The sequence below is a fragment of the Neolamprologus multifasciatus genome, chromosome 18 (genome assembly GCF_963576455.1).
Source record: "Neolamprologus multifasciatus chromosome 18, fNeoMul1.2, whole genome shotgun sequence".
In the NCBI taxonomy this organism is placed as follows: Eukaryota; Metazoa; Chordata; class Actinopteri; order Cichliformes; family Cichlidae; genus Neolamprologus; species Neolamprologus multifasciatus.
Genome location: NC_140456.1, coordinates 33,838,443 through 33,899,390, shown reverse-complemented (window position 1 = coordinate 33,899,390; position 60,948 = coordinate 33,838,443). Strand labels below are relative to the sequence as shown.

Below are 60,948 nucleotides of genomic sequence, written 5' to 3'. Positions count from 1 at the left end.
AAACACAGTATTTCTGACAACTCATAGTAAATAAATACTATGATTTGGCAGAAATACCATGTTTTAGCACAAATACTGTAATTTTGTTAAAATACTATGATTTGGCAGGAAAATTATGATTTACCAGAAATACTATGCTTTGATGATTTTCAAGAAATACTGTGATTTAGCAGAAATACTATATGATAGCAGAAATGTGTGCTTGTATGTTTCTAGATCAGTCAACTGTATTTCTGCTAAGTCATAGTATTTGTGCTGCAACATAATGTTTCTGCAAAATGTGTGAATGCCTGTGAGGCATTCACACATTTTGCAGAAGCCACAATATAATGCATCCTATTTTGTACTGTGTGGTATTTCTATGTACTGAGTGTGCGTTGCTGCTGAGTGAAACCAGAAAGAAACAAGTTTCCCGGCGACCTAGAAGTTAGTAAAACTGAACCACTCACACAAAGCCTATTAGTTGTCAAGGCAACGGGGCATCAAACTGCATGCCCTCACAAAACCACCATTGAACAGACAGACCGTGGAGTGCAGGCGAATTCCTTTGCACAAAGAAGAACTTCATGATAAGACAGGTTAAATGTAAATATTCATTCTTTTGCAAAAGTTTGCACACTGCACGATCACAGTCCGATTCCTGTAAACGTTGTAAAGGGATGAATAAGAAGGGAAACAGTTCGGATTGAGCAAATTGTTTGAGAACATCTCCTCCCCCATTCCCCGATGTTGAGGCAAACATGTGGGAAGGATCAGCATACCCCACCCCGTTACTCTTGTGTGTGCAGCTGAACGGAAGCAGCACCGAGCCTTTTCAACTCCTTCTGCTCTCTTCAGCTAACAGATCAGGACGGAGACAGGACTCGCTGGTGCTAACATGGCAACGGTAAAAACTCTGCTTTGGCTGGGACTCTCTCTGTCTGCCTTCGGCGTAACCACTGCAGGTAAAACACACAGCACATGATAGACAGACAGACAGACAGACAGAGGCGACTGGTGTGAGACATTTTAAATAGACACCAGTGTCCTTCAAACACAGCAGGCTCTACTTCACCTGATAGAGAACACAGACAGAAGAGTTAAGCATCTTACACAGGACTTAAAGTTTCCTGCTTGGTATCATGATACAGTAAAATGTCCAACAATTATAGATTAAGACATGTTCTGAAATATTGCAGAGAATCTGATAGAAATGTAGAATATTTAGAAAGTAGCAGTGGTACGGTCCCGTTGGTTTCTGGTCACATTTGAAAGAAAACTGCATTTTTATTCTTACTCATCTAGCTTTCCATCAGGTTTTGCTCTCACTGACTGCTTATGCAAAATTAAATATTGGTTGTTTGCTAATTTTCTTAAATTAAACAGTGACAAACTGAGATTCGTCTGGTAGGAACACGTACCGTTGTGTAATAATGTGATATTCATCGCCTCACCTCTCCTTCCTGTACTCTGAGATCCTCCTTCTCGCTTACTGTCATCATGCCATCTGCTCATCTGACCCCCTCTGGGCTTCAGAGCTTTGCCCCTCATCTTTAGCTCTCCCACCATGTTTGAAATATTGATTCTCTCTCCGTCTGAAAACTCTGTTGTACTGACTTTTAATTCTACGACATCTTCCAGCTTTTATTTGATCCATACTGTGACTTGTAATTGAATTGCTTGTATTGTAAACTTGAGTGTTTTGAAAGGCGTCTGTGAGTAAATGTATTAGTAATGGAGACTCATTAACCTTCCCATGAGGGTGTCTACGGCGCACAGATGTGGGGATTTTCTAAATATGCTTCCACTACAGTTTTTAACAGATGTATTCGCTTTATGTTTAACTTTCTGTTATGTAAAACTCTCATTTTTGACCTTTGCTGACTCGCTGACTTTAATTTGGTTCTGATCATGAAGATGTTGAGGGAGTTGTCATCATTTTCTCAGCTTAAATAAATAAAATAAATGGTTTATTAAGATCCTTTATTCAACTCAGTTATTGTAAAATAAAAACAAAAACCCAAAGAAAACAGGAAGCAGGAGTCATGGAAAACTGAAAATACTGACGATGTTTTATTTCGTTCACAGATGTGAACTCTGCACCCAGAGCTCAACATGTGCACTGGGTGTCTCTGGACTTCACCACACATCTCCGCTGGAGTGTGACACCCTCTGACTACACATACACTGTCAGGTTCTCTGGGTGAGTCACACACACACACACACACACACACACACACACACACACACACACACACACACACACACACAGTGTTGGGAAGGTTACTTTTAAAATGTATTCCATTACAGATTACAGATTACATGCCCCAAAATGTATTCTGTAACGTATTCCGTTACGTTACTCAATGAGAGTAACGTATTCTGAATACTTTGGATTACTTAATATATTATCATGCTGTTTACAACTACATGAATGTACTATTGCTGTGATTTATTACTGTTACTGAAGGTCCGCGGCTCCGAACCGTAGTAAAGGGACCTCTGGCTAATACGGTGGGTTCTGTGTCGGCTCGTAGCTGAAAACTAGCTTTACTTTGTTGTCTGGGTCAACTTTGCTAGCAGAGACAGAGAGAGGCGTTGAAAGGCTGCTCCAACAGAACTTATTGTTTCAGAGGAAAACACGAACACGGTGTACAGTCGAGTCTTAATAGCTTACTTACAGCTGGGCTCGTCAGGCTCTCTTCTTGGCTGCAGTGGTTATTATTATATTTACATGCTTCCAGCTCCCGTTTTTGCTCGATGACAGCTCGTACTTTTCCTTTTTCTCCCTCCCTCGCTCACAGACACATAACGTGTATGGCAGTCCATTCTCCCTGCAGCACGGACTACACTGCCCATGATGCTACATTCTTTAGAGCTATACCTGTAGCATTCTGCCTGTTAGCTTAGCACAACAACAACAACAACAGGCGCTCTTTCACCCAGGAAACACACAGAGAGAGAGAGCGTCACCCTGTAACCATGGCAACCGTAACGCTGCTGCCTGGAACAACAGAACGTAGCTGTCAAACAAAACCCAAACAGTCCTGACCCGCCACAATATGAAACAGGGAAGTACCGCCGTGTAATCCATTTATTTCAACAAAGTAACTGTATTCTAAATACCACCTTTTTAAACGGTAACTGTAACGGAATACAGTTACTCATATTTTGTATTTTAAATACGTAACGGCGGTACATGTATTCCGTTACTCCCCAACACTGCACACACTCACACACACACACACACACACACACACACCCTAACCATCAAGCATGAATGCCTAACCCTGACACGTAGCCTAAACCTAACCTAAAGCCACATTTTGACCCTCAAAGACGCCTTTAAACTCGTGGGTATTTTGAGGCTCCTCCTCCTCAGTTTGTGGAGGAAGTCGAGTCATTGTTGGGCTTTACTGACCAGTGAGGCTGTTTTCTTTGACCAAGAGAGATCTTCTGAGATGTGCACACCCAGGAACTTGGTGCTGCTCGCCCTCTCCACAGCAGCACCATTGATGGTTAGTGGAGCATACACGGTGTGAGCTCTCCTGAAGTCTACGATGATCTCCTTAATCTTCTCCACATTCAGGGAAAGGTTGATGTCACTGCACCAGTATTAACTCCTTTAGTAACTTAACTCTGGTAGTAGGTCTCATCGTTGTCGCTGATGTGACCTATAGTTGTGTTGTCTGCAAATCTGATGAAGAGGTTGTGTGATGATGTGCACGTGATGTGACGTGATTATTTGCAGCCAGCAGGTTGTAATGCAGCCTTCAATAATAGTAATAATCACACAGCAATAGTACATCGAAGACACTGAAGTGTTTCTTTAGGTCGGAGTCTTTGACGCTGACAGCAGCGTGGTTGCTGGATGTATTCCAGTACCCGTATTCAGCGTTCGTATGCTGGAGGTGTTGCTGCTGTCTTCCTGTCAGGAAATCCAGCAACCAGTTACAGAGCGAGGCGCTGATCGCCAGCTGATCCAGTTTATGTCTGAGCTCCTGTGGAATGATCTTGTTGAATGTTGAACTGAAGTTTATGAACAGCATCCTGATACATGAGGCTCTATTGTCCAGGTGTGTGAGGGCTGAGTGAAGGCCCGTTCAAATTGCATTATCGGTCAAGCAGTTTGACGGGTGAACTGAAATGGATCCAGATGTTTTTTGGTTTCCCACAGTGTGTAAATCATGGCAATCCTCCAGATATTGTTTAGCAGCCAGTAAGCAGCAGATCACGATAAGTTTCAAACCAACACAAATGTATTGAAAAAAGGTTGTTTATTATTATTATTATTATTATTTATTTATTTATTTATTTTTATTATTATTTTTTCCCTTTTAAATCTTGTGACATTTCACACATGCACACAAAAAAACATATAAATGAGCTATAGCTGAAGAGAGCCTGCGCTAGTAGCAATACTTTGTTTTATTCACATTTGAAATTAAAAAAATAAAAAATTTGGACAATTCCCTTTCAAAATAAAGTTCATACTTTTGTGACCCAGACACATCTTAAAGTGCATTTAACAGAACAATCAATCCTATCAAAGCTATCAGTGCACAAACCCATAGCAGTAACACATATGAACACATGTACTGCGGCTCACTGAGGGAATACAGGTTGGCTTTAAATCAACAGTATACAAGTCTACAGTAACCTGACATTTTTTCTGAACAAGAGCAGCAACGTTTGGCTCGTAAGTGTCAGTGCACCTTTGAAGGCAATAGTGAAGCGTGTTGTCAGTCAGTGAGCAACGAGAGCTGCTTTTTGTTGCATTCATGTGCAAAAAGCTTGATTCACATGTGTAAATTGACCCAAACATATTGAAGATTATGACTGATACTTTCTTAATGTTAGGGAACTGGTGTGTATTGACATCGGTCCAAAGATCCGTTGGTGCAAAACGTCTTCTTCCCCTCGTCAGTGGAAGGGAATCACTTCCTTAAGTCCCCTTCTGTTAAAACACTAAATGGGTCTCTGGCAAAACTCATCACCTTTGTGCGTAAAGTCCATCCAATCGACCAGAAAACTTCTCTTTCAAAGGTTCAGCCTGGCTTGGAGTGCACACATCTGTTCCACGAGCTCGGTGTCAGTTTTGCCTCTGCCTTGTAGTCCCACATTAAGGTCATTCATGTTTTGAATATGTCTCTCAGAAAGCAGACACTGGTCATAAAGCTGTTCTCCTCATGCAATTCAAATGTGTTTCTGCTTTTTGTTTGCCTGCTGTTGCAGGGGAAAGTTGTGATCTCCTCTTTGAGATCACAGAAATGCTCCGGTGCCCTGCCTTTGGACAGCCCCCTGACATCATGGTGCAATAACAGGTCATGGTGCTCAGCAGACATTTCTGAGAGCAGCATGTGGAACAAGCAGTGCTGGAGGCTTTAATTACTTGTAGCCATCACACTGTCCATTGTTGTTTTGAGCTCCGTGCTTAGCTTTGCACACAACACCATCTGCTGCAATAAAGGTTTGAGGTGCAACAGCCAAACTGCTCACTTTTCCTGCCATGGATGAAGCCCCGTCTGTCACAAGGTGGCTGTAGCTCAGGTGGTAGAGTGGGTCATCTACTCACCGGAAGGGTGGTGGTTCGATCCCAGGCTACAGCCTACATACCAAATATCCTTGGGCAAGATATTAACCCCATGTTGGGTATTAACCCCGATGCATCCATCGGAGTGATAGAAGCACTAAAACCTTAGATAAAGTGCTTGTGTGAATGGGTGAATGCACAAGTTGTGTAAAGTGCTTTGAGTGCTCAGTGGGAGTAGAAAAGTGCTATAAAAAACCAGTCCATTTACAAGCGTACAGACATGCTTCATATCCAGACCACTGTCCTCAAAAAAAGCTGAAATCTTCTCAAAGATTATCTCACCAGTTGTGTGGTTTATTTGTTTTACTCTGTGTTTCTGCCACAGGCAGGGCCCGTCGGAGGCTGTGGCCCTTTGAACAGGTTTGGTGTATTACTCTGTTTGAGCTGTGGGACCAGATCGTTGGGGCGGACCAATTGTTGGTGCAGTATGTTTCGGGGTTTGAAAGCCACAGAGACACAGTGTTTAGAACATGGGTCTCAAACTTGCGGCCCGGGGGCCACTTGCGGCCCACGTCACCCCTACTTCTGGCCCATATAGTGACATGAAGAAATATAACACAGTTTGTCTCTTGAAGTTACTTTTTTGTTAGGGAGGATTTGTTTGTTGTTCAGTGCAAAGTTAAACTAAGTTCTTTAAAATGCAAAAAATGATTTAATATGAAAGCAATACGAGCAGAGAGTACAAACGTACGTCTTCATTTTTATTTTGTTAAATATGAACAAAGTTATAGAAGAATAGAATAGAATAGAATAGAATAGATCTTTATTGTCACTGTTACAAGAACAATGAAACACATTTTGGCATCTCACCATTGGCAGCGTGTAGATTTGCATTCAGATTCTTTTAGTAAAGGAGAAGAAGATAAAATAGATTTTAGTGCAATAAGGAGCAAATGATAGCAGAAGTGCTGCCACGTCTCCTGACCAGAGAGAGCACCAGTGTGTTTATCTGGTAGTTCAATGAAAGGCTTCGGTTAGTTAACCCTTTAAAGCCGGTCAGAGCAGCACGCTCTGTTTTGCGTAACTATTTTTAAATCCCGGTAGCTCTGCAACCACGTAAGCTAGCGCAATAATTTTTTTTGCATATGAAACCGGAGGAGTTGTACTTACATCTTATGCCATCAGCTTGTCCTCGGTCACAGTTTCCTTCCACATATAACTTTGCAAAAACTGCATAAAAAGCGCTTGCAGCAACAAAAACATAATATTCCAGAAACACGCTTTGCTGATCCGATCAGCTGTTCATAACACTTCCTACGTTGGAATAGACGTCAGCGCGAACTTTTGCATGTCCGCCATGAACCTGCCCAAAACCGGAAGTGACGTCATTTTCGCGGAAATGTAGTTTTTTACCATCAGGGCCTCATGAGCCTATACTGGTGTTTTTAAAAGTTATGTTTGACTTCATGACTTTCTGTGTCGTTTCTGGGATGCTTAGGACTCATATTGCACTGCTGGAAATAGTTTATTTTGATGCATATGCTGCTTTTTTACAAATTTGCATTATAATATTTATTTTCATTTTTCCTGCAGTGTATAAAAATTGGTGTATTTCAAAAATAAAACTATGAAGACACTCAAAATAAATTTCCTGTGGTGGGAAACTATTTTGTGCAACTTTTTTGTATTTACAGTTTTGAGGGATAAGCCTCTTAAATTTCTCTAACTAGAAATATATGTTAAAAAAACAAAAACGATTTTCAATTTTTTTGTAGTTTATTGCACTTTTTTGCAATTTATATAATTACTATGCACTTAATGCATACATATTATTAAAGTCTGGGCTATAACAGTTGTATTGATGTATAGCAACTTGAAATGCTCCCAAAAATGGCTCCACAGCATGTAAACATATAATATAAGCTCTGGCGGACTTGGTTCTATGGTAGGTCTTAAAGGGTTAAGAGTTAGGGGAAAAACATTTGCAGTTTTACCTTGTTATACAATATTTAAAATTAAAAAAAAAAAAAACTGGAAATATTTGTGAGTGTTTTCTTGTTTGTTTGGGTTTTTTTGTACTACTTGAACACTAAAGTGGCCCTCCAATGAGATGACAGTGCCAGCAGTGGCCCACAGCACATTTAAGTTTGAGAGAAAATGCGTCTCAGCCATTCTCCTGACACACGTGGGATAGCTAACAGTTTCCGCTTAGGCAGCAGTTGTCCCGTGGATTACCTGGTCAATTCTTTACCAGCCTTCCCAGCTTTGGTCCTAAATTGACACAACACTGTGTTAGTTTCTAATGAACATCTTTAACAAGATCAACTCACGGGGTTCAATGGGAAGTCAAGGTGGCAAGGGAGAGAGATACTTAAATATCTCAAGTGTCCTGCATCTGTCATCGAGGAAGAACACCTAGAGCCTAAAGAAAGAGTTCACAGCTACAGACAGTCAGTGATAGAGTGATTCAAATAAATAACTGAAAAAGTGAATTAACCTTGATGTATTGCTTGCATATATCATGAGTACAGGAGGAAATATTTGCTTGCCTAAAAACACAATCCAGACACGTCAAGCTGAACATTTCAATCGAGTTTTAAAAACTGTGTTCATGTCAGAATGACAGTAACTGCTGTGTGACTTGCAGTGACGATGCTGACTGGAAAGAAAGTCCTAATTGCATCCAAATATCAGCATCAGAATGTGACCTGACACAGTCCCTAAACGCCTCGGATAGGTAAGAACAACACTTCCATCACCCTTAAACACATCTGGTTTACATCAAGCTTACTTTAGACTCTTACTTTTGATTTTTTTCTTATTGTCAGCAATATTTGTGCTGTGTCTATGTACACTACCAGTCAAAAGTTTGGACACATCTCTCATTTAATTGTTTTTCTTTATCGTTACTTTACAAATTGAAGACATTAAATCATATGAAGCAACATATATGGAATTATGTAGCAAGAAAAAAACATTGATAAACACCCTTTTGCTTTGTTGACAGAGCTGCAAACCCTCGGCCTTCTCTCAGTGAGCTTCATGGTGTCGTCACCTGAAATGGTTTTGCTTCTCAGGTGTGACTTGTCGGGAGTAATTTGTGGAATTTCTTGCCGTTTTTATGGGATTGGGAGCATCAGTTGTGTTGTGGAGAAATCAGGTTGGCAGAATGAGGTCAAAAAGGTCAACAAGTTCTCATCATCTCCTCCTTCAAGTCTGTTGGAAAACCATTTCAGGTGACGACCTCACGAAGCTCATCGACAGAATGACAAGCGTGCGCGAAGCAGTAATCAAGGCAAAGCGCGGCTACTTTGAAGAATTTAAAATACATCTTTTGAGTTGTTTCACACTTTGTTGTTTACTACATAACTCTATATGTGTTCATTCATAGTTTTGATGCCTTCAGTGAGAATCTACAATGTAAATACTAGGGGTGGGGGAAAAAATGGATACTGTGTAGCATGGTGATATTTTGTTTGCTAATAATGTATGGATACAGGGACAGCAGAAATCGATACTTTGTTACAAAAAAGGTTTTTGTGCTCTGACTTCAGAGCATGTTGATCCTTTTTCTGAGCAAGAATCCTGACATTCCTTCACTGTCCAAATGTGTTTAACTTGTTTTTGGCAGCAATAAACATGACAGTTTACTTATTTTAATTTAAGACATGTTTTATTTTAATTAAGTTTAAAACTTTTTTATTTAATGTAAAATTATATTTTGTTTTAATTTACTTTCAAATTCTTCAGTTGCTGAAGGGGCTGCATAGTTTTCATAAACTGCATAGTTCAGAATAGCTATAATTGTACCAGATGGTTGATTCAGTTAAGTTGGACTAGACTGTAATACAAACCGTTCAGTTTGTCAACAATCAAACTGAAATGAGAGAAAGACTGAGTGTGAGACTTTGATATTAGAGAAAATGAATATTGATAAAGTTTACCTTTATGTACAGAATCTGAATATCGCAAAATATTTTTAAAAATTGCAATAATATCGTATCGTGGGTTAAGTATTGTGATAATATCGTATCTTGGGATGTATGGTGATTCCCACCTCTAATGCATGTAAGGTAGATATATAGAATAAAGTGTTGGTTAAGCTTAAAAATAAATAAATACTATATGAATGTGAGTATGTTGCATTACTCCTACACTAAACTAACAATAAGTACTTTGATTTTTAAGAATGAATTTGATGACACGTTCAATACTTACAGATAAATCCAGCTTCACAGACAGCGTTACATCTGTATCAGTTTGAGAGCAGGAAGTCCTCTCTGTGCAAACTGTCCTGTTTCATTTTACTAGCAGACTGCACAGCTTTTTTAAATTATTGTCAGCAACTCCTTGGCCATGAATGTCATGTGACACTGTGCAGCTACAGCAGAAATGTATTGTGGTGGGTAAAAAGCTTATTTTAAGGAAAACTCAGATCTGACTGGTGACACTATTTGTGTAGGTTTTTTTCAGGGTAACTACTGCAGTTAAAGCTTGTGCTATTTCCTCAAATGACCATGAAAGCAGCAATTTGATAGAAAAAAATGTTTAGTGTAAATGTGCCATATAAAAAAAGATCCCATCATTAATCATCGTTAAGTATTGTGATAATATCGTGGGATGTATGGTGATTCCCACCTCTAGTAAATAGTCATGAAAATAAAGAAAAATGACTGAATGAGAAGCTGTGTCCAAACGTTTGACTCGTAATGTATCATGTAAGTGCAGATGAATGTGCCTCCAAAGCAGATGTATTCTTTGTGTCCCTATTTCACAGTGTCTACTCTGCTGATGTTCTAACAGAAATCACGGACATGGACTATGAACTCCCTCACACTCAATCTTCCAAGTTCAATCCCTATAGAGAGAGTAGGTTATATATGACACACACACAAATGTTTAGCAGAGCACCCATCCACTCAAAAACTCACTCTAGTAATGATGTTGTAAACTAACTGAACTGACTTTTAGCGCATGAATAAACCTTTGCATGCAGTCTCAGCATAACTGTTGGCTGGTCCTGTCCCCAGGTAACATCAGCGCTGTGAGTTTCACTGTGAAGCCATTGGATGACAGAAGAGTAATAGTGAACATCACTGATCCTTTGACCTCCATTTATTATCGTAAGAAGCAACTCAGCATCAGAGACATTTTAAAAAAAGATCTTAATTATAAGATCCGCTACTACAAGTCTGGAAGCACAGGAAAGGTAATCTGATGTTAACACTAAAAGTGAAATGAGTGAAATTATGTTGTTAAGCTGAAAAAATTATACCTTTGTCATGTAATTCTGTTAGTGCTCCACGTTAGGCTTGCTCACACGACAAATATGGGCTAGCAATGGGCCTTACTATGGGTCCCTCTCTGCTTAGTGTGGTCAGCCCATCCTATAGGCACCCACATAGTGGTTAGTTAGTTAGTAACAAGTTCATCTGGGCCTTTAGATTCAGGGCCTATGGCTAGTTTCATTCAACACTGGTCAGTATTACCAATGTAATTGGACATCTTCTAAAAATCCAGAACTGCAGCTCTAAGAATTTGAAATAAAGAACAACAATTGTGTGTGTAGGCTAGCTGTTTTCTGCTGTGCCTGGTCTTACCATCAGTCAAATGTTACCCCTGTTACCCCTTAGAGAGATGAGATATCAAACTCAAGTATCAAAGTGATACCGGGGCTGGATGAAGGAGAGAGTTACTGCTTCATGGTGGCAGCGTTCATCAGATCCAGACCCAAAGCCACTCAGCAGGGATCCTGGAGCATGCAGCAGTGCACAGAAGGATCCCAGGACCAAGGTACACATATTCTACATGCAACTCTGTAAACTATTTCAGCTTTGGAGAATACATGCTGAAATTTGTTATTAGTTGTTTCAATTGCAGCTTCTTCCTCATAAAGTACTCAGTAATAAACAACGAGTGTATTTCAGCATTAGAGGGAGAGTGCTGCCCTCTGCTGGAAATTGAGACACCTTCATTTGGTATTTTGTCAGATTTGATTTGATTCCATTGGCTTTATAGTATAGTTGTTAACACTTGGAGCCTCAACAGCTCAAGATTAGGAGACGGCACACCCAGCCTCAGTGGGTCATAAGCTAGTGTACTCAGAGTGCTGTATAAACAGGAGGGCGTTGAACATCTGTGCCAAATATGTGTAGTCATCCACTGTGACAACGTTCTCAGACAGGAGGGACTGGCTGACAGGATGTGATTTAAGTTTAATGTCACTCAGGATATTGTTGTCACAGAATTCAGTAACTATCATCAACATCTGCAGTCTTAAACAATAAGGAGCATGTAGGTGGTAACACTGATTGTCTACATTTCCTGTGGGGTAGAGCGGGTCATGTAGTAATCAGAAGGTTCATGGTTTGATCCCCGGCTGCTGCAGCATGCATACCAAACTATCCTCGGGCACGATAATTTATATAAAGTGCTTTTCTACTCCCCCAGACCACTCAAAGTGCAACATGCCACATTCACTTCTATGCTTTTCAGCACTTCCTAGCTAAGACTCACACACATTAGCTGTGTCCCAATTCAGGGTCTGCACGCTTGAAGTACGCATTTTAAGTGCGATTACATCACCGCCACGCGACGACGGCTGTCCCAATTCAAAGTGTACTTCAAATGCATACTCCAAATGCGCCGTCGATTTCCCCAAATATCAAGCGTGGTCCGGTGCACGCTTCGTGGTCCCATATATCCCACAATTCATAGCGCGGCGGTGTGGATAATTTTGCCGCGAAATACGGCAGAAGGGAGCGGCCAAAGAGTGAACTGTCAAAAGTAAGTACTGGATATGACGTCACTTAATTATGTGCGAATGTTTAATAACGAAGAACATTAAAACATTGCTGTTGGCCACATGTGGCAAAGTTATGTGACACTAGTGATGTTTGTACTTTTAGCGTTAACTTGGTTGTAAAGCCTATATATATACATATATATATATATATATATATATATATATACATATATATATATATATATATATATATATATATATATATATCATAATAATCTGACAATAACTATAATATTGGCCATATTATATTTACATTACCACAGTGAGATGACTTTAGTCTCATGAACAACATGAGCTAATTGTTATTTACTAACTACTCTTGAAATAACTGTTCAGTACAGAAATGAAGCCCAACAATCATGTTTTACAGTCCTGTGGTTTCAGCCTCAGATACTCAACTAATCAAAGTGATGTCATGACAAAAATGAATGACCAACAAAACATTTTTCTCCTTTATTTCTGTCAAACAAAGCTGTATGTAACGTTTCTCGCGGTTAGTATCATGGTTGCTAGGCAACCTGAACAGCGCGACGAAGGCTAGACCGTCCCATTTCACAAGCCTCTCACTTCCGCACTTCTCGTACGCACCGTACGTAGTACGCGTAGTGCGCGTACTTCAAGCGTGCAGACCCTGAATTGGGACACAGCCATTCATACTCCAGTAGATGCATCGGAGAGCAGCTCGGGGTTAGCATCTTGCCCAAGGACACTTGTAGACGGGATCGAACCACCAACCTTCTGATTAGTATATGACCTGCTCCACCTCCTGAGCTACAGTTGTTCTTGATGCATTCATCTGAGTGTGAATATTAGATAGAAAGCACTTAGACAAAGAAAAGATGTGTGTGTGTGTGTGAATGAGGCATGTTGTATAAAGCACTTTGAGTGCTCAGGTAGTCTATTTAACAGTGACCCTCGTTCTTTCTGCAGGTTTGAGTGTTGGAGCATGGGTTGGTGTAGGCTTCATCATGTTAACAGTCCTCATCGTCATCGTCACGGCGACCGTCCTCTGCTGTCGCCAGAGAAACAAAACTCTGCAAACGTCTCAGTCATCAGCACCAGTGTAAAGTGCTTGGGTTAAGTTTGCTCTCTGAAACCAAGTTTACACTGTAACCTTGGTTCTATTTCTTTATTTCATATTCAAGGTCTTTATTTGGTTGACACTGAAAGTGAAAGACTTTTTCACATTCACCAGTGTTTGTCCTTTCATTTGTGCGATCATCGGGTACATCAGGAAAACCAGTCTGCTACATCAAAGTCATGATACGGCATCATTTATTAGCTTGTTTTTCGGCGGAACCTGCGTCCAACTCAATTTTAGTTTGCATGGAGCTCATTGGCTGTAGAGTAATTTTCATTAAACAACATTTCTTTTTCTAAAGTAACTGAAATATATCCTTAAGTCACAATCACAGTTTATCTGTAATCTTCATTTATAAAACATGTTTAAATGGTTTAAGATTATAGAAAAAGCAAATAGTTTGAATAGCCTTTCCTTTCACGTCATGTCTGCGTGGGTTCTCTCTGGGTACTCTGACAGTTTAAAGACATGAAGTTATTGGGGTGAAGTTTGGTTGTCTGTCTGTCCGTCATTTCTCCTTACACCTTGGTTAGGCTCTTGCCCACTGTGACCCTGAAGTGGTTAAGTAGAAGAAGATGGATGAACAGCTGGTAATTGAAGCTGTGAAGTTTGTTTTGTTGTCATATCTGCATCAGCTTGATGTGCTGTTTCGTCAGCGGTTACTTAGGAAGACTTTCCAACATATTTGTGTGTCTGAGCCAAATCTTTTGCCTTTTTCTTCTTTTTGACCCATTATGTTTCAGATTTGAATGTCCAGGTCTTATAATTCACCACTGGTGGTTAGTGAACACAGTGGATTATTTAGCAGCTATTTTCTCACGAGTGGGGGGAGACAAAGGGTCCATCAATTATTCTATTTGTTTATAAATAGTGTTAAATAAAAGCTGAAGATTACTTTACTACTTTTATCTCATCTTGTTTTCATCGATCATTCAGATCACAAATGTAGCAGAAACATTGATTTCATACTTCTGCCAACAGCCACTGCTGGTGGGCCGTCCTGAATCCATTGTACTCATTTTCAGTAAACAAAGACTGGTGTTGGGCCCAGCTGGCCCCAGCACCAGGAATTCAGCGCTTCCTATGCTGGAGCCATGTGTCAGTAGATGCAGTTACAGATCCTTTTTTCAGCTCTCACTATGTAACATTGAGGCCAGATTCAAAGGCGCTACAGCAGAACTGGCTCCCTACCTGCCTGACCATCCTTGTCTTTGAAATTGTCTGTGAATTGCCTCAGAACAGGAAAAAAGAGGATAACTGTGACGCATAGTCTTTGATTTATGAATATCTGAAGGTAAAAATGTTACAAATATGAAACAATTCTTTCTTACAAAGCACAATTAATAAAACATCTTTTCCAAATTCTTTATCAATCCAATCTGATCCTTTCACTACGCACCTCTTTACCCCACATCTGGTGCTGGCTCATGACTGCCCTTCCCAGAGCCCGGTCTTGCTGGAGGTTTCCTCCTGTTAAAAAGGGATTATGTCCAAATTCATGGGCTGCATCCTCCTGAGGACCCGGCCTTCGCGGTCTACGTGGGCCGGGTCCACAGAAGGTCAGGTAGGCCGGAAGTAAACGGCCGTGAAACTGGACGGTCTAACCTTCTGATTAGTGTCACCGCTGTCTCGGTGGAGTTTAATAAACTCGGCCGTCTGCTCCTTGCTATCTAAAATATAACAGGACACTGGAGTAAACTCTCGACTGTCTCAAACTTCTGTTTAATGTTTAGTCAGCTGTGTAAAAACGAAGGAGGAACCCACCCGGGGGATTAATAAAGTTTTATTTTATCTAATCTAATAACTTTAATCTCAGCCAAACCGATTTACTCACGAACAAATAAAACACTGAAAAAAGCCCAACAATAACATTTTAGATTATCTAAGTGACTTATATATTACGTTTAACCCGAGCAGCGAAAGTCCGCGCTGATCTGAAAATGATGTGCCGGGTGTTGTGCCGTTCTCAGCCGCATCAGTGACCCTCGAGCTCCCGGCTAGCTATCAAGCTGGTGGGTAGCAGACGTCTCCGAAAACGTCGAAGCACTTTTGCAAATATGCGATATCTTGATAAACCGAGCAGATATTTGATGTTTACACAGCTACTTTCTTGCCTGAAAATATGTTAAAAGTTTATTTTGTGACCCAGAAAGTTTAGTATGAGTAATTTTAAAACTTAGTAGCGGCCGCCATTGTTGGAAACTGGAGTTTGGCTGGGCCGTGCTATGAATTCTGGGATATGGTGGGCCACGAAGGACACACCCGACCCATCCTTCAAATTCGGGGAAAAGGAGGACGCATTTGTCGGCTGCATTCGGAGGAGTCTACGAATTTGGACAGCCTTCGGCGCGTCGCTGTGACGTAATCGGTCTACAAATGCGGCCTCAGGAGGAAGCAGCCATGAATTTGGACACGACGAGGGAGTTCCTTTTTCCCACCATTGCCAAGTGCTGACTCACAGGGTCATCTGATAGTTCTCGCTTTGTATTGGTAGCAGGAACAGACAATAGAGATGGAAAAGCTTGCAGATGACTTTTATTTCTTAGTTTTTTCATCACACATTTAAGACACCAAATTGTACATTAGACATAAATGAATCATCATCACAATAAACCATGGCTGCATCATGACAAAACGCAGAATTTCTTCTGAATATGCTGTCCTTCGACCATGGCTTCGGAGCACGTACATATACATCGTAGAAAACACTTCATTCAACGCTGCAAAGAATGGAAAGCTCCACAGGGAACTTGATGTGTGCCTCTCTGAACAGTAGCTCTGCCAATGCTTTGGCTAATATTTCTATCCTGTGTGGGTAATAAAAGCAGCTGGTAAAATGAATATATAGATATTTTAAATCAGAGATATGGACAGCTGTCTGTGTTTATAATAAAACTGATTGCAGAGTCATTTTTAGTGTGCGCTACATGTGTCTATGTACAGTGATGCATTTTTGCTTTTTTGGATGTTACCTTGGCAATTGATTAAAACATACTTTAGCCCTGGAGAGTGGCAGTCTGCTGAGATTTTCTCCTGACATGTGGATCATTTGCGGGGAATTCTGCTTACTCTAATTCTGCAGCATCTTTTTATGAAACTGTCTGTCACACTTCATTTGTACCAGCAGCAGTTTTTAATGAAAGATGTCGTAGCTTATTGGGAGAGTAGGAAACAAAACATGGTTTAAGCAGGACGACGGCTCCACCTGCAGATACTTAAGATACTTAAACTCTACTGATAAATGTTTCTTGCTAAATGATGTTATTGACTGATAGTCCAAACATGGAGATACATATTAATATGTATCTCCATGAGACTATCAGGACTGAGATCCCTTCTCCAGGCGGAGAAGAAAACTGTAGCGAGATCCATTCAAAGTGGTCAGTAAAGCTTCTACCACCTTGAGATTTATCACTACGGTTATTCACAAATGCATTTTAGAACGATACCCTCATGTTTGCAGATATTCTTCTTTTTAGGTTTTCACATTGTGAGGACGACATTATTTTGACTGCATCATTCAAATTTTCAAACTCAGAAACTGACTTTCATTTTTATTTGACATGGGCAGCTGTGACACCAATATTTGAGGTAAGTTTATATGCATAACTACAAAAATCTACACACATCCACACAAGAATTTACGGAGCCCCGCAGGGGACATGGGAGAAAAAAAAATTAAGACGGACTTTTGCGAGATCTTGCAAAACTAACTCAGGATCTCGCAAAACTTTTGCGAGATCTCGCAAAACAAACTCGGGGGCCCTTTCTCAATTCTCAAGTACGCGAGTACATACTCGCGTTCTCGACGAGTACGTACTCGCCGAGAATGCGAGCACGGACTCGTGATTTGTACAATTGGAACTCCAGCGTACTTGATGATGTCACAGGTCCGGAGTTTTTACTGCCGTCTCCTCTTAATTTAACTGTGATTAATATGTTATGAAGCTTAACTTTAATCACAGCCAAACCGGTTTACTCAGGAACAAATAAAACACTGAAATAAACCAAACATTAACATTTAGACGTGATCTAAGTGACTTATATATCATGTTTAACCTCAGTAGTGAAATCTCTATTAATAAAAATAGTGTACAACGATGTGCCGGGAGTCCGCTGTTCTCGCCGGCTGTAATAATCCTCGACCTCGCTGTCTGCTATGGAGCTGGCGGGTCACAGACGTCTCCGAAAACGTCGAAGCTCGTTTGGAAATATATGATATCTTGATAAATCGAGCAGATATTTGAAGTTTACACAACTACATTCTCGCAAAACAAACTCGGGATCTCGCAAAAGTCCATCTTAATTTTTTTTTCTCCCATGTCCTCTGCGGGGCTCCGTAAGAAGTAGGGCAGCTTCTGGGCCAAAGATGAATGAATAACAAATGAACAGCTGGCACACTGTGGAGCTCCAGCTTTGCTATTTTATTACACCACAAAAAGACATTTTGAGCAAACCTGCTTTTTATCACATGAGAGTCAATGCTGCACCATCTTAAATCACATGTTACTGGTTGTAATGATGCATGCTTGTGTATGTGTGAGACTACTTTATATGGAATATGCTTAACTGTAAGCACATCATGGTATGATGCACTCTCATCCGCCAGTACAGCCACTGGTGGATGAGTCGGGGGGCGGCAGTCAGACAGGAAACTGCTGTTGAAGCTTCCAGCGGGCAGCTTAGGTCTACAGTCTATTAGCTTGAGACAGCATAGTTTTAGCTTTCTGAAAAAGATAATCCAGTTGTCTGCAGCAGACCATGCTCAATACATCATAGTTTCTGTGGTGTAGTAACAGGCTGGCAGTGTGCAAACTGTTATTTTAGTGTTGTGTATGTAACTAATTATGCTCCAAAATGCAACAAATTAACAAAATAAGTCTAAATGTTCTGTTTTCTTTACACATGATTGTACATTTGAAAACAAAGGAAATACATGGAGCACTGTGCTTGTATATGAAGTGTTGTGATTCACGCTAGTAGATTTGTCCAACATGGTTTAGATTTTGTCAATAACTTGATACTAAATGATACAGAAACACACATTAGATCTAAATATCCTTTAAAGGTGAGCACCCTCACATTATGCTGCACCCACATGGTTTCCATGGACAAAAGACCAAAATGCATAGGAAAACTGCAAAACGCACGTCAATAATGTCTCGATGCATGCCATGCATATGGTACTCATGGCCATTGATCAGTGGTCTTTGATCAATGGTCATGACAGTTTGCATATTAATGATCCAGGAGCTGATCTCTCAGCCCATTGTTCCTTCACTGGTGCTAGTTTCACTCATTGTGCAAATGTACTGTTTATAAGGTTGGGAAAACCTGCAGTCAGCTGAGACTGAAGACGTCACTGGATGAGTGACGAAACGTTTCTCCCACTGAAAATGTCCAGATGAACAGAATGCACTTTGGGACACATCAGTAATCCTTTAACTGGAAGTAAGAACTTTGAATATAAGGTAAGGTGACGATTGCTGGTCTTCGGGGTCTCACTGACTCTTTGATATTAAATTAGCTCTGGCTCTTTAACTGGTTCTGTTGACCCTTGATGTTAACTCGTGAACCAGCTTGTGTTTTCTTCCATTTTCAATGGAACCGTTCTAGTTATTCAGTGGAAGCATCTCGTTTGAAGCAGGTGGGATGTGGGACTTCACTTTAATGTCTTTGCTATATGATGTGTACCATTGTACGATCAAAAGAAAATGCGAGTTCATGTACATATCTACAAATATGAAAGTCATAGAATACTTGCTTCATGGTAAAAGAGTGAGGTAGGCTGAACTGAAGCTTTGTGTGAACTGAATCAGTGCCATGTAAAGGTAGACTTACACTCATGATGTTTGTACTACCATGTAAAAACAATCACTTTCAATTTGATGGCAGCAGCATGTTTCAAAGAAGCTGGGATGGGGTAGCAAAAGACTGAAAAAGTAAGTGACACAAAAAAGAAACATTTTATATGTAATTAGGCTAAATGATGACAGGTCAGTAACAGGACTGGGGAAGAAAGAGAACATCTGAGAGAGATCTGCAAAAAAGCGCTTCAACAACATTGTAGAGCAATTTCAGAGTAATGTTCCTCAACAAATAGTAAAGACTGTGAATATCTCATCATCCAAAGTTCAGAAGATTCAGAGAATCTGGAGAAATCTCTGTGCATGAGGGACCAGGCTGGAAATCAGCATTAGATGCAGCTGATCTTCAGGTCCTCAAGCAGACATGGATCTGTGATGAAATCAGTGCATGGGCTTACGAACACTTCCATCACTGTCTGTGAACACAGCTCACTGTGCCATCATCTCTGGACCAAAGCTCATTTAAAACTGAAGCAAAGTGAAGAAATTTTAATTTGAAATCGGAAAACATGGACACTGCGTCTTCTAGACTTCTAGATCCGACTTGCTGTCAGTGCTCAGTTCAAAAACCTGTATTTGTGATGGTGTGGCAGTGCGTTAGTGCCTCTGGAGTTGGCAGTTTTAGAGCAGCATATACTCCCATCCAGATGGCATGTGTTTCATGGAAAGCCTTCATGGTAGAAGAGTCCTTGCTGTTACCAGCTGGTGGAGCATCATAAAGTGAAAAATATGTCTATCAGACAAGAATGGGACAGCATTCCTCTCCCAAAGTCTACAGAGTGGGAAGCACGACCCTGTTTCTGAGATGTGCTGCTGCCATCAAATTAAAATATTACATATTTCTCTTATAATGATATGTTTTCTCCGTTTAAACATTTGATATGCTTTCTGCGTTCTGAATAAAGAATTCTGTTTTATTTCACATTTTACACAGCATGCAAACTTTTTGGAGTTGTACTTCAGGTTGGCTCAGGAGGAAGATGATTTCATCCTCCAGTCTGCAAGTTGAAATAACATTGAGGAAAACACTGAACCCCAAGTTCAATGTGTATGTGACGGTTAGCGAAAAGCTCTCAGGTGCAGAATAAAAGTGCTTGTGTGAATGTGAGTGCAGATGGTTAAATGATGCTTGCAGTAGAACAGGCTTTGGGTGCTCAGAGGAATAAATGAACTGGTTACACTGATGCTCTGCTACCATACCAGTAAATATCATGAACTTGTTAAAAAGCAGTTGTGCGTGTGACCTCGTGTGGGTACAATCAAAAGGAATAACAGTGTTTTATATATAATTCGATATCTAATATAACCTGAAAATGATATAACAGTGTCAAAGAGGTCTCTGGGAGTGATTAACCTACAGAACATGATCAGCTCACAGATTTCTGTTTTGTACTCTGGCTGTGGCGTCACTGTTGGTTCGGACTACTTTAGTCTGATCACAGTAAACTTATCAGACCTGTGGAAGAAACTGCTGGATGGGCAGCGTAACAGCGGTGCCCCACCCACTCCACATTTACCCTCGCCGTGTCCTGGTTCCACGCTTCCTAAGCAAAGATGTTTACACCAATGAAACGCTCGGATCTGTCTTACCACTGTAAATCTGCTCGACGTTGTGTGTGCCATTCACAAATGAAAACAAATCTTAATTACTTCATAAAGTTTCACTGGCAGTGCTATAAAAAGATGAGTACTAACAGGGGATTAATTAGCAGTAACATTTGAGTTTAAAAAAAGATCGCTGGATATATTGTGCAGTTTGTCTTTTCGTGACACAAGTTAAATATGTGTAATAAAGAAAATAGGTATTGTTTTTAAAGCTTAACAATAAACTTGTCTCTTTTCTCTGCTGGACAGAAAAACTGCTTTCTGAAAGTTACATACAGTACTTCTGCACTGGTGTCTTTAAATATCAGCAGTGGTAAAATTAATTACATTACGAGGGAGAGACAAAAATACAAGAGCTTACTACTGATGACAACGGGAGAAGGCAATAGTCTTTCCACATCACTGCTCTTCCACTCAGATGTATCTATCTGTCTCTTGGTGTTGTGTCCCCACCCCAGCGCTCCACTCATGCATCGCTTTGAAGCTGAGATCTGATCACTAGTAGACGCTCCAGGCTGTGGTTGCCTAGGTGACCTCATGCAATTACATCCCTGTCGAATGTCAGTCACTTCAGTGGCCTCCAACATGAGTAAAGTTCATCCTGGGCTTTTTGCCCAGCGCCACTTGAAGTCAGACAATGTCGCTGACTTTCATTGCTCACCAAACCACACCCACATGTCCTGGGTGGACACAGCTTTGCTGCTTTTTTCTTTGTTGCTACCAAACAAAAGAAAGAATTGGCAGCCTGCGCTGTTAGTTAGGTAGTTACAGACGTAACTACCTAACTAACAGCACACAACCAAAACCCCTGCATAGTTTTTATTTGCAGCATTAGTGTGCAGTATGAAATTGGAACAAAGAATGAAGTGGCCATCTTTTCAGCTACAGTCCAATTATAAACACGGGCGGCATCGCGTCACTACTGAGCGTACACCTGACCACAGCCATCAGTCGTGCTTTGTCACTGGTGAAACTGAAGAATCCAGCCTAGAATGGCAGTGAACCACTGCTTCTCTTTAAGGAGCCTCTTAAATGATGTGTGAAAACACTGTTGTGAGCGTGGATATGCGCTCATTGGTAAATCCGACTATAAACTCTCTACAGTTCATATGCAACTTAGATCTAAACTACTAATTGGATAGATAATCTCAAAACCACAACAGCAGATTACATTGTATCATTTATATACAGTTTATCTATTTGAAGTCTTGTAACATATGTCCTAATATTTACTGTATGTCACATCACAAACATGGACATTATTTTCACTTCAGACCAGTCAGGTCCGTCAAAACCTTCTTCAGTTCATCAAATCATAAAAAGACAAGATAGTAGGTCAGACAGTCGTTTGCAACCAATAAATAAACTGGATAAAATCATGTTTCTTAATATAATAATCAGGAAATCTTGTTTATCATTTGGTTCCTGGTAGTTTTTTCATCTTGCCTTCCATTGTTTCTCCTCTGATTAACCTGAACTAATTTACTGTGATAATTAACACCAGAATGAGCTCTTGCTCTTTAGTCATTTTTCCTCCATTGCATTTCCCTTTGTTGTACTTTATTCCTTATCATCTTCACTTCTTGCCTTGTTGTCATCACAGGAACCATGCTGACACAGTGAACCTCACTTGAATGCTTCATGGTGAGAAATCACTTTAAATCGATGACCTGAGTCTGGGACTGGGCCTTGTCCTTGGCCTAAAACACATGAAAGTAGACGTTTTTAAGTAGATGTTTTTAAGTAGATGTTTTCTTTTTTTATTTTCTATGCACAAAGCAGCTGATAATATATTCATCTAAATTACACTTGTTCGAGAGGCACGCTGACTTTTAACAGTTATTTTAAATAATCATTTGAACTTCAAACAAAATGAAAAAAGATTTTCTTTAAGATAAGTTCTGGAATTTGGTTTCTGGCCATTTTACCTGCCGTTCAGCAGCAGGTAAACCATGTGGTGCAGTGGTGCAAACCATTAGCCAAAGAAACCAGAATTAATGTTCAGTACAAGGAAAAACATGTATGCATGGCACCACAAACCAACAATAAATATATCAACAATTTCTGGCTGTTGGATGGAAACTTTTGGCATATTGTCCAACCCCTACAAGAAATGTTTTTCATCTCAACGTTGTAAGAAGTTTGAAAGGTTTCGGACTTTGGAGCAGTTTAATGGAATAGCTGACTAACAGAACAACTATAATTCTAGCTAGGGATGCAATGATGCGACATCAAATATTGGTTCAAAACCTGGATGGAATATTGGGGAGCCAATTCATAGTCTGACAGTTAAATTGGATCAATCAAGCCAAAAATAGTTTTTTCATGTATTTATCCGATTCTCATTTCTTATTTCACAAATAAATACCAACAATCCAGTAAATGTATTCTCTTAGGATTAAGTTCAAGTTAAGTTAAATTAAGTTCAAATGGAGCCAGATATACCGTAGTTATGGCCGGTCTCACAATGAGGAAAACGGCTTATTAACACTGATACATTGATGTGTATTAGCAGATAGTCACAAAGTATCAGATCAGAAAAATGTGAATGGATGCTATTCTACTTCTAACTTTGCTAAAATTACTAAATACCTGGTTCTACTCTTGAGAAATATTTACAGTTGTAATTATTTCAACTCAAAGTTCAAATTTAACACGTAACATATTTAAAAAATAAATCCCTAACCCTAACACATTAATGACGGCTTGAATTACATTAATATTAAATGTTGGGTATTTATTCTTAATCTCCAAGTTCTACAAAATGTCGACAATCATGGGCCAAATAAAAGCAAAAAATAAATAAAGTAAGGACAGTAAACCTGAAATTAGGATTACACAGGATATATCAAACTAACTGGCCATCGATAATAAGTTAAGAAAAATAATGTCCAACTTACCCTGAGAGATGGTCGAGGAGGCCTAACTGGTCGTACTGGCTCTGGTACTGGGTTTGTCTGCCTTCTCTGCAATGGCTCTAGGTCATCAGCTACATCAGGACATCCAATGTATCCTCCAGCCCCAAACACTGAACCGAGATCACCTTCTAAAAGGTTGTGGTGGATCAGGGCAGCAGACGAATTAAGGTCCTGGCTGGCAGACATGCTACTGATGGCCGTGTTTAAAGTACTAGTATTTGTGGTATTCGAGGTGCAGACACTGGGGTTACTGAGCTGCAGTCCCAGCATATTTTCGGATGCCACATCACTATCTGAGCTGTCATTAACAGAACTGACATCCTGTTCTGGTTCCAGAATGCACTGGATGTTGTTTGCTTCAGGCAAAACGTCTGTACTCAACAAGTCCAACCCCTCCTGGTCAGGTAACTCCTGATTTTCCTGAAGTTCCTGCTTATTGTAGCTACCTGAAACTAGCACGCCTTGGTTTTCCTTGCTATTAAAATCCAAAACTTCCTGGTTACCATGGCTATCTAAATCTAACACTTCCTGATTTGTAGGATAGGAGAAGTCCAGGACGTCCTGACTGCCAAAGCTATGAGGTTCCAGCACTTCTTGGTTTTGACAGTCACAAGGTTCAAGTAATTGCTCACCGCTATTATTCCGACAGAGGTCCACAACTTCTTGATTGTTGTGACTACAGAGTTCCAGGACTTGGTTTTTATGGTTAACCACCTCCCTGTTTTCGAGGCTAGATGGTTCCAGCACTTCTTGGTTTCCATTATTACACAAATCTAGAAATTCCTGGTTATTGTGGCTATCATTTTCAAGCACTTCTTGGTTTTCATGGGTATGAGGTTTCAGTATTTCTGGGTTATTATAGCTTGAGAGCTTTCTTTGCTCATTGTTGTCATTGGTACAACGGTCTATTGCATCCTGGTTGTCATGGCCACAGGGACCCAACACTTCCTGGTTCTCTTCTTCAGGGCTCAGCTTAAAGCCATAAGGATCAAAGTCCCGTATCATCTGGGAGGAGGTAATGTCAAACCCGTAGGCATCAAAGTTCAGCTGATGTTGAGAAGAGCAGGGTTCAGGGTCAAAGGTCAGATCCTCATCAGCAGGTTCTGGACTCAACTCATCTTCATCAGGGTCTAAAAGAGTGTGACTAGAATGCTCTGGGCTGAGTTTAAAGCCATATGGGTCAAAGGAAGACTGACTGGTTGGTTCATAGTTCAACTCAAGGCTGTTCTGATGTGAGTCAGGCTGAGTGAAAATGTTCTGGGACTCTAGTGAGTTCTGTGGAACAGCAGGGATTTGGATTTCTTCTTCGATGTTCCTAACCTGTTCTGTTTGCTCTCTGCAAGTGACATCACAGGGCAAAGTTTCCTCTCTGTTGCCTGTCCAACCGGGCTCCAACAGGACAGGTTCGCCAACAGCTTGAGTCAAACCACGACACTCACCTAGCAGAAATATACAGTGAGTAGTTAAGAATAGAATTATGACCCAGTTACAAGACCACAAGTTTAAGACATTAAGAGTCTGAAATAATACAATATTCAAAGGTTTAAAGTTTATAAAGACAATTATACTGCTCAAAATTGAACGTAGTCAATGTCCAGAAATGCTGTCAATCCATTTTCACAGAAAAAAGATTTGTGATACTAATTTAAATTTTCATCACATGCAACATGTAAAACAATAGGGGGCATATTTTTTCCCCTGAAGGCCTCTGAGTGGGCCCTGTGGACACCCGAGTTTGTGAATGCGCTAACTTGAGAACGAGGCAATGTAGGATTTTCAAACTGAAACCATCGTATCGAAAATTCTCTAAAGTTTGTATCCCGGTGACCTCGACCTCAAGGTCAGAGGTCAAGTTTTCTGAAAATCTTCTAAATGTGATAGTTCAAAAAGGACGTTATCTAGAATGTTCTAATTTATAGTATAGGTGCATCTACTAAAAATCTCAGATGAGTTTGAATCCTGGTTACCGTCACCTCAAAGCCACATAGGATTTTCACATTCAGGTGTAGGAGGCTGAGGAGCACTGATGGCTGCCGTTTTAGAAAAGAAATTCAGTCTGAAAGTTTTTTGTGTAATGGAAATGTGTTCCTAAAGTAGACACCACTTAAGCAGGAAACTGACTTCCAGCATCAGTATATGCACATGCACAGTATCTCACCAAAGTGAGACACATTTTTGTAAATATTTTAGTATATCCTTTCATGGAACAATACTGATGATATGACGCTTTGATAAAGTGTAAAGTAGTCAGTGTACAGCTTGGATAACAGTATAAATTTGCTGTCCCCTCAAAATAACTCAACGTACAACCATTAATGTCTAAACTGCTGGCAACAAAAGTGAGTATGCCCCTAAGTGAAAATGTCCAAACTGTGTCCAAAGTGTCAATATTTTGTGTGGCCACCATTATTCTCCAACACTGCCTTAACTCTGTTAACTGGTCCTCTTCCACTCCTCCATGATGACATCATGGATCTGGTGGTTGTTAGAGACCTTTCACTCCTCCACCTTCCATTTAAGGATGGTTCCCTCAATCAACTGTAGTGCCAGCAGCACTCATCCATCCAAACATCCCACCACCATGCTTGACTGTAGGCAAGACACACTTGTCTTTGTACTCCACCTGGTTGCCGCTACACACCCTTGACACCATCTGAACCAAATAGGTTTGTCTTGGACTTGCTGTCCATACAGACACTATTAATGTGTAAATGATTAACTAAAAATCTTGTCAACACAAACTTCTTTATTTGCAGCACATTTCTACAAGATAAGTTACTGAAAAACTGCTTGTGCTTAAAGTGCTTTGGCACTCTTTGGCAATACCGTAGGTAATGTTAAACTTCATCATCACATCAGCCTCCTCTGACGACCTGTTTGCTGCTGCCTGCCACTGAAAGGCAATGGAGAGAGGGGAGACTTGGGCAGTGCATTTATTGCAGCATATAATGTGTTTCCTGGATACACTGTGCTTTTTCAGCGTTCAGAGATTGATGGCTCCGTGTCAGAGCTGGCTATGAATTTCAGACGGATCAGGCCTTAACTTAACAAAAAAGTTATCAATCGTTCTTTTCATCTTTTCTCATTACCCACAGCTACATCCACTTCTGTCGGGCCTAGGCTGCTCACTAGGGCTGGGTATCAACACTGATTTCTATTATCCATTCGATTCCAATTCACAAGGTCCCGATTCGATTCAATTTAGCCTCAGACAGTCAGAAATATTATAATTCTGATCATTTATCAGTACTGATACATGTGAGACTTCATCAGAGGTGTGAGCCTTTGTGTCAAACTAACTGAGGATAAAACACAGAAAAACATGAAGGAGATTTTCCTGGTCTGGCTTTTTATAGCAGATAACCTTAAAAATATTCTGCAATATTGCATAATTTTAAATTAAAAAAAAAAAAAAATTTCAGCATTGAACAGCAAAAATTAGGCTTTTTAGTTCGCGGCCATTTAAGTCAATAAAAAAAAAAAGACAGCGGCCGACAGCGCTGTAAACAACGGTAGACTGGTGGGTGATAAGCGAATGAAAAATGTAAATGATGATGTTTTTCAAATGTGAAGCGTAGTTTGGATCTTCTTTCGTTGCTGGTTCAGTGAATTTTGGTTGGAGAGAGATAAAACCTGCAGCTCAAAAAAGACGTAAACACAGCGCGGACCCGACGCATCAGAATCAGTGAGCTGTCGGCTTTCAGCTCCAACGGCGTGTCCGTGCCCTCGGGTGAGAAAGCCGAGAAAGAGAAAGCTGATTCTGATGCGTCGGGTCCGCTCTGTGTTTACTTCTTTGTGCAGAATCCGTTTTCCTGCTCTCATTTGCTGTTTGTTGAAATAGTTTTGTGAGCTTTAACCTGAGATTCTGGCGTTTCTGGCAAAATACGTTTATATTTGTTATGTTGTAACAAGGATTTGTCCACCAGGGGGCAACAGTTGTTGAAGAGTAGTGTCAGTGTGTGTGGCCATGCCCCAGTTCAATGTAATAAAGAAGTGACTCTGAGGTCAACATGGTCTCTGTGGTTCCTGAGTTCTAGGATATCACAATATTTAAAAGTTGATTCAGGATTTAATGAATCGATATCGCTTTATTCAAGCTACTGACCTCTCTCTATTTGCCTGCACTTTCAAACGTCTACAGGACCACGGCCAATCAGAGAGGTCCCGCCCCTGACTATCTCTGATTGGTTTAGACCACGATAGGCGCATAATGTGTGTCAGTTGTTGACCACGCGGAGACTTTTAGAGTTGCTGAGAATTTTTTTAAAATTTTTTTTACTTGAAAAGTTGGTCACACTGGTGAGACCTAGGATTGTTTTTAGTTGCACCATTGAATAATTTGGTCGCATTTGCGACAACACACCTTCTACCCATTTGTACCTGAGACCTTGTAACACTAATGAGTCACATGACACCAGGGAGGGAAATGGCTAATTGGGCACAAATTGGACATTTTCACTTAGGGATGTACTCACTTTTGTTGTCAGCAGTTTAGGCAATAATGGCTGTGTGTTGAGTTATTTTGAGGGGACAGCAAATTTACACTGTTATGTACACTGACTACCAGAGATGGGCAGTAAAGCGTTACTGTAATCTGATTACTTTTTTCAGGTAACGAGTAAAGTAAGGGATTACTATTGCAAAAATGGTAATTAGATTACCGTTACTTTCCCGTAGGAACGCTGCGTTACTGCGTTACTAAAACCGTGATTTTTTTTTGCGAGAATGTCTCATGACAGTGACGTAAGCGAGTGCGACGTTCGTGACAGCAGCTGTGTGCAGATCAACAATGGATCATATATCGAGTGCAGAGAGAGTATGAGCGTGCAGCGTTTAAAGCGTGGAAGTACTGACCTTACTTTGAGTTTGATTCCATAAAAAGTGACAAAAACATTAGTGTCCGTTGTGCGTGGGAAGAAAACTTCTTTTTACAGCAAAAAAACCCCTAAACTTCCAAACGAGCACCGAGTAGCTACGACGTAATGGGAAACTCACAGAGAAACTCGCGGATTCTTCCACTGACCGCTGCACACCTGCACCAGGGTAAACCTCCGCCTACCCCACTCCTGCTTTACAGGTGAAAATAGAGCAACAGGACCGCTAGTCTTTGACTTTATTTATTTTCTGCTGTGTTTTACTTGCATCTATTTGAAAGACTGAGTGTAAACACACAAAATATTTTATTTTATGTGCTGGAATGTGCAGAAAATAGGTTTAAATATTAAACTAATTTCTTCCAGTCAGAGAATGTTGCAGATAATTAAATTTTTGCTTGATGCATAAAGTTAAAAGATTAAAACTAATAAAACAAGTTTTAAAAAGAGACTTTTCCATTTGATTACATTTTGTATGATGATTATGTAGAAAAAGTAGAATTGGGCTGAAAGATCTATCACTTTATCACCTATTCAGGTTGTAAATCGTGTTTTTAAAAAGTAACTAAGTAACTAAGTAATTAATTACTTTTGAAAGTAAGTAATCAGTAAAGTAACAGGATTACTTTTTTGGGGAAGTAATCGGTAATTAGTTACTGATTACTTTTTTCAAGTAACTTGACCAACACTGCTGACTACTTTACATTGTATCAAAGTGTCATATCTTCAATGTTGTCCCATAAACAGATATAACAAAGTATTTACAAAAATGTGAGGGGTGTACTCACTTTTGTTAGATACTGTAAATGAAAATAATAAAAAGTAAAACTGTCATGTTTGATAACCGGGCGTGTGACTAAAATATAAATTACCTTGCTCTAATCCTGCTGATGACTGAGTAATAGCCTCTCCAGCCAGAGATCCCAGACTATGTTCTTCTATGTCAGAGGGTGGGGAGACAGCACCAAGATCAAGCTCATACCCATTAGGGTCAGATTCTACAGAATACTGTCCCTGGGAACGCCACCCTCGGATAGGCTCTGGCCCCAGCTCTTCTGACGAACTCTGAATGGGTTTAAATCCATGAGAATCATCTCCCATAGCGATGGTGTCCAGGTCCTCTCGACTGTAGCTAATCTCTATGTCACTGTCTTCATCTGGGAATTCTGACTCAAAGCACTGAGTTCCCGTTGAAGCTTTGTTTTCAACACAAGACAGACTGGTGTCTGCTTCGTCACCGGCATTTCCTGTGCTCTCGCCAGTATTCGTCAACGGAAACAAAATATCTGCTGCGAAGGGGTCGCTGCCTTTGAAAGGGTCAGAACCAAAGCCATCTGAAAATCAGAACATTTATACTTGTAAATGTTGCTAAGAACAGTATTGAAATTGAGTAACAAAACAACAAAATGAACAAGTACTGTTTAGATTAGTGGTCTATTATAACTCACCAGATGAGTCTGTTTTAAGGAATAGGTCTTCATTGAAGAGGTCATCTATAAATCATGTGTAAAAGAAATGAAATCACTGTACTTTATTAATACCACTGCAACAAAAAGTATAGGTAACAAAAGCATATATGATTAGTTTGGTTTACATTCTGAGCCCCTACTCTAGTCCTCTCCTACTCCAGAGTTTGAACCACATACACAGCCCAAGGATCAGAGCTGCCCGATGTCCTAATGGGAAAAGTTCTACTTGTGCATGAATTAAGTTGTCCCTTCTGACAGAAAAAAGCTGTAGTCTCCACCAACCCAGAGGCTGGATTTTAACAATTCAACCAGTCCTCTGGCTGCCATAGTTCATGTCCAGTTCCAATTACCACCTTAACCCTCAAACAATTCAATTACATCACTTTTGAGTGTAGCCGTAGCGCTTGAGTATGTTCATAGTCTAACAGGAAGATTAGGTATTGCAATGATCAACCACTTCTTCAAATTGATGCCAAACTACCCAAGCAAACAAAGTCACACTCTTGAGTGATTTGCATTGGCACAGCATTTGAATAATTCAGATCTAACTGTCTGGGGTTGATGTTCCAGAAATGCAACTTTTCTTAACTTTTCAGTACTGCAATGCAAAGTGAACGGATACCCACTCCAATCCAGCAATGCGTGTCACCTCTTTCAAAGTAAATTAGAGAAAAGAGTGCCAAAGTCTGAAATCCACGACAGCAATAGTAGCTCAGCCTCTGAATTTGTTACATACGGTCACACTGGCAGCGGGCGAAGGGGTTGGCTTGGTAGAAGTCCAGCTGGTTGGGGTTCATAGTGAACTCTTCCTGGTCTCTTTCATTTTCCCCTTCGGCGTTGAGGTCCCCTTCCTCCAGGCCATCCTCTATGTCCGACCTATCCATCTGTGGACACGTGACAACCAAAGGTCACAACACCATGGCTCTGTCCAAAACTAAGAAGGATGCCTTTGACTAGTGACAGCTGGTGCTGCCAAGTTACACCGGTTAATTTTAACTGATTTCATATCAATAAAGTCAGCGCTAATTACGATGTCAAGTTTTTGGATGGATTTTAGCCTAAAATGTTTTGCACATAATTCGTGCTATGCATGACACGACATGTTCTGTAAGAGCGAAGCTACCTTTGGTGAGCTGGTCCCACTGTCATCTTCTTCTCTGGTACCGACTAGATTATTGCAGAAAGGTGAACCACTGCCCCCCTGCAGGTGTTGGAGGCACAGAGAGAGATGGTTACTAAAATGTCACAGAAAAGAAAACGCAAGACACACATATTTAAATATTCTCCATGATAAAAACCTGCGAAAACTGCAGCATAAATATGAAAGACATAGAATAATATACTGAAGAAAAAAGATCACAAACAACTCCAGATCACACACTAATAGTCCACATTTTGACTCCCCAGAGAAAACATGTAAATTCATATCTATATTTCCCTGCTAAATACAGATATTCGTTTTAAATTCATTTTTGATAGATTTCTAAAATACTTGTTTTGTGTTTTGATTGTATAAATATCTTTTTATGGTCTAATAACTTTGTTAAGCAGTGTTTTTAAAAAGCCTTGGCTCCTCCAGTCCAAATGTGGAAATGCCCTGGAGAAGATAATCCATGCCAAACAGCCACTGGATCAGATATAATGTAAGTGCACAAATGGCAGTATGAATGTGTGTGTAAATGAGTGAAATGGTAAATGGACTGGTTCTTATATCCTTACGTTGGGTGAGTGCTGAGTGTTTGTATATGTGTGCATGAGGGTGGGAATGCATGTTTGTGTCTGTGTGTGCCTGTTTGTCTGTGTCTATATGTCAGGTCGGGTCTTAGACTCCACCTCTCTGGGAACTCCCAGGCCCTCCAAAGTGTGGAGGCCTATCTCCCCTCACCACACTCCCTGCCGGTGACTGATGCCCTCAGGGGTCGGTGCGTTGGTGGTTCTTGGTGTCCGGGGCTGGGCGCTCAGGTATGTAACAGCTCACTCCTGGTGGCTACTTAGTGGGGCCTGGCGCCTGTTGCTCGGTCAGGCCTCTTCCGGGCCTCTTTATGACTATGGACCGTGGCGCCACATTTGGTGGTGGCTTTGGCACCAGAGTGCAGTGTGCTCTTTCCACCTGTAGCTCAGTGGAGTCAGGCAAATCCACTACTGATGGAGACTCCTCCTACAATCCTTCTTTAATGCCATATATTCTAATGTTTTCTCTTCTGGATCGTCCCTTTAGGACGATTTTTTTCATCATCTCAGTTACTGCTTCCTCATTAAGTTGTATTCGGGTTTCATGATTCTTTCTTCAGCCTCTTCCACTTTCGTGTTTGTTTTACTTATATCCTCTCTGTTGTCTTTTCTGAATTTTTTTAGTCCTCTGATTGTTCTCCACTAGCCTCTGCTTGCTTGCCATTATCTTCCATGATGCTGTTAGCAGGTGAGATCTGGTCGTCTGTGTGTAGCTTGTGTTGCATAGATTTCTTTCTATTTTTTCCTCTTTTTTCGGCATTTTGAAGGCCTCACTCTTATTTCTTATTTTCACAAAAGAAACTTTGGTGAATCAAGTTGCCGTGTGCTATTTTTAGAACGTTGGGAGTGTGCTCTTCTATCCCGCCATCTTCTAGCTCAGTGTTTCCCAACCTTTTGGAGCCATGGGCACATATTTGAAAAATCACACCACCAAACAAAAATGTCACAAAAAGCATGTTGATCATATTTGCCCGCGCACCAGGTATAGCAGAATTGGTTTCTCCAGGGCCCAGGCCAGACTGACTACTTCTTCTTTTCAAATATTTATCTATTGCTATTGCTGTGTCATCTCACAGCATGACTATTATGTAATTTCTTCTTCGCTTTCTTCTGTTTTACTGGCAGTTGGCAACCCATTTTATTAGAGGAGGTAGTTTTACTGCCCTCTAGTGGAGGAGAGTGTAATTGTGCCGCGGCACAGTGGTTGGGAAACACTGGTTCCACAGTTTTTATTATTATTATTATTATTGTTATTGTTATTATTATTATTATTATTATTATTATTGTTATTGTTTTTTATTATTATTATTATTATTATTATTATTATTATTATTATTATTATTTCATTTTGCTGTTACAAAGACAAAAGAGGACATTCTGCACAGTCTTTTGACAGATTTTTATCTTGACAAATGCAATATTTATGAATATGTGTAAAACTTTCATGTTTCAGATCGTGAAACAAATTAAAATCTTAGACATGGATAAGTAAATAGAAAATGCAGCTTTTATATGATGATATTACCACAACGCTCTGAAGCTGCTGTTAATCAACTATGTGCAATATCTCGGTCTTTCCATGTTCTGTTCAATATCTTTGGTCTTGTGCAATATTTTGGTCTCAGTGGAATTAACATCCCATACACCATGTATATAGTTCACTCACATATATGTACACATATATATTGCATTTTTTTCCCCTCGCTGTATATTGTTTTCTCTTTACTTTTGCAACTTTGTGGTCCAGCTACCCAGTTTCACTGTGCAAGAAACTGCACAATGACAATAAAAAGCTCTAAGTCTCAAAGCTGAGAAAAGTTTATGTGGGACCAGTGTTTTTCACACCCGTAGATGCTTGAAATCACTGAGTGTCACTGACTCTCTTTGGTCTCTGGTTATTACAACACTGCAAAATGCTCCCTGCAAAGATTTAGGGAGCGGCAGGTAAAATATGTCGTATTTAAACTTCCAGGATCTGCTGTTCTTTTTGCTGGTGAAGTGTGTCATGTTATCATGCCCAAGAATCTCTCTAAATTCCACAGAATAAAAGACTGTAGATCCATGAGACTATGGAAAGAGATAAAAAAATGAATTAATTATTTTAAGTGTATCAAACAACTGTCCAGGACTGGACTGATAAGCCCTAGAGCAGATGATCTGAAACAGTTGACAGATGGTGTCCAGAGAGAAACATAGGTCACAGCTGTATAACGTGTATTAGAGGCAGCCATGTAAATCTGAGGTGTATTTCCCATACAAGAATATTCAATTCATTATAGTTTTGTTGGACTAACGACATCTATTTGTCAAAGAAGACTAAGTATTTATTTTCCAAATACATGAAAAAAGCTATCCATGCCATGGGCTTTCTTTCCGCAGCGTCCAGTTTGTCTGCTAGTAGCTCCTTTAAGGAACACTGGAGAAATCTGCTTTCAGAACATAGTGAATAAATGTGGAGATGATAGTTTCTAAACACTTCTAGGAATCGTCAGTATTGTTTTAGATCACACTTGTCATTCATATTCAGTAAGGTGTACTCGCCATCATCATTGCCATTTACCATTATGAGGTCAGCATAGGCGGGCAGTGATTGGCTCCTTCCCCATGGCCTCAGAGAAGGCAGATTATCTTCAGTGGTGTCTGCAGGAGATGATTCATCCAGATGGCTTTCTGGAGTGACTGCACCTCCTGACAGAGAGTACAGGGTGTGCTCCTCCTGCAAGAAACACACACAGGAGTGGGGTGAACTTGAAAACTCGTATTGTTAAACTTAAGAAACCAGATACATGTTTCCCTCTTTTTACAACACATATTTTATTTGAGATAATTAAATGCAAAAATTATGTTTTCATATCAGAAGAAAAAAACCTATATTCCTACCAAAAAAAGGGAATAGTTATTTACTTCATTCACTTTCTTAGTGCAGTCATGGACAGATAAAAATGGCTGAATGTAAAAAAAATGGTCCATTTTTCAAAGCTTTAAGGGATACGTGATATTAATAAAATAGAAATCATTGATATGAACACTTTATGGACAGATGCACTCAAACATCCTTGTAGTGATCGTTGTACCTGCAGGATCTCTTCATAAGACTGTCTGATTGAGTCTTGTAGAGGACTGTTCCGCTCTCCAGCCTCTTCCACTTTCCTCTTGGCCTGTTTCACCTCATCTCTTAGCTTCCTCAGCCTCCATCTGGCTCTGGAAAGCTCCCTCTCATACTCCTCCACTTGGCTCTCCTTCTGTGCCTCCTCTGCCTGCAGAGATAGAATCTGGCAAGACAGGACTCAGTCAGTCCAGTGGGCTACAACAACAAATGTATTAGCTCATCTTGAATTTAAGAGCAGTGAAATGTCTTTCTGATGAGACTGATAAGAGCAACACAAGGTTAGAACAGTAACACATGAATTATACGTCTGCGTCAGATTGCATCGTAACGTACGCATAACTGGAGCCCAATTTTAACTACGCTGCAACCTTCAATGTAACCTGACTTGCACCTCCCAAGGAATGTAACTCCATGTCATGTTACTGTATACCATGATGACTTGAATGGTGCGGAAGGTTGCCGTGTAGGGATAAAAGGAATTTCTGCTCACTCAACACGTTCTCACTCCCAAAGCGTCACATTTTAGGCTAGGTGACAAATCGTCAACATATTACGTTTTCGGCTACCCACCACGTTCCTAAATGACAACCTCGGAAAAATGAGGAAATATGAGAACCGTATGGACTCAATCTACACATGTTTGCTCTTTTTCTTCAAATCGCTTAGAAACACGCTATTTAACATCATTAAAGTCATGGTTAAGGTCAGGAAAAAGGTTATGGTTAGGGCTAGGGATAAGGTTAGGTTTAGGGCTGGAATACAGGGCTGGAACGTCTATTACCGCGGGAGCGTCATTGCACTGGATTTCGCCCATAACCCGCCACGTACCATAAGAACGCCGAAGGTCTCCTTTCACGTTCCTCAGGAACGCCGCGGGACGTGACAAAACGTCGGCATGTTACGCCTCGGGAGTGAGAACGGGCTGGCTCACTATATAAACTAGGACGTAGATTTCCTGCAGAAGTTCAAATCATGCTTAAGTGGTACGAAAAAGAAACACCTGGAGGAACGTTTAGCAGTAACTAATTATTTAAATAAGCATTAATTAAGAAGCAGCTTTAGTGAAGATTATAAGTATAATGGTAAGACTGCACAGCTTTGGAACGGGAGTCGCAAGTTCGATTTCCGCCTGGAGCGACTGTATCCAATAAGAGTCCTAGGCTAGACCCCCATGCTAACCAAGCCTACCGCAGACATGAGAGAGTTAGATAAATATGAAGCCATACTGGCTCGGACATCGCCCGGATTAACAAGGTCCGCATCAGGTGTTAAGAAACCAGGGCACCCAGATGAGAAGTGGGCTACAGGAACAAGAAGGCATCGTGGGCAAGAGACAAAAATAGTGCACTGTTGGAATGCTCTACACAAGTAACCCCAGTGGAAGGGGTTACACGAATATGATTACGATTCTTATGGAATCTTCAGTACCCAGCATCCACACTGATGACAAAACAACTAGTAGCTCAATGTTCCAACATTCGGAAGAAGGGACCGCTCTCATGGCTAGAAATTGAAGAGGTACAACACACATGGTATAGCAAAGGGGAGCCAGGACGACAGGTCAGGGGGGAGATACCATTACCCCCACCTGAGATTGGGTACCAAGCCCATGTGCAATAGAAGAAGGATTGTTGAGTGAAAGACAGGATCATGGCGAAGCTTGAAACCTGGATCCTCCATAGCCGGTTACCGAAACTAACAAGCTGATCTACACCACGGCAGCAATGAACAGTGAGAATCTTGGCTACAAGTTGAACAGCCACAAGGAGCAGTACCCTCCATGGAGAAGGAGACTACAGGCCAAGGTCAAGGTAGCACAGAGGGAGGATAGCCAACTATTGGAGCCGCAAAAAGGTGCAATTAGGAAGGCGCCGAAGAAGAAAGCCAGTACAGAAAGCTGTCCAAAGGCGTCTAGTCTAGTTAGACAGTTCTGTGAGTCCGAGCAATAGGCAGGCAGGGTGAACAACACCCTGTTGACCATCCGAGAAACCTTTTTGCAACGAGTTGCTTCTGCAACCCTGTCCCTGGCTAGTGCACCCACACTCTTAGCTTCCGCTTCTCTGCGCTCCCCTCTCCTGAACCATTTACAGGGGAGGTGGGCCAGTGCAGAGGCTTCTTCTTCATTCTGTTCTGCTATTCCAGCACTCTCCCAGGGCCTTTCCTAATGCTAATTCAAGAGAATAAATAATTGTTGGTTCCTTTCAGGACCCTGACTTGTAATGGGTCAGATCTTGCCTCCTGGTGACATTCTTTAGAAATACTTACTTATGCACAGTTCCTCCAAGATTTTAAGGTTTTATTCCACCATCCTTTGTGCACAGATGAAGCAGCCCATCAGTTGCTTGGCCTTTGACAGTACCCGGTCTGTAGCCGAGTTCTCCATTAATTTCCGTTGTGGTGGGGCGTGGTCTGCGGTGCCATGCGGACGCACCTGCACGGCATCCGCAATCACCCCCGCCGTGTTAAAACACGGGGACTCAGGAGTTGGTGGTGTGTGGTGGTGAGGTGTGTTCAATAAAATGGCTGTGAACGATACTCCGTGGTCCCGCCGTGCCTTATTCACGCCACATTGGTGCCGAAACCCAGGAGGCAGCACGGCGGGTCCGTATCGGAGCCAGGAAAAGGAGGAGCTGGCCCAGAGGGTGGCCGAAATGGCGGCCGCCCAGCGGGAGCAGGCGGCGGAGGTGCGTCGCCAGCAGGAAGAGCTGCAGGACCAGTCCGAGCGCCACCTGGAAAGGATTGGGGAGCTGGCGCCGCTGCTCTGGGCCTGGGCGCCACCCCCACAGGTGTGTCCCGAGGAAGCGGTGGAGGAGCCGTGTGAGGCCCCTCAGCAGCCGGAGGTGGCAGACGAGGCGCGCGGGGATCTGCGCCTGCCGGAGGAGGGGGAACAGCCAGGTGAAGGGCTGCTCCTGCCGGGAGCGGTGGATGAGCCGCTCCAACCGGAGGCGGCAGACGAGGCGCGCGAGGGTCTGCGCCGGCTGGAGGAAGAGGAGTCGCGGGAGGGGCTCCCGCCAGCGCTCCCGCCAGCGCTCCAGCCAGCAGCGGACGAGCCGCTCCCGCCAGCGCTCCAGCCAGCGCTCCAGCCAGCGGCGGACGAGCCGCTCCCGCCAGCGCTCCCGCCAGCGCTCCAGCCAGCGGCGGACGAGCCGCTCCAGCCGGAAGAGGTGGAGAAACCGGGAGGGGAGATGGCGGTCCCCGTGCCAGGGGAGCCTGCTCGACCTGTGCCCGAGGTCGAGGATCGAGCTGCCCCGGAGCGTCAGATGCGCCCGGTAGTGAGCCCCTCCCGGGGCCGGCGGGGTCGTGCCGGCTTGCCAGGTAGCCGGCACGCCTCCAGCAGCAGCGGCGGACCAGTTTCGCCACTGCTGCTGGAGGCGTGGCCGAACCCCGGACAAGGCTCGCCGCCATTTGAGGTGTGGGCGGCCTCCGCAACGGACTTTGCTCTGTGCCAAGGTTGGGAACCGGTGGGGTGGGGGAGTAGGTTCGGCCGGATGACTCCCCGGCCTCAATCGGGCGATGGGGGTGTGTGGTGGGGCGTGGTCTGCGGTGCCGTGCGGACGCACCTGCACGGCATCCGCAATCACACCCGCCGTGTTAAAACACGGGGACTCAGGGGTTGGTGGTGTGTGGTGGTGAGGTGTGTTCAATAAAATGGCTGTGAACGATACTCCGTGGTCCCGCCGTGCCTTATTAACGCCACATCCGTGTTAAAGGCACAGAGACAGGGGGGTAAGAAAACCCTTTGAGCTCGCTGCACGGGATGAACCCAGGTGTTTTGAAAGCCTAGCAGATTTTGCAATCAGGATTGACAATCGGTTGCATGAAAGAGAGAGAAGGGGGTTAGTGGTTACAAGACCGGGGTGGGCACTTCTCCACTCGTTTTGCTCCTCGGACCTTTCTGACTAGCTCCACGAGTGTCTGACAGCACAGATAAAACAGCTGCTAGTCGATGAGAGACACCCAGAATGGCTAACTGAAGGCTGAACAGTCCTGATCCTCAAGGACCCCAGTCTTCCTTGTTTGCATTTGCTTTGCCTCCCTCTGAGCCAATGCAACTGGGATGCACAAGGTTGACATCAGAGAAATGCTGGAGGAGGTTCGAGGAGCGGTTGTGTATGTATTGCGGTTTGTTGGGCCATTTTCTGGCCTCTCGCCCTGTCTGGCCAAAAGACAGTGCCTACCAGTAACTGTGGAGATACTAAGTGGGCAGTGCCTCTCCAGATGCCGAGGGTCCCCGTATGCAACTCCCTACCACCCTGTGTGGCAAGACCAGGACCTATTCATTACAAGTGCTTTTGAAGGCAGGTGCGGAGCAGAGTCTGATTGACAGAGATTCGGTGCAACAACTTGTGAGGTTCTGGTAGCTGTAAATGCTCTCAATGGTCAGTCACTTCCCTCCGTCACTCAGCAAACCAAACCAGCTGAACTTATTCGTTAACAACTATCTACTATCTTGGTCCATTTCTCATTACTCCTGACAGTCCAGGTTCCTCAACACCTGACCTGGTGAAGTCCAAGCTGTTATGGCTTCAGTTAACAGCCATAACAGTTATGGCTTCAGTTAAATATATTGCAAATATTCCGAGATAGGCTTGGTTTGCATGGGTGCCTAGCCTGCTGACCCTTACTGGATACACACCTTCACGTTGAACCCCCAACGTGAAGTTCCAAAGGGGACAACTGTGTCCTATCGTAAGAATAGCATCACCAAGGCTGGAAGACAGAGCAATACTATAAGAGCATATGGGAGAAGCACACAACCCAAAACAGCAATGCTCATTAGCTAGTGGATCTAAGAACAGAACACAGCAAAGGTCGCCAGTATGAAGAATTGGACAGCACCAGGCCCTGACATGGTTCACGCCTACTGGCTGAAGAAGCTGAGTGCACTCCACGAGCGTCTGGCAGCGGAGATGAACCAGCTGCTAGTCAATGAGAGACACCCAGAATGGCTAACTGAAGGCCGGACTGTTCTGATCCTTAAGAGCCCCCAGATGGTATCGGTGACATCCAACTACCGGCCAATAACCTCCTCAGTACCACATATAAGCTCCTGTCAGGCATCATAGTGGCTAAGATGAACAGGCACATGGGTCAATACATGAGTGGGGCACAGAAAGGAATTGGCAAGAATACCAGAGGCGCAAAACACCAGCTAGGTTGGTGGACTAGGCTGACCAATCTGTGCACTGCCGAATTGATTACAAGAAGGCCCATGACTTGATGCCCCACACCTGGATCTTGAAATGCTTAGAACTATACAAGATCAACATAACCCTAAGGGCCTTCATCAGGAACTTAATGGGGATGTGGCAGACAATGCTAGAGTCCAACTTCAAACCCACAGCACAAGCCATCATCAAGTGGATCTACCAAGGAGATGCTCTGTCCTCACTACTGTTCTGAACCCCTCAGTGAGATCATTGATAAGACTGGCTATGGATACTGACTATGGAATGGAGCAGTCGTCAGCCACCTCCAGGATATACAGCAATGACATCGGAATGTTGTTCGGGCTGGAAAAGTGTAGTTGGATGATAACAAAGAGAGAGAAGGTAGTCAGAACTGAGGGGATCGAACTACCAGAAAGCAACAATGCAGACATAAAGGACAGCTACAAGTACCTGAAGAGGCTGTTAGGTAAGAACGGAGGTTAGAAGCCTATCATCAAGATCAGGAAGCTCCTGACCATGCGTGGAGGGTTTCACCCCAAGTCCAGCACCCTTGGGCTGTATGGTAAGTGGAAGGAAGGAGGTCAGAGACTGGTGAGTGTCAGCACCACAGTCCAGGATTAGACAACAAACTACATTAGGAATATAGCTCAAACTGACTGCCTGGTCAGTGACTACTTGAGCCAACAGAAACCCAAGAAAGAGGAGGAACCATCATGGAAGGACAGGCCCCTGCATGGTATGTACCACCGGCAGAGAGAGGAAGTGGCTGATATCCAAAAGTCCTACCAGTGGCTGGACAAAGCTGGACTGAAAGACAGCACAGAGGCACTAATCATGGCAGCACAGGAACAAGCTCTCAGCACAAGACCCATAGAGGCTAGGGTCTATCACACTAGGTAAGACCCCAGGTGCAGGCTGTGTAAAGATGCCCCTGAGACAATCCAGCACAGCAGGGTCAAGATGCTAGCAGGCAGGGCATAAAGGGAATGCCATAACCAAGCGGCTGGCATAGCATAGCATAGCATAGCATAGCATAGCATAGCATAGCATAGCATCTTTATTTATAAAGCACTTTAACATAAAACCAGAGTTCACAAAGTGCTGTACATGCAAATAGCATAAGCCACATGTGTCAAACTCAAGGCCATTTATCATTTTATATAGACTTAAAATTATTGTTATGCATGGCCTGGCGATATGAGGCGCTAATAACTCACAAACTACAGATCCCAAAATGCAGCGCTGCAGCCTCCTTGCTGAACGCTACGCTAGCTGGGAACATTCCCGAAGCTAGCAAATTGCGAAACTAGCCCCTCACAATGGCGAAGAGAAAAGTTGATTCTGAAAACAGAGCCTTTAAGCACCGATGGGAGACTGAATATATGTTTACAAACATTGCCGGTAAACCCGTGTGTTTTATTAGCGGAGCTAATGTGGCTGTAATTAAGGAATTTAATTTAAGACGGCACTATGAGACAAAACATCAGGATAAGCTGAAAAACCTAAATGCAGAGCAGAAACTACAGAAAGTAGAAGAGCTAAAGAAGAATCTGACATTTCAGCAGACGTTTTTAACCAGAGCAAAATCACAAAGTGAAGCTGTTGTGAAAGCAAGTGTTACTGTAGCAGAGGAGATAGACAAATCAGAAATCCAAAATTTATGGAGAGCAAAATATTTAAAGTGAAAGTTTATTTTTTTAAGTTTATTTATTCTAGAATTATATTCCTGTCTGTATTTATATTTAGAGGGCAGGTGTATATAGTTGTAGTAGCTCGGAGAGGTGGGGGGGGGGGGGGGGGGGCAGGCCATTAAGAAATTTAAAAACAAATGAGAGAATTTTAAAAACAATCCTAAAATGTACAGGTAGCCAGTGGAGTGAAACTAAAATGGGGGTAATGTGCTCAGACTTGCTTGTTCCAGTTAAAAGACGTGCTGCAGCATTTTGCACAACCTGCAGACACCTAATAGATGCATCACTAACCCCACAATAAAGTGTGTTACGATAATCCAGCCTACATGTAACAAAGGCATGGATTACTGTCTCAAAAAGCTGTTTCGATAAGATGGGCTTTATTTTGGCTAATTGCCTCAAATGAAAAAAGCTAGATCTTACAACAGCTCTGACCTGGCTTTCAAGTTTAAGATCTGCCTCCATTTTAACTCCCAGATTAGTGATGACTGGTTCAACATACTGTGCCAGTGAACCAAGATTTATAGCAGTGGTCTCAGAAGCACCACCAAAAACCATCACTTCTGTTTTCTGCTCATTAAAATGTAAAAAGTTCAAAGCCATCCAGGCCCTTATTTCATCAAGGCATCTGAGCAGAGGGTCTACTGAGAAGCCATTTATGTTTTTAAGTGGGAAATAAATCTGGGAGTCATCAGCATAACAGTGGAAAGAAATCCCATGTTTCCTGAAAATAGAGCCAAGGGGTAGGAGATATAGGGGGAAAAGCGGGCCTAAAACTGAACCCTGTGGGACCCCACAGTGAAGAGAAGCAGCAGAGGATACAAACTCACCAAGCTCCCTCATACAGAAACATCTGTGCCGAATATGGCCTGGAAGTCCCGAGGTCAAAATGGGAGACGCCCCCAAGGGTGGTGGAGAATGACCGAGCTAAGATCCTGTGGGACTTCCAGATACAGATGGACAAAACGGTGGTGGCTAACCAACCGGACACCGTAGTCATAGATATAGTGGTTCCAAATGACAGCAACATCAGGAAGAAGGAATACGAGGAGCTAGAGAAGTACCAAGGGCTCAGAGAAGAGCTCGAGAAGATGTGGAGGGCAAACGTAACAGTGGTCCCAGTGGTAATGGGAGCACTAGGTGGAGCAAGTCCCAAGCTAGGCGAGTGGCTCCAACAGATCCCCAGAACAACATCGGAGATCTCTGTCCAGAAGAGCGCAGTCCTAGGAACAGCTAAGACACTGCGCAAGACCCTCAAGCTCCCAGGCCTCTGGTAGAGGACCAGAGCTTGAATGATTGACAACCCACAAGGGTGAGAAGGGAATTTTTTATATGTATATATAAAAATATATAAAAAGAGGTGGAAATAAACAGACACCCCATGTTACGATATTATAACAATACTACTGCAATAACATATATTGCTGTAAATTATGTCTCAGACAGGCAGAGTTTCAGACCCAAAGTGCACACATGCAGGCAGGACTGAACTTAGTTTTATTGTTGGATCTACTGAGAAATAAAAAACTAGGGAGGCTAACTGACAAAAACTAAACAGACATAGCAGAACAGCGATTTACCACACAGACAGGGCACACATCAAGAGAGAGATCACAATGATTGACAGAGTAAAACAAATAATATATACAAAAGGGGAAATCACAGCAAAGAGGAGAGACCTGGGGAACACAGCAGGTCATAATCTAACAGACGAGAAGGGGGAAGCAAAACTGAACACACTGAACATGGGACAAGAGACTGTCAAAATAAAACAGGAAACAAACCCAGATGCTAATACTGCGTGGAAAATGATCGAATCCGCCAAGGCAGCACCGCATAGACTACAAGATCTTCTGTTTGCTAATGTTCCTGCCAATACGCTCTACAACAACAACAAATTTGGACCTATTATTGCCAACTCTATACAGGTATGGAGGAAAATAGAAAGACGGCTAGGTGCTCCAGTTAAATTTTGTAAAAGTTCACCACTCTGGCATAACTCCGACCATTTGTTCAACCCTCTTGGTTCTCACTCGGGATAAACCTTTTTGATGATCTATTCAACGCCCAAGGCCTTCGCTCATTTCAGGACTTAAGGACACGTTTTTCTCTTCCTGCATCTTCTTACTTTGTGTATCTGCAGCTCAGATCAGCTTTAAAAGCATATGGTGTCCCCTGGGACTGTCCTCTTCCCTCTCATCCCATGTTGGACTGGATCTTGCCTAACTCTGGCAGACCCTCTGTTTCCAAAATCTACAACAAATTAGCCGAACATGGTATAAAGCCCCTGCCCATTGAATCTATTTGGGTCAGGGAACTGGGAGAACTACAGGTTAATACAGACTGGGATACAGTGTGGTCTAATCTGAGTTTGACTTCTAAGAACCTGGCGCATCAATTAATTCATTTCAAAACCATACACAGAACATACATTACACCCTATAGGAGGTTCCAGATGAAACTACAGGCTACGTATCACTGTCACATCTGCAATGATTCATCACCTGGCACGTTTTTGCACATGTTTTGGGACTGTCCTGTTGTATCCGATTTTTGGGTCTTTGTGAACTCCGTGTTATCTGAGGTGTTGGAAGTTTTTTATGTTCCCAATCCTGGTCTTTGTCTCCTTAATGATACCTCTGAAATCTCCTTGAAACAAATACAATGCAAAATGTTGTTCGCTGGATTCACATCCGCAAAGAAGACTATTACGAAGCAATGGTTCAGTCCTGACATTTGTATGGAATCATTTTGGAGACGATGTCTTATCCGTGTTATTGGTTTTGAACAAACCACAGCAAAATTAAATAAAGCTCGACCCACGACTGTTGAAGCTTGGAAAATCTTCTCATCCAGTGTTATCTCCTGGAAGAGGCAATAACTGGTTTTAGCTTTGTGTTTTTGTGTTTTTTCTTTGCTGTCCCTATGCCTTGTGACCAGAGATGGGCAGTAACGCGGTACTTGTAACGCGTTACTGTAATCCGATTACTTTTTTCAAGTAACGAGTAAAGTAAGGGATTACTATTGCAAAAACGGTAATTAGATTACCGTTACTTTCCCGTAGGAACGCTGCGTTACTGCGTTACTAAAACCGTGATTTTTTGCGAGAATGTCTCATGACAGTGACGTAAGCGAGTGCGACGTTCGTGACAACAGCTGTGTGCAGATCAACAATGGATCATATATCGAGTGCAGAGAGAGTATGAGCGTGCAGCGTTTAAAGCGTGGAAGTACTGACCTTACTTTGAGTTTGATTCCATAAAAAGTGACAAAAACATTAGTGTCCGTTGTGCGTGGGAAGAAAACTTCTTTTTACAGCGAAAAAAACCCTAAACTTCCGAGCAAGCACCGAGTAGCTACGACGTAATGGGAAACTCACAGAGAAACTCGCGGATTCTTCCACTGACCGCGGCACACCTGCACCAGGGTAACCCTCCGCCTACCCCACTCCTGCTTTACAGGTGAAAATAGAGCAAAAGGACCGCTGAGTCTTTGACTTTATTTATTTTCTGCTGTGTTTTACTTGCATCTATTTGAAAGACTGAGTGTAAACACAAAAAATATTTAATTTTATGTGCTGGAATGTGCAGAAAATAGGTTTAAATGTTAAACTAATTTCTTCCAGTCAGAGAATGTTGCAGATAATTAAATTTTTGCTTGATGCATAAAGTTAAAAGATTAAAACTAATAAAACAAGTTTTAAAAAGAGACTTTTCCATTTGATTACATTTTGTATGATGATTATGCAGAAAAAGTAGAATTGGGCTGAAAGATCTATCGCTTTATCACCTATTCAGGTTGTAAATCCTGTTTTTAAAAAGTAACTAAGTAACTAAGTAAATAATTACTTTTGAAAATAAGTAATCAGTAAAGTAACGGGATTACTTTTTGGGGGAAGTAATCAGTAATTAGTTACTGATTACTTTTTTCAAGTAACTTGACCAACAGTGCTTGTGACTAATGTTTGCTTTGCTACTGCAGTTTACAGTTGTGCTGTATATATCTGTACGCCCCCCCCCCCCCCCCCCCCCGTTTTGAATCAATAAAATGTTGATCACAAAAAAAAAATAAAACAAGAAACACACCACGATGCAGACTAAGACATGGGGCTTGACACAGGGCTGTGATGAAGGAACACACACAGGAACAAGAGAGACTCGGGAAACATGAATACAAAATAACTCAAAATATTAGCGGAGCAGAACTCAACCCTAAAACATACTAATAAAGCAAAGCGTCATAAACCTAAAGGAAAACTCAAAAAGCTGTGTCACAAACCCCAAACCATGACACAGTCAAAATCATCTTCTCTGGCCATGGTTCTGAACACTTACACTGTGCGCTCAACAGTTTCACCACCTCTCAAACCTCCACAGTTAACATCAACGTCCCTCAAACTGACCGTCGTTTGCAAAGCGGCGTGTCAGTCAAGGAGACGAGATACCCACTCATGCAGCTGTGCATCACGTGAACGTGTACACTAGCTGCACAGGGGCTCAGAGGAAAGCACTCCAAGGGATCATTAACACCGCCCAAAAGATCACTGGCTGCCCTCGCCCCACACCGGAAGTTCTACACAACATCCACTGTTTTAAAAAGGCCCAAAACATAAAAGACACCTCACATCCTGGCCACTCCCTGTTTGAACTGTTGCCCTCAGGCAGACGGTACAGGGCAATCAGCGCAACGACTAATAGACTCAAACACAGCTGTTATCCAACTGCAACAACACATCTGAATGCTACAAAAAAAATGTCCATCACGCCACTCGTGTTAATCTATGCACGGATACTGAAGCATGTATGTGAATGTTTTACTGTTACGTCTTATTAGTATTTTAAGTATTCTATTTTATTTATTGAATTTTATTGTTTTATTTCTATTTTGATATTGCTAGTGATGATGCAATGATCGGGAACATTCTTAATTTCGTTGTACCTGTGACAATGACAATAAAGTTTCTGATTCTGAATGCTGAAAAAATACAGAGCGCACGCTGCCAGAGCAGCAGTGCTGTGCATCATTACCTGCTGACTTTCTTCATAGCAGAGCTGTCTGGTTCCCTTTATTTGCTGTATCAGTTTCTCTTTGTGTTTCTCTAATTTAACCAGGGTCTCCTCCAGCTCTTTGCGGTCTGACCTCTGCTCCTGAAGTTCCAGGTTTTCCACTGCCACTGCGCTCTCCAGCTCCTACATCGCACACAAAGACACAGTTAAAATCTGCAGAACGATATAAATGCTGGGATGATGAAACATTCACACACACAAAGCGCAGGTGAAAAAAACAAAATTACGAAAATACATCAGCCCGAGTTACTGTACAGAGCTTTTCCCTTTGCTTGGTTGGTTTTCGTTCTGGCACCAGAAATGTCACCGGCGTGTGAACACACTTCATAGGGAAGTCACCAAAATCTGAACATTTCAAGGACCAGGACGTTTGGCAATCTTGCGCTGAACACGTGTGTGTTTACAGCTTCATCACTAGTCCTACAGCATCATGACATCACATGAGAGCATCATGGGAAATGCAGTGATGGAAGGGTCCCAAACTGGAAACCTTACAGCCACACACATAAAAATGATATAGGTACTGTCCAAATTATCTCACAAATAACAGAAAATATGACAAAAAGCACAGACACACACAGACACACAGATTCAAACACACACACCAGTGCTAGGTGCTGTGGTCTTCTTACTCTGATCTCGGCCGTCTTGGCAAGGATTCTCTCATCAGTCTCCATGATGTCGGTGTCCCTGGGAGATGACCAGCAAAGTAGACAGGAATGTTTAAGCAGGGATGAGAGAGAGCATTCGTTCTTCCAGTCTGCTTTTCCTTCATCGTGCCCTCCTTCCCACGATCCCTCTATTTTTTCCTGCTGTACTGCTGGCTCCTCCATTGCTGCCCCTCTCTAGCTGTCGCTACACTGCAGAGGAGGCGGAGCTCCCTCCGTTAACGTGTCAGCGCCTGCACGCACGTGTGTGTGTGCGCTGGGAAATGCACACAGGCAGACTGCACCAGCGTGGAAGATGAGTCAGACCAGAGGAGGGTAGAGCAGACTTGTGCATCAATGGAAGAACGCCCACTCCTGTACAAGTCTCCATCCCTCATGTTTTTCCTCCTCCTCGGTTTCCTGCCATACCACTGCTTCCTTCATATCCTTCTCTATACTCTCCCCCTCTCCATCACCACTGGCCTCTGCAGTATGATCAGTTCATGCACAACACACAGTGTGTGTGTGTGTGAGAGAGAGACAGAGAGCCATCCATAAAAATCTATTTTTATGGACGGCAAACCAGCAGCAGTCTGCACAGGCAATCAATATCAATCAATATTCATTCTGCCCTACTTCATTAGCCAACCGCACTGGTGTTTTCATCAAATAGTTTCCAAGAGCACAAATACAACTATACAAGCAAAACCAATGTTCTTGGGTGGAGGAGTACTCTGAGAATAGGTGCATTGCCGTTTTGTAGGTACTACTCAGATCCTCAGCTACCTCTAGTGTATTTCTGTGTAGTTACTCCTGAACAACTAAAGCTTTGGCTTTATCTCCCACATAGTGTGTGCACTTAATCAAAATAGAGCTAGAACGAAGCACTGTAATGTGCAGTAAGTATGTACAGTTTGGATGCTGCTCCTCTACAAGCAGTTACAGGTAGAGTAAAACGGTTTATCAGCCGATAAAATGTCACCCTGTTTGGAGTAAATAACTTTACTTGGTGTGGTTAGCATGTTCTGGGATTAGGTTAACCTGGAGCTCCTTTTCTCTCAGTTCAAGCTAAGATTCAGTAACTGATTTGTGCTTTTTTTGATTACTTTGAATCACCCGTGTTGCCGTCTGAGCAGAATGAAAATAGCAGCCATTTCTGCAGAAAACAGCACATGCAGAGAAACAATGAGGTGATAACAGAAACGAGATAGGACCAGATCAGAGACACAGATGGAGGAGGGGAGATAAAGCTACAGGACAGTACTCTCGCTGTTACCATCAGAGGCTTGCAGATGGTTCAGCAGAAAAGCAGAGGTGCTTTTATTAACAGATAGTGCCATCCTGGAACATTTGCGCCCTTCATGTCAGCTACTCAGCTGCACCCACACTACATGCTGTGTCATGCTAATTATGTTCCCAACAACAACTATGTCATTTGACATTCTCGACATTCATAAGCATGTAGTGTGGTAGTGTTGTCCTGTATTTTCAGTGTACTGGTTATAGAGGACAAATCATTTTTTCTAGCTTTGCTAGTAAGTAAGTCACGCATCATCATGGTGACACCCCAGGAAGTGAAAGGAAGCTTCTAACATTGTTTCCTTCCACTTAAAACACTTTAATTGTTTTGAAACATGATTTAATTTCATTTTCATTGCTCACCCCTGCTGCCAACCGATTAGTCGACTAATCAGATCATCATCCATTGGACGTAAAGCGTACAGCTTATTGCACCAGCAGCATCTGCTCTTATATAACTATCATTAGCTTACAGCTTTAAGTGTTTAAGGTATGTGCTAACTAAAAATAAAGACAAGATGATACTTTATTAAATTTTAATGAAATTTGCAGATTGTTTCGGTGAAGTTTAATAAACTCCTTGCTATCTAAAATATAACAGGACACCGGAGTAAATTCTCGAGCATCTCACACTTCTGATAATCAGCTGTCTGCTTGATGTTTATTCAGCTGTGTAAAAACTATAACTTTAATCTCAGCCAAACCGATTTACTCAGGAACGAATAAAATACTAAAAAAAAGCCAAACAACAACATTTTTAAGTTATCTAAGTGACTTATATATCATGTTTAACCTGAGTAGGGAAAGACGGCGGTGGGTTTGAAAACGATTAGCCGGGAGTCCGGCGTTCTCACGGCTCTAGTTAGCCTAGCCCCCGGCTAGCTATCGAGCTAGTGGCTAACAGACGTCTCCGAAAACGTCGGAGCGCTTTTGAAAATATGTGGTGTCTTGATAAACTGAGCAGATATTTGAGGTTTACACAGCTACATTCTCGCCTGAAAATATGTTAAACGTTTATTTTGTGACCCAGAAAGAATAATAAGAGTAATATTAAAACTAGCTAGCTGCCGCCATTGTTGGAAACTGAGCTGGGCTGCGCTATGAATTCTGGGACACAGCTTCTTCTTCTTCGGGGTTTAACGGCAGCTGGCATCCTTGTACATGCAGTGCTGCCATCTTCTGTTTCAGTCCGTTATTACACTCTTAAATCCTACTACTTATTCCTGCGTCTTTTGTGATCTTACAAAGCTTCAAACGACGCGTCGACTATTAAATTAGTCGTCGACGATTTTGATAGTCGACGTAATCGTGACTAGTCGACTAATCGTGGCAGCCCTATGTACAGCTATCCTCTATCTACACACACACACATCTATCTTTGTGCTGCTGTCCATGACTGCAACTACAGTGGTCTATCTAATATTCACACACATTCATATTCTGATAGATGAATTGGAGAGTAATGTGGGCATAGTAGGTTGCGTAAAGATGAGCGAGTTCGGTGTGGAAGAACTTGCACGGTGAGAAGAATGAGCGCTCATCTCAACCCGACAGACCACCTTTGGTATGAATGTGGGCCTGGCCTTCTTGTCTGATCTCAGTTAGAAACACTTCTAAAAGAATGGACAAAAATTCCCACACACTCCTAAACTTTGTGGAAAGCTTTCCCAGAAGAGTAGAAGCTGTTATAGCAGCAAACGTGGCCCACCATCATATTAAACCCTATGGATTAAGAATGGGATGTCACTCAAGTTCATATGTGTGTGAAGGCAGACGAGTGAATACTTTTGTGTTTTATCTGAGATGTTAGCAATTTAAACATAACCATATTTTTTAAAAAGGGGTTTTATAAACCCATTTGATAAATACTTGTAGGTAGGGCTGGGTATCATCACTGATTTCTAGAATCAATTTGATTCCAATTCACAAGGTCCTGATTCGATTCGATCCACGATTTGATTCGATTGAATCGGGGAAATTTTTGCCTCAGACAGTCAGAAATATTATAATTCTGATTACGCATCAGTACATTTCCATATTTTTATATATATAAAAAGACAGCTGACACTTGTGAGACTTTATCCAAGGTGTGAGCATCACAGCAGATGCCTTTGTGTCAAAGTAACTGAGGATAAAACACAGAAAAACATGAAGGAGATTTTCCTGGCCTGGGATTTTATAAAAATATTCTGCAGTAGATCAAAAATGAAGAATCACCATATGAACATTTCCTGATGCTGCTGAAGTGAAGCAGAGCAAAGTTACAGAGGTTTTATTAGAGACACAACCAAGCGTTTTGCAATTTTGCATAATTTTAAAAAGTTTAAATTTGTTCAGAAGCCTATTGAGCAGCAGAAATGAGGCTTTCTTGTTGGAAGTAAGTAAAAGGAAAACACAGCGGCCCACAGCCTGTAAACAATGGTAGACTTGTGTGTAATAAGCAAGCGAATAATGCAGAAAACAGATTTTTAGACAGGAAACTGTTCTTGAAGTACAGAGAGAGAGAGAGAGAGAGAGAGAGAGAGAGAGAGAGAGCTGTGCATGAAGTGTGATTTTATCCTGGTGGAAGCAAAACAGCAAAAGTCAGAGTGAATTCATGACGATGTTTACGTGAAGCAAAATGTGAAGCGTCGTTTGGATCTTCTTTTGCTGCTGGTTCAGTCAATATTGGAGAGAGATAAAACCTGCAGCTTCAGAATCAGCGCAAAGAGGACGTAAACACAAAGCGCGGAGCCGCCGACCAATCAGGATCAGCTCGCGGTTTGTGTTTACGTCTTAGTGCAGAATCCGTGTTCCTGCTCTCAGTTACTGTTTTAGCTGTTTGGTGGTTGTTGAAATTTTGTGAGGTTTAACCCGAAGGCAAAATAAATTTAACAATTTAAAAATTGATTCAGAATTTTAATTAATCGATATCACGTTATCCAAGCTAGAATCGATTTTAATCAATCGATAAATAGATAATCCAAACCCTACTTGTAAGTGTTCCAGTTGCTGTTTTATGTGGATTCAAACACACAATTGTGAGTATGTCAAAATTAGATATAAATTAGTTTACAGTTGTTGATAATAAAACACGTTGCAAAAAAAAAATCGAAATCTTTTTATTCTCAATCTTAATCTGCTGCTAAAACTATTACAATGCTGTTGTTGTAGCAACTACCAGCTACTAGAAAACTGATGCGTTGCATTAGTGGGTTATTTATCACCAGGAACATTAAATTAGTACAATTAATTTCACTTTGATCTGCCAAAGTCGCCTCCACACCCCGCTCCGCTTTCACATGTGCAAAAACAAAAAGCATTTCTCATTACGTGTTAGCTTTTTCACATTCTGTACATCTGGGTAAATATGTCAGGACATGCCATATACATACTTACAGTTATGTATATAATATTATAAAAGCCTACTACAAACTACTTGCCTAAGGACTGGAGAATATGTGTCAGTCTTCTGGAGTCTACATTAAAATGAGCACTGAGCGCAGAGAGTGTGTTGCTGTTTTACCCTCCATCCTTGGGGGCTCTCGCTCGCAGCGTCCTCCGACACTCCACAATAAACCGCATCATTGCTGCAGCAGCAGTGTTACTGGCCGAGCGTCAGCCCAGCCTCCTCACTCCTTGACTGAGCGCTCACTCCTGCGTCAGCAGCAGACACTGATAAGGAAATAAACAGGATTTCCTGTCCGACCTTTCAAAATAAGAGGCCAGGCCGTTACAAACCTGCGCTGGATTTCGGACTCGATAAAACAGCACTTAAGTGTAAAGTTGGCGTTTGGCTGCCATGACTGTCCTCCCACCTATTGTACTGATTCCAGGTCATGCTTTCTGACCCTGACCCACAGCTGTGGACAGTTACGAAACGTCTCTCATATGAGAATTTTTCTTTAGTCTTGTTGGGTCCACAGAAGTCTCCACGTGGTTTAAGCAGGGGGGGCTTACTGGGCTCAAGCCCGGGTTGTTTTTTCAAAAGCCCGGGATCTTTTGGAGTGTAATTTTTTCATAGTTAGATGCTTGACTGATAACTGTATAAAACAAAAACTACACACAATATTCGAAGCACATAGTGCACACTGTGGGAATTTACCACTGTGCGTAAATCCCCCCTAATATTGGTATGATCCGAGCTCAGACACTAAGCGACTGAGCGAGGGGGCGGGGCAGCTGCTGCCTGCAGTGCGCTGTTGGAGAAACGCAGCCAGGCAGACAGAGGAGAGCTGTAGTGATGGTAAATTTGATTCTTTTTACTGAATCGAGTTTTAATGAGTCACTCACCAAAGTGGATAGAGTTTTTTGAGTCATTTGATTCACTGAGTCAGTTGACCAGAGAGTGCAAAAAAATTTACATTTTCACTCAAACTTAATTTGTTTCTCTTTTCATGTAAATCCTACTGCTAATATGAATGATTCTAAAAAAAAACCCTAACTATTTTATAGAGCAAAAAAGAGCAAAAACATTTCTAAAAATAAGTAATTTCCTATCAAAATTGCTTAATAAACATTTATTTTTATTTTTATTTTATTTTATTAGTATTTTCCTTAAATATGTTAAATATATATTTTCTCATCTAAATGTCCACTGAGCTGTGAGCCAGGGGGCGGTAATGCGCCTTAATATTGGTTGCCAACCAAGAAGAAGAAGAAGCTGTGAGCCAGGAGGGAGGGGGTGAGTAGCTCAAATGTGCTGTTAGCATGTTAGCAGATCGATGCTACTGTGAACTGAGGAGCTATTTTCTTGATGTGAGCTTCTACTCAGGGTTTTTTCTTCCAGTTCAGAGCAGAATTTTTTTTGTTACGATACTGGATGTTGTGTTTTTCTCCACAATTTTAATTATAAGCTAGATACATTGCTGCTAACAGCAACAGGGATGAGTCAGTGAGTCAGTTGGGCTTGTGAATCATGATTCATGAGTCAGTAAAGTGATTCTCGAGTATTGAACGATTCGTTCATGATTTGCGCATCACTAGAGAGCTGAAATTTGACCAGGTACCAAAGCAAATCATTCGTACTGTACAAATAATGTATATATGACGGTGTATCACGAAAGATTGATGTCAAACTGATCACTTGACCCATATTACGTTACTGCTCTTCGAGTGAATCAACAAATGGCGAAATGAAAAGCCGAACAACAACAATGCTGTTTCTTTAGAGAGTCTTAGCTTACATGTGTGTTTATTTCATATTTTCAGTTGTTTCCCTCCACGGCTAAATAAATCGGTTTCAGTAATGTATTGATATACAAGAATGGACACAAGGAGCTTCTTTCAAAGAAAAAACTCAGGTAGATGTTATTTTATATATTATGCTTTGTATGTTGTTCAGTATATTTCTATGCAAAATGAGGAATTTCAACACACATCAGTATATTCACAGTTTAAACCAGTTATTTACACTTTATGGAAAACACAAGAACATTTTTTTACTGTACAACATCAATTTAGAGTAAACTTGTTTTGTATAAATAAATATTGAAATATCTTTTGAATTAGTTAAATGTCAGAATAAGGAGAGACAGAGCTTCTATTTATATCACTTTCATCAAATGTAGGAGCACATATAAACTAAGTTTATTGTTAATTAATAAGAAAACTGCAGACGATTCCATTCTGAGCTGAAGAAGCTTCTGATTGGTTAGTAGAGTCCATGTGAGTAAATTGGTGGCACAGCTGTGGATGCATATAAGGCAAAACACAGAGCCTGTTTCTGTGACATGGAAAATCAAGAGATGTCAACCAAAACACCAGGAAAAGAATTGTGGAGCTCCATAAGTGTGGCTCAGTTTGAATACAATTTGGTGCCATTTACAATTAAGAAATACAGACAGTTTCTGTCTTTACTCTTAAAGTTAACAAATATGTTTTTATATTTATCAGCCTAAAAAAAATAAATATTTAGTCTGATTTGATGTTACAATTAAAAAAGTGCTTTTATCTGAAGAGTTTGTGAATATCTGGTTTCAACTGTATATTTGATGATTGTCAGCACAAAGAGGGAGAGAGAGAGGAACAGAGAGGGAGAGGAGAATGATTCTCCAAAAGTTGATTCTGTTCATCCTGACACAGCGTTTTGTGGGAGAAACGTTTCGTCACTCATCCAGGTGACTTCTTCAGTCTCAGCTCACTGCAGGTTTCAATCTTATAAACAGGACATTTGCATAATGACTGAAACCAGCCCACTGAGGGAACAATGGGCTGGGAGGTCTGTTCCTTAATCATAATTATGCAAGAGATGAGAAATTGCATAATTATGGGTTGCCTCTGGGTTTAAGAGCAACTTTTGTGTCTCACTGACACAGGATCAACAATGATGTCAAGCGAACTGTCATTTCCATCGCTCTCACACTGCAGGCTGACTTGTTAGAGTATTTAAAAGTAGAATGGGAGGCAGAGCCTTCAGTTTTCAGGCCCCTCTTCTTTGGAACCAGCTTCCAGTTTGGATTCAGCAGACAGACACACTTTTCGCTTTTTAGGCTTAAAACTTTTCCTTTCCATAAAGCATATAGTCAGTGTTGGGGAGTAACGGAATACATGTACCGCCGTTACGTATTTAAAATACAAAATATGAGTAACTGTATTCCGTTACAGTTACCGTTTAAAAAGGTGGTATTTAGAATACAGTTACTTTGTTGAAATAAATGGATTACACGGCGGTACTTCCCTGTTTCATATTGTGGCGGGTCAGGACTGTTTGGGTTTTGTTTGACAGCTACGTTCTGTTGTTCCAGGTGGCAGCGTTACGGTTGCCATGGTTACAGGGTGACGCTCTCTCCCTGCGTGTTTCCTGGGTGAGAGAGCGCCTGTTGTTGTTGTTGTGCTAAGCTAACAGGCAGAATGCTACAGGTATAGCTCTAAAGAATGTAGCATCATGGGCAGTGTAGTCCATGCTGCAGGGAGAATGGACTGCCATACACGTTATGTGTCTGTGAGCGAGGGAGGGAGAAAAAGGAAAAGTACGAGCTGTCATCGAGCAGAAACGGGAGCTGGAAGCATGTAAATATAATAATAACCACTGCAGCCAAGAAGAGAGCCTGACGAGCCCAGTTGTAAGTAAGCTATTAAGACTCGACTGTACACCGTGTTCCTGTTTTCCTCTGAAACAATAAGTTCTGTTGGAGCAGCCTTTCAACGCCTCTCTCTGTCTCTGCTAGCAAAGTTGACCCAGACAACAAAGTAAAGCTAGTTTTCAGCTACGAGCCGACACAGAACCCACCGTATTAGTCAGAGGTCCCTTTACTACGGTTCGGAGCCGCGGACCTTCAGTAACAGTAATAAATCACAGCAATAGTACATTCATGTAGTTGTAAACAGCATGATAATATATTAAGTAATCCAAAGTATTCAGAATACGTTACTCTCATTGAGTAATGTAACGGAATACGTTACAGAATACATTTTGGGGCATGTAATCTGTAATCTGTAATCTGTAATGGAATACATTTTAAAAGTAACCTTCCCAACACTGCATATAGTTAGGGGTGGATCAGGTGACCCTGAATCCTCCTGTAGGTGCAGTAGGTTTAGGCTGCTGGAGGATTCCCATGATGCACTGAGTATTTCTTCTTTTACCACTGTGTTTATAGACCTCTCTGCATTTAATCATTAGTTATTATCAATCTCTGGCTCTCTTCCTCTCATCACCCATCTGCCGCAACCAACCGCCCCTCCCCGAGTCTGGTGGGCTTTCTTCCTGTTAAAGGGGAGTTTTTCCTTCCCACTGTTGCCAAAGTGCTGCTCATAGGGGGTCATGTGATTGTTGGGTTTTTCTCTGTATGTATTATTGTAGGGTCTACCTTACAATATAAAGCACCTTGAGGTGACTGTTGATTAGATTAGATTAGATTAGATGAAACTTTATTAATCCCTCGGGTGGGTTCCTCTGGGAAATTCAGTTTCCAGTAGCAAAGCACCGAAAGAAGTTGCATGTTACAGATACATTAAGGGGAATGAGAGTAAGGATATAAGCATAAATACACCATATATACACATATACACATATATAGATACAGAATATACAATATGGATAAATAGGATTGCTCATTTGAGTGAGTATATTGCACAGTGATTATTGCACAGTCGAATATAAGAAAAAAAGACAAAACAAAAACAAATATTGCAAATATTGCACAGTGTAGAAAAGCACCTACAGCTCAGCTGTTCCCCCCCTCCTTTGTCCTCCTGTTTCCCCTCCCCCTCCCCTCCAGAGAGGAGTTAAACAGTTTGATGGCGTGTGGGACAAAGGAGTTTTTAAGTCTGTTGGTTTTTGACTTTGGGAGAAGCAACCTGTCACTGAACAGACTCCTCTGGTTGTTTATGGCCGTGTGCAGAGGATGCCCAGCATTGTTCATAAAGTCCAGCAGTTTCTTTAGTGTCCTTTTCTCTGCCACTGACACCAGAGTGTCCAGCTTCATGCCGACCACAGAGCCAGCCTTCCTGATCAGTTTCTCCAGCCTGGATGAGTCCTTCTTTGCTGTGCTGCTCCCCCAGCACACCACAGCATAGAACAGTACTCCAGCAACCACCGACTGGTAAAACATCCTCAGGAGCTTCCTGCAGATGTTGAAAGACCTCAGCCTCCTGAGGAAGTACAGTCGGCTTTGCATGACCAGTCCAGTTTGTTGTCGGAGATCCAAGCGACCAGGCAGGGGTCCACCTCCATCCTGTTCAGTTTCTCCTGGAGCAGACAGGGCCGGATGGTATTAAAGGCACTGGAAAAGTCAAGAAACAGGATCCTGACCGTGCCTTTTCCCCTGTCCAGGTGTGAGTGGGCTCTATGCAGGAGGTACAGGATGGCATCCTCCACATCGACACCCGCCTTGTAGGCGAACTGTAGTGGGTCCTGGGCATGTTGTACCTGTGGTCGGAGGAGGTTGAGGAAGAGCCGCTCTAGAGTCTTCATAAGATGTGACGTCAGTGCCACCAGTCGGAAGTCATTCAGCTCATTGGGCCGGTTCCTTTTGGGGACCGGGACGATGCAGGATGTCTTCCATAGGGCGGGCACTCTCCACAGTCGCAGACTGAGATTGAAGACTCGTTGTAGCGGCTCCTCAAGTTCAGCAGCACACGCCTTTAGCATCCTCGGACACACCTTGTCTGGACCTGCTGCCTTTCTGGGGCGAAGCTTCCTCAGTTGTCTCCTGACCTGATCCACTGTGACACTGGGAGATGATTGGAAGGGGGGGAGAGAGGCTGTCGTGCTGTTTAGAGAGGGGTTGGAGAAGGAGGAGGGGGGGGATGTCATAGTGTCAGGAAGGGGGGGGAGCGAGGGAGGAAGGAGAGTGGGGAGAGGGCTCTGTAGTAAAGGTGAGGGTGGGTGAAAAGCAGCCAGAGTAGAGTCCAGTGTGGCATGGTTAAAGTCTCCAGATATAATGATGAAAGCCTCGGGGTGTTGTGTCTGCAGTCTTGCTGTGACTGTGTGTATTTCCTCACAGGCAGCTGTTGCGTCGGCCCTCGGAGGGATGTAAACACACACACAGATCACATGACTAAACTCCCGAGGTAGATAATATGGCCGCAAGCTAACGGCAACAATATTATTATTGTGATGTGGCGCTGTATAAATAAAATTGAATTGAATCTAGCAAAATTTATTTTAAAGCTGACATTAAATTTTCTGATACACTTTTCTTCCTCTGGCTCACCTACACCACAGTTGTGCATAGTTTAAAAGTTTGTCCTTTATTCCACAGAAGATGATGGACAATGTTGCTCAAATTTAATACAGCAAAAGTATATCAAAAACTCAGTAAAAATAATCCTTGATAGTTGATGTGAAATTGTGTGTGTTTGTCTTAGTTACCAATTTATTTTGATGCTCTCATGTCTTGCGTGTTTGGCATTGAGTTTAATCATCTTGATAATCCCGATTTGTCCCATTGTGTGTTCCCTGGTGTCCCAGTCTCATCTCCACCTTCCCCTGTCTGGACCCCCGTTCTCCTCTATGTAAGTTAACCTTACCTTAGAAGGTGTGTGACAGATGAGACTAGCACAACTGCTGAATCAGACACACAGAGGTCACACAGTCCAGAAGGATCTCTAATAATCTGTCACAGCTTCATCGTCATCATCATCATCATTTTTATTTATTTATTTTTTTAAATCCTGTCCTATCTGTCAGCTTTTGTGATCAGAATTATGGTCTGAAATCGCCAAAACCTGTAAGAAAAGCAAACATACAACACCTGGAACACACAATCTTGAAAATGCACAGACACATAAATCAACAATCTTCTTGTGTGTGAGCGTGAGGAAGAGAGGGAATGTCGGGTGTGAGTGTCTTTCTCTGTGAAAATGAAGGTGGAAGTCGAAATAACCCCCCAGGAGCCAAAAGCAGACAGAAATGGATCCGGGAGAACCAAATGAGCAGGCTGCAGAGGAAGTTTCAGGTAAGTGAGGAGAGCTTTGCTGGAGTAATGTGAGACATAGCAAAAGCTCATTAACAGTTAACATTGTGCACCACTGAAAACATTTCAGCCACTATTTTTATCTGCCAGTTTATTCCATGATAGCTTTTACATTGTTACATTGTTACATTGTTACAACAATAGGAATTATACTTACAGTCCAACCAACTTCAGTCTGGAGGACCAGAGTGGTGAAGTTCTCCCTCCCTCAAAGGAACGCCATCCCCGAAGTAAACCCGCCCTGGACATGCACGGGAGCCAGCTATATAAAAGACATGTTAACCATATATGAAAATATTTCTCTTTAACATATCTCAGGCTTCAAATCTGTAGGTGTTGTTGTGATTGGGCGCTGTATTAATAAAATTGAATCTGCTCGGCCTTTTCCTTTGTTTTGTTCATTTTCTTTTCCTTCTCTACCATGTGGTAGTTTAGACATTTTTATTCTTTTTTAAAATTTCTTCTTTCTCTTGATCTGCCTTTTTCCTGTTTCGATGCACATAATGCTGGAGGTGATCCATCCACAAGTTGTCCAATCCCACAACTCCTTCTAGGGTTTCCTGCAAGTCCTGAAATATCTGGCCTCCCGCCCGGATCAACCTTCCAAAGCTTAGCTGCCGTCTTTAGATACTCTGGAATCAACTCAGTTGGTTGAAGCTGTACACACACCTCACATTTTCCACTGACAGACATATCTGTCTATCTGCCATACCCTGTTAGGTTTTTTCTCCATGTTTTTGTTGTTGTTATTACTGTTTTTTAGGTCAGTGTTTCCCAGCATTTTGGAGGCACAGCACACTCCACCAAACAAAAATGTCACAAAAGGGACATTGATCATTTACCCCCGCACACCAGGTATAGAGGAATTGGCTCGGTTTGATCCCCTTTTTGCTTTCTTCTGACCACCACTCATGCTGGGGTCTTCATCTGGGTTGGATTGTCTCCAGGGCAGGGCCAGACTGACTACTTTTTCTTTTCAAATATTTATCTATTGCTATTACGCACTGCGTCATCTCACAGCTTCTTCTCTTTTACTGGCAGTTGGCAACCCATTTTATTAGAGCAAGTAGTCGCCCCCTAGTGGAGGAGAATGTAATTGTTCTCCATGGTGGAACCAGATAATCTTCCACGGTTGGGAAACACTGTTTCAGGTCACTCAGAGTGGCTCTTGGGTGGTTGCACTGCCTTGTTCACCTTTCACATCTTTTCTGTTCTCCTTCTGCATAAACATACATCCATCCCAAACACACATACACACACACCAATGTACAGCCATACAAGATACACACACACAAAACTTTAGTGAACATTCAACACTTCACCCGTCAGTTTAAACACGAACATACTGAGGTTTGTCACGTGGAATATATGTGTGGATGGTTCCAGGGAATAGAATCTTAAAATTACTCATCGATTTAATAACTTACAGACAGATGTTGCTTTTCTGCAGTACACTCAAATGTCCAAAACATCTGTACACACAAGTCTCACGTTCTCAGCTGGTTACAACTCGAAACAAAGAGGCGTAGAGTCACCAACAATTAGAACAAGAATTAAAGAACAAGAGTTAAAAACAAATGAATGGGCACTGACTGTATTTAGATAACAATGACCTGCTGGGAATATCACCATGTGTTCTATAGGAAACAGGAAAGGCTAAATAAAATCTTACTCTTCACGTAAGAAAAAAAGGAAAAAATGGT

At 41.9% G+C, this 60,948-nt stretch overlaps 2 protein-coding genes across 8 annotated transcripts; one reads left to right on the top strand and one right to left on the bottom strand.

The window, feature by feature from the left end:
• Positions 1 to 608: 608 nt before the first annotated feature.
• On the top strand, positions 609 to 14,292 carry LOC146498442 (tissue factor-like). The gene is made up of 7 exons (XM_085141125.1): positions 609 to 944; positions 2,068 to 2,182; positions 8,160 to 8,249; positions 10,290 to 10,381; positions 10,543 to 10,721; positions 11,146 to 11,305; positions 13,248 to 14,292. Exons 1-7 carry the CDS (start codon positions 878 to 880, stop codon positions 13,382 to 13,384), a joined length of 840 nt encoding a protein of 279 aa, XP_084997251.1. The 5' UTR covers positions 609 to 877; the 3' UTR covers positions 13,385 to 14,292.
• Positions 14,293 to 17,868: 3,576 nt separating this feature from the next.
• LOC146498441 (uncharacterized) lies at positions 17,869 to 52,527 on the bottom strand. 7 transcript variants are annotated; one of them, XM_085141113.1, is made up of 11 exons: positions 52,351 to 52,527; positions 47,505 to 47,589; positions 46,861 to 47,022; positions 34,937 to 35,134; positions 34,423 to 34,578; positions 31,255 to 31,332; positions 30,868 to 31,015; positions 30,111 to 30,155; positions 29,535 to 29,996; positions 23,771 to 25,227; positions 17,869 to 22,570 (listed from the first exon to the last, which is right to left on the bottom strand). In XM_085141113.1, the coding sequence occupies exons 1-11, from the start codon at positions 52,410 to 52,412 to the stop codon at positions 22,523 to 22,525; spliced, it is 2,901 nt and encodes a 966-aa protein (XP_084997239.1). In that variant the 5' UTR covers positions 52,413 to 52,527; the 3' UTR covers positions 17,869 to 22,522. The 7 variants fall into 7 exon arrangements, with proteins under 7 accessions (XP_084997239.1, XP_084997240.1, XP_084997241.1 ...); XM_085141114.1 differs by having other exon boundaries at positions 47,532 to 47,589; positions 52,351 to 52,525; XM_085141115.1 differs by having other exon boundaries at positions 52,268 to 52,376.
• Between the last annotated feature and the right edge of the window lie 8,421 nt (positions 52,528 to 60,948).

Bases quoted from the DNA above. Each gene is read 5' to 3' on its own strand.
- LOC146498442 (XM_085141125.1), top strand. From the start codon at position 878: ATGGCAACGGTAAAAACTCTGCTTTGGCTGGGACTCTCTCTGTCTGCC. The intron at 2,183-8,159 runs GTGAGTCACACA...TGTGACTTGCAG, and splicing joins TACACTGTCAGGTTCTCTGG to TGACGATGCTGACTGGAAAG. The intron at 8,250-10,289 runs GTAAGAACAACA...CCTATTTCACAG, and splicing joins TCCCTAAACGCCTCGGATAG to TGTCTACTCTGCTGATGTTC.
- LOC146498441 (XM_085141109.1), bottom strand. From the start codon at position 47,732: ATGGAGGAGCCAGCAGTACAGCAGGAAAAAATAGAGGGATCGTGGGAA. The intron at 30,156-30,867 runs GTATGTAACAAA...CATGATTTATAG, and splicing joins CGCCCGCTGCCAGTGTGACC to ATGACCTCTTCAATGAAGAC. The intron at 25,228-29,534 runs GTAATTTATATT...TATTTCTGCTAG, and splicing joins ATCAGCAGGATTAGAGCAAG to GTGAGTGTCGTGGTTTGACT.